The 72,089-nt window shown below is 39.2% G+C and overlaps 2 protein-coding genes across 3 annotated transcripts; both read left to right on the top strand.

Moving 5' to 3' along the window:
* The first annotated feature begins 34,153 nt into the window (after nt 1-34,153).
* LOC110937919 (bifunctional riboflavin kinase/FMN phosphatase) lies at nt 34,154-40,608 on the top strand. 2 transcript variants are annotated; one of them, XM_022180385.2, is made up of 11 exons: nt 34,155-34,360; nt 34,739-34,857; nt 35,036-35,222; nt 36,672-36,802; nt 36,912-36,981; nt 37,093-37,158; nt 38,383-38,537; nt 38,617-38,712; nt 39,285-39,436; nt 39,531-39,614; nt 40,328-40,608. In XM_022180385.2, exons 2-11 carry the CDS (start codon nt 34,788-34,790, stop codon nt 40,466-40,468), a joined length of 1,152 nt encoding a protein of 383 aa, XP_022036077.1. In that variant the 5' UTR covers nt 34,155-34,360; nt 34,739-34,787; the 3' UTR covers nt 40,469-40,608. The 2 variants fall into 2 exon arrangements, with proteins under 2 accessions (XP_035844690.1, XP_022036077.1); XM_035988797.1 differs by lacking the exon at nt 38,617-38,712 and having other exon boundaries at nt 34,154-34,360.
* A 7,411-nt stretch (nt 40,609-48,019) lies between these two features.
* On the top strand, nt 48,020-49,825 carry LOC110937920. Its single transcript, XM_022180386.2, has 3 exons — nt 48,020-48,340; nt 48,437-48,701; nt 49,483-49,825. Exons 1-3 carry the CDS (start codon nt 48,026-48,028, stop codon nt 49,581-49,583), a joined length of 681 nt encoding a protein of 226 aa, XP_022036078.2. The 5' UTR covers nt 48,020-48,025; the 3' UTR covers nt 49,584-49,825.
* The last annotated feature ends 22,264 nt before the right edge of the window (nt 49,826-72,089 follow it).

Here is a 72,089-nt window from a genome sequence, read left to right as displayed (position 1 = left end):
GAGCGAAATCTGTTGTACACTGGAGCGAAATTAGAGTTTAGGGGCACTTTGGAGCGAAATCTGTTTGTACACTGGAGCGAAATCAGGTGTTCCAATAAGCGAAATTACAGAATGTCCGTATAAGCGAAATCAGCTCGGGTTCAATTTTAGTCCATTTTTAGTCCGAATTTAGATCTCAAACTTTCAGGGATTTGTCTATGTCCAATTACGCACAGTCTGTGAAATTTTGAGCTGATTTTGACCGTTAAAACTTTCTGAACTGAAGAAAGAAGGTGTAGAAGTAAGAAATGATGATGAAATCCAGCTAATCTATGCAGAACTCCTCCTCCTGAAGCTCTGATACCACTTGTAGGATTGAATTCTAACCCAAATGAGTCGTTCAGAGGAGTTTTACTTTGTTTCAGGTGCGGAAAACAAGAAACAAAACTAGAAACAGCTGATTCTTCACTTTAACTACTCATTGTATTGATCGAAAAGAAATTACAATTCATTCTTCACACCGGCAGCACTTCAGTATGGAATTGCACAACTATATTATGATTTCGCTTATGAGCACCTATTTATAGGGCTCCTGATTTCGCTCCAATGACCACATGTGCACATGAGCGAAATCACCAATGGCCACATAAGCGAAACCCCTACCTAATGCCCTATGAGCGAAATCATCATTCTAATTACATACATTCTCCAATTTTCTCGTAAGACGTGCCCTAATCGATACAATTCAATGTAAGACTCGATACAAGACGAAGTCGACAGATGCATGCACCAACAAGTTGAGTTTCTGGTACGGATTCGGGTATAGGGGCGTTTGGGATATAAGAGTGAGCGGTTGTTGCATTTGTGGTGGAAACATAAAAGGTAGGTGTCACACCCCAACCAATGGCGGAAACATCGGGATGAGACGAAGTGTGAAGATTGCTAGAGTCATCATAACGCTATTTGTGACAATATTTAATAAACCGATTTCATTTCATAATTCTTTTGTCAACATTACAAAGAAATCAAATAACATCAAGTTCAAAGGAAATACAATACAACATAATCAACATTGATACAACGATTAAACCTAAACGTCTATATGTGTATCTAGGCATCAACGCTACTTCATTTCATAGCATCATCGTCCTCAACCTGTAACATGTTTAAAATAAAGTTCAATGCAAAGGCAAAGGCGAGTATACAAGTTTGATACGTACATAGCAAAAGATAAGTTTGAACAATTCCTCATAGCAAGCATGTGATTCAAGATAAACATTTAAACATGGGATGTGTCTAACATATCAAACCAAGAAAACGTAATATGCTCATGACATAACCGATGATAAAGGGCGGGTCGTTAATCCTATAGCGCTACATATGTCACGGTTTGGCTCGTACGAAGTTAATGATAAGTTCAACACATAAGAATCACCCAAGTTTAAAGTATCAAGCCATCACGTATACAAGCATGTTATAGGAATGTTCATGTGTTTAAGCAAAATGTTCATGTGTAAGTTTGTTGATAGATAAAACATGTTACACCCCAAAAGTGATAAAAGTAAAAGGGGAATACGAGTATACTCACAAAGTTTGCATATGTTTTCCGATTATCCAATGTGACAAAGTTGCCGAGGTTGGAAGGTTGAATGCGTAAGGGTTTAAGTTCAAGCATGTTTAGAGTCGAGATTTGGAATGAAAGTGACATGAAAATATTATATCAAAATATTCATCTTCACACATAACACTTGTATGACACTTGGTAACCTCATGGGTTATAATGATTTTATGAGTTGAACACCCATAAGAATCATAACAAGGTTTAGGTCCTTAGATGATAACCTACTACTTTGACAAATGAATATGATTTCAACATCAAAGATTCGAGTGTACATAGATAGTATGTAGGTCGTATATTATACACATATTATTAAGTCCAAATGTTCAAGTATTCAAGTAAGAGGTAGAAGATTACATCTTCATTTAGGTACCTCAAGTTGAGTCATGGGTGTCATGGATGGGGTATGAAGACAAGGCTTCCATTTAGGTACCCCTTTGATGTTCACCACTACACTTGATGTAAAAACAACCAAGGAGGGTCATGAACTAAGGTCTTTACATGTATGTAAAGTAAACTAACTAATAGAAATCATCAAATCATGTGAGGATTGTATGTTTGGACAACCCAAGTTGTTCCATAATCACTCATGTATCAAAGACTATGTTTGACATGATTTGTGGGTTGAAACCCTAGACAAAACACCAAGTTTATGAGGTTTAATCCTCTGATTTCAAATGTCTCAACCTTGTTTTTAAGCTTAACCAACCATGGGATAAGTTGTAAGCATTAGGACATAGGCATGAGATGTGTTAGACACAAGTTGCATAGGTTTAAACAAGTTTTGAAGAACATAAAAATCAAACAGAAAGTTTATGGACTATTTCGGGGCATTTCCAGGTCTGATTTCTCCAAGGAGAAGTCTAGGAATCGAACCCCATGATTATCCAAGCAAGTAGGAAAAAGAATCAAGTGAATCGGATAAGAATTGAGTGAGTTATGCTCATTTTCGTGAAGGGGTGTCAATCTGCTCGAACCTTTGCTTTCAGCTACGGTTTGGAGGATGTTTTGAGAGTTTTTAGTGTTGCAAAAGTGGTAGGGAGGCTGGTTATAAGTGGTATTTATAGGGGGAAGGATTAGGGTTTCAATGGGTTGGGCTTTGGAAGTGTTTAGAAGGGGTTACACCTTGAAACTAGCCCACAAAACCCAACTATATGGGGCTGAATTTTGCTGAATTGGAGCTGCCATATTTCTTTATTTTTTATTTTTTAAAACATTATAATGAGTAATTTTGTTAATTAAGTTGTGTAATAATATGCAACAATGTTTCCCCTAACTTGTAACAAGGTGAATATGAAATAAAATATGATTTAACTACGTAAAAAGTGTAATGTACAAGTATGTAACATGTTTGTAAGTGACAAGTATATGTCACATATTAGATGATTAACCGTTGTATAAATAAGCATATTATTAGGGGTTTTTAGGTATCAACAATATAAGGACAAGCATGGACATGCATCGTGAATAAGTATAAGTATGAATTACAAATACGGATTCGATGTACAATGAATTCGAACGTATGAACATGTATGAATATGTAGATGGTGAATTTAAAGAAATACGAATTCTATTTATGATCAAAGTCTCGGATTTCACAACGAAAAGACGACTACAATAATACAAGATTTCCAAAAACAGCATTACAAGGCGAGCTTTCTAATTATGGAAAGTATGAAAAAGCAGGGCGTTACAGTCTCCCCTCCTTTAGGAAATTTCGTCCCGAAATTTATTCAAGAGGAAGACCTTGGAGAAAAAGCATTTTGGCTAAAAGAATCGAGACTTGGGAGTTTTGAAACGTTTAGAAAAGTACGAAATTTTGAAGAACGATAGGATAGGAATTTGTTTGACTAAAATGGGTTGAGGCGTTTAAGCATAGGTAAAACGGGTATGCGTGCGCATAGGCAAAGGAGTTTAAATAAGTTTGAATGTGAACGGGGTTCATATGAAAGAAAGGATAATGGAGAATAATAGGAGTATAGGGTGAACAATTGACACTAAATGAATGCAAGTATATGAATGATATAAGTATTAGATAGGCGAAAGTAGCGTGTTAAAGATGAAGTCTCGGCATGGATAATCGGATATGATGCGTTTGTGAGTTGTTTAAAGCTTGTATTAGGTCCAAAAGGTCTGTAAAACACTGAATTTCTCATGGCACGTTTTACGAAAGTTTGGTAACATGGTGAAAACACTTATATATAGGAAGTACCAGCGGCGTATCCACCATGTTTTGACCATGTTACGTCCGTTTCGTCTTCGGTGTCATGTTACGTTCCGTGTATTACCATACGCAGTAGCACACTCTATGGTTCTCATACGCCTATCACTATAATCCCGTGTGCACCCGTGATTATTTTGATCGTCGCATGATCCGCATAGCTTGTACTAGTTGTGTATGAATCGGGGTATACATAAAAAAAATTTAGAATGTGTACGTACAAGAATGTAGTATATAAGCAAGTCCATGTTTAAGTATGTGTGGGACCCACGCAAGCGAATCCCTCGGGTTGCGCTCGCGTATAGGTACGAATGTGTGAGTCATGAGTAAGGATGAAAGTATGAGCATAAGTTTAAGTATGAATACGCATGTATGTATGAGCATAAACATAAAACGTGTAAGTAGTATGTGTACAAGTAGAAGCGTAAAACGTATAAGTAGTATGCGTATAAGTACAAGCATAAGACGTATGAACATAGGTGTAGGTATGAAAAATAAATATTGCGTAAATAGTGTTTGTTGGGACACCACGGATCTAAGTGTATAAAACATTCAAAAGGTCGAGTATGTAAATACGAATGATATAAATGATGTTATCGCGAGGTATCGACCAAAATATGTACGATGATATGCATGTATAGTTGTTTAAATGAAACATTGAGTTTATCGAATCAAAATTAGGTTGACCTTGGTTGAAAGGGTAGAATATAGTTGTGTATGTAGGAGGATATAAAGTACTAATTGGTTAAGCATAATGTATTTTTGTAATGATTGAAATGCTACTTTTGTTAAAAAAAAAATTATGTAAGTCAAAGATTGTCGGTTCCCATGAAGACTTCTTGCCCGCGTGTTTTGTAAATTGGTGTAGGAAAAAGGTTTTCGTTAAAAAGTAAGTTCGTTTCATCAAATAAGAAATTATGAATTTAGGAGGTCCTTGTGAAAACTAGAATCTTTAGAAGGGAAATTTAGCAAAAGGACTTAGAAATAAAAATAAAATAACAATTGATTTGTTGGTGTTGGAAAGGGTATTTGGTAAAACAATCATATAACTTCTATAAGATCTTATAAGTATTCGGGAAAGGTTGGTTGGATTTTGATTAAAAGTAGAAGGTGGGCGTGTTTTAGTGATTAAGTCGAATATGAAGTTCATGGGCAAGAGTTTCATTGAACCGATTAAATTGATAGGTAGCATTTCGTAAGGTTTTGAAGTTCGAGCAATAAAACGTTTTAAGACATGATTATGAATTTCGCGTATATGAGTTGAGTGAAAATAGATTGTAGAATAAGGAGCACGCTTGATGAAACAATGTATTTTGAAATTATATATGTAGGTATGTTGATAAATGATAAATGATCTAGGTATAAAATATGATGAGTTTGCATAATAAGATATCTTGAAGAGACGTTTTGGTAACGATCACCTAGGCAAGGAAACCACCCCTAACTCGTTGGTGAGGTCGTTTTTAAGAAAAAGAGGAGTGGAGTTAATCGTCGAGGTAAGGAAATCACTCCTATCTCGATGATATGTCCCCACTCGTTGTTACAAGGAATGCAAATTTAAATTATAGGAAATTATGCATATGTGTAAATGTGTGAAAAGGATTAAATAGGTTGTATGTGTGTGGAGAAAATACCGAGAGTAAATTCGTATTTGAAAGGTTGCATCGTATAAATAAATAATATAACATATGTTTGATCAAAGTTGGGATGGTTCCAAAACGGAACGTTGACTAACCAAAGCGGTCGAAAAGTCTTTCGAATTTGAGGAGCATGCTTTGGCCTAATAGGTGAAATACTCTCGCCGACAAGTCGGTTAACGGTATTTACCCTTCCGGTTACTACATGTCCCAAATCAATCGAAATTTCGAGACTTGGCGGGATTAAAAAAATCAAGGAGTGGAACTAGTCGCCAAGGTGCGGGTTTCACCCCTAACTTGACGGTTTCGTATCCTAAGTGTGGTTGGTACTCGTCGGGTCAAAATTTAATTTCAACACTTTGACGAGGGTGCACTAGAATTTGAAATTTGAACTTCTCCATCAAGGTGAGGATTTCACTCCTAACTTGATGGTGAATTTCGTGTAAAAGAAAAGGAAAGTGGATGGATTGAGAGTTGTTCACCAAATTATGGGTTTCACGCCTATTTTGGTGAACTCGTCTCGTTTGTGTAATATGTGTGTTGTCGGATTTAGAATAATCGAGTAAAACGCGTGAGGAAAAGTGTATATTAAAGATTAAACAAACAAGTATAACATGTCAAGAACATCACAATAAAAGTGAAATGATGAACGAATATTAACGCATAAAAAGTATGTCAAGAACACACATAAAGGATAAAATGAAGAAATAAGTATTAAACATAATAAAATCAAGTATAGCATGTTAAGTGTTAACCCACAAATGACACATATGCTTACAAGATCAAAAGAGAATAAATAAAAGCAAATAAGATAACATGCTAGTAATTTCAAGTAAAACATACGAATAAAGCTCTAGAACTATAGACTAGGTTAAAGCATTCCTACTTTTCCTAATTCCCTATAGTTATGGCTCTGATACCAATCTGTCACACCCCAACCAATGGCGGAAACATCGGGATGAGACGAAGTGTGAAGATTGCTAGAGTCATCATAACGCTATTTGTGACAATATTTAATAAACCGATTTCATTTCATAATTCTTTTGTCAACATTACAAAGAAATCAAATAACATCAAGTTCAAAGGAAATACAATACAACATAATCAACATTGATACAACGATTAAACCTAAACGTCTATATGTGTATCTAGGCATCAACGCTACTTCATTTCATAGCATCATCGTCCTCAACCTGTAACATGTTTAAAATAAAGTTCAATGCAAAAGCAAAGGCGAGTATACAAGTTTGATACGTACATAGCAAAAGATAAGTTTGAACAATTCCTCATAGCAAGCATGTGATTCAAGATAAACATTTAAACATGGCATGTGTCTAACATATCAAACCAAGAAAACGCAATATGCTCATGACATAACCGATGATAAAGGGCGGGTCGTTAATCCTATAGCGCTACATATGTCACGGTTTGGCTCGTACGAAGTTAATGATAAGTTCAACACATAAGAATCACCCAAGTTTAAAGTATCAAGCCATCACGTATACAAGCATGTTATAGGAATGTTCATGTGTTTAAGCAAAATGTTCATGTGTAAGTTTGTTGATAGATAAAACATGTTACACCCCAAAAGTGATAAAAGTAAAAGGGGAATACGAGTATACTCACAAAGTTTGCATATGTTTTCCGATTATCCAATTTGACAAAGTTGCCGAGGTTGGAAGGTTGAATGCGTAAGGGTTTAAGTTCAAGCATGTTTAGAGTCGAGATTTGGAATGAAAGTGACATGAAAATATTATATCAAAATATTCATCTTCACACATAACACTTGTATGACACTTGGTAACCTCATGGGTTATAATGATTTTATGAGTTGAACACCCATAAGAATCATAACAAGGTTTATGTCCTTAGATGATAACCTACTACTTTGACAAATGAATATGATTTCAACATCAAAGATTCGAGTGTACATAGATAGTATGTAGGTCGTATATTATACACATATTATTAAGTCCAAATGTTCAAGTATTCAAGTAAGAGGTAGAAGATTACATCTTCATTTAGGTACCTCAAGTTGAGTCATGGGTGTCATGGATGGGGTAGGAAGACAAGGCTTCCATTTAGGTACCCCTTTGATGTTCACCACTACACTTGATGTAAAAACAACCAAGGAGGGTCATGAACTAAGGTCTTTACATGTATGTAAAGTAAACTAACTAATAGAAATCATCAAATCATGTGAGGATTGTATGTTTGGACAACCCAAGTTGTTCCATAATCACTCATGTATCAAAGACTATGTTTGACATGATTTGTGGGTTGAAACCCTAGACAAAACACCAAGTTTATGAGGTTTAATCCTCTGATTTCAAATGTCTCAACCTTGTTTTTAAGCTTAACCAACCATGGGATAAGTTGTAAGCATTAGGACATAGGCATGAGATGTGTTAGACACAAGTTGCATAGGTTTAAACAAGTTTTGAAGAACATAAAAATCAAACAGAAAGTTTATGGACTATTTCGGGGCATTTCCAGGTCTGATTTCTCCAAGGAGAAGTCTAGGAATCGAACCCCATGATTATCCAAGCAAGTAGGAAAAAGAATCAAGTGAATCGGATAAGAATTGAGTGAGTTATGCTCATTTTCGTGAAGGGGTGTCAATCTGCTCGAACCTTTGCTTTCAGCTACGGTTTGGAGGATGTTTTGAGAGTTTTTAGTGTTGCAAAAGTGGTAGGGAGGCTGGTTATAAGTGGTATTTATAGGGGGAAGGATTAGGGTTTCAATGGGTTGGGCTTTGGAAGTGTTTAGAAGGGGTTACACCTTGAAACTAGCCCACAAAACCCAACTATATGGGGCTGAATTTTGCTGAATTGGAGCTGCCATATTTCTTTATTTTTTATTTTTTAAAACATTATAATGAGTAATTTTGTTAATTAAGTTGTGTAATAATATGCAACAATGTTTCCCCTAACTTGTAACAAGGTGAATATGAAATAAAATATGATTTAACTACGTAAAAAGTGTAATGTACAAGTATGTAACATGTTTGTAAGTGACAAGTATATGTCACATATTAGATGATTAACCGTTGTATAAATAAGCATATTATTAGGGGTTTTTAGGTATCAACAATATAAGGACAAGCATGGACATGCATCGTGAATAAGTATAAGTATGAATTACAAATACGGATTCGATGTACAATGAATTCGAACGTATGAACATGTATGAATATGTAGATGGTGAATTTAAAGAAATACGAATTCTATTTATGATCAAAGTCTCGGATTTCACAACGAAAAGACGACTACAATAATACAAGATTTCCAAAAACAGCATTACAAGGCGAGCTTTCTAATTATGGAAAGTATGAAAAAGCAGGGCGTTACAGTCTCCCCTCCTTTAGGAAATTTCGTCCCGAAATTTATTCAAGAGGAAGACCTTGGAGAAAAAGCATTTTGGCTAAAAGAATCGAGACTTGGGAGTTTTGAAACGTTTAGAAAAGTACGAAATTTTGAAGAACGATAGGATAGGAATTTGTTTGACTAAAATGGGTTGAGGCGTTTAAGCATAGGTAAAACGGGTATGCGTGCGCATAGGCAAAGGAGTTTAAATAAGTTTGAATGTGAACGGGGTTCATATGAAAGAAAGGATAATGGAGAATAATAGGAGTATAGGGTGAACAATTGACACTAAATGAATGCAAGTATATGAATGATATAAGTATTAGATAGGCGAAAGTAGCGTGTTAAAGATGAAGTCTCGGCATGGATAATCGGATATGATGCGTTTGTGAGTTGTTTAAAGCTTGTATTAGGTCCAAAAGGTCTGTAAAACACTGAATTTCTCATGGCACGTTTTACGAAAGTTTGGTAACATGGTGAAAACACTTATATATAGGAAGTACCAGCGGCGTATCCACCATGTTTTGACCATGTTACGTCCGTTTCGTCTTCGGTGTCATGTTACGTTCCGTGTATTACCATACGCAGTAGCACACTCTATGGTTCTCATACGCCTATCACTATAATCCCGTGTGCACCCGTGATTATTTTGATCGTCGCATGATCCGCATAGCTTGTACTAGTTGTGTATGAATCGGGGTATACATAAAAAAAATTTAGAATGTGTACGTACAAGAATGTAGTATATAAGCAAGTCCATGTTTAAGTATGTGTGGGACCCACGCAAGCGAATCCCTCGGGTTGCGCTCGCGTATAGGTACGAATGTGTGAGTCATGAGTAAGGATGAAAGTATGAGCATAAGTTTAAGTATGAATACGCATGTATGTATGAGCATAAACATAAAACGTGTAAGTAGTATGTGTACAAGTAGAAGCGTAAAACGTATAAGTAGTATGCGTATAAGTACAAGCATAAGACGTATGAACATAGGTGTAGGTATGAAAAATAAATATTGCGTAAATAGTGTTTGTTGGGACACCACGGATCTAAGTGTATAAAACATTCAAAAGGTCGAGTATGTAAATACGAATGATATAAATGATGTTATCGCGAGGTATCGACCAAAATATGTACGATGATATGCATGTATAGTTGTTTAAATGAAACATTGAGTTTATCGAATCAAAATTAGGTTGACCTTGGTTGAAAGGGTAGAATATAGTTGTGTATGTAGGAGGATATAAAGTACTAATTGGTTAAGCATAATGTATTTTTGTAATGATTGAAATGCTACTTTTGTTAAAAAAAAAATTATGTAAGTCAAAGATTGTCGGTTCCCATGAAGACTTCTTGCCCGCGTGTTTTGTAAATTGGTGTAGGAAAAAGGTTTTCGTTAAAAAGTAAGTTCGTTTCATCAAATAAGAAATTATGAATTTAGGAGGTCCTTGTGAAAACTAGAATCTTTAGAAGGGAAATTTAGCAAAAGGACTTAGAAATAAAAATAAAATAACAATTGATTTGTTGGTGTTGGAAAGGGTATTTGGTAAAACAATCATATAACTTCTATAAGATCTTATAAGTATTCGGGAAAGGTTGGTTGGATTTTGATTAAAAGTAGAAGGTGGGCGTGTTTTAGTGATTAAGTCGAATATGAAGTTCATGGGCAAGAGTTTCATTGAACCGATTAAATTGATAGGTAGCTGATACGCGGTTGAAAACCGGTGCTTGTTATTGTTTAACTTAACGTTTTTACGTAAGTTTTAGTTTCGAATAGCCTACTTTTAATCAAGAATGTGTTTTGCAGGTTTGATGGAGTTTAAGGAGCTTTTCGGGAGCTTTACGGGTCATCGGATTGAAAACCGGAACATTGGAACGCATTACGGATCACACGGGAGCAAAACGAGGAAAAATCTGAAGTGGAAAATGGAGAACCCGTCGCCGACGGGCCCCAAGCCGTCGGCGACGCCCCCTTAAAATGCCCGTAGGCTAGAAATACCCGTATCCAGGTACTTTAGCCGTCGGGTGAACAATGAAAATCCAGGACCCGTCGCCGACGGGGTAGTGGCCGTCGGCGACGGCCTGCCAAAACCAGAAACGGGATTTTTTGATTATTTGGGGGTCTAGTTCGCTTCTTATTGGTGGAAGCTCCTTCAATTCGGGAGTTACACTTTGTTTTGAGTTTTGAACTTGATTGGGGAGCCATTATTCATCATCTTATCATCTCTATTCCACCAACCATCAAGAAGCCATCCTCTCAAGAACCAAATCACCATCCGAATCAAAACCCTAGCTCATCACCATCACAATCATCCTTCCACCTTCAATCCATCCATCACCACCAACCATTCCTAAACCCTAATTATTCCACCATCCATCCTCAAGCCCAAAGATGATCCAATTGAAGTCTTGTGCATCCGTTGATCGTGTCGTTTACACCATGAGCGGCTAGTTTCTTGGAGGTTTCACCCCGGTGTAGACTTTTGTAAGGTTTAGGGTTTATTATGTTTTGTTAATTGTTTTGTGACAACTTGAATTGCGTTTGAATCTTAGACAATTGTCCTACGTTGGTATTGAATTTGCAAACTGTCGAATGAATGATTAAATTTGACTTTGTGAAATGAATGCACGTATTTATGCCTTGTCTCTTGGTAGGATTTGTTAATCCAAAGTAACGAAGTGTATCATGGTCCGTTGTTTACGACGTTGATAGCGATTGACACCTAAGCTTTGTGATTGCGACCCGTTAACGAACTATTTCAAGTAAAATTAATTAAAATACATAATAACCCTAAGTCTTGCAATTGTTGAAACCGGGTGTGAGCCTTGTTTTCTTCTTATTGTTTAAACAATCATTTTCACTTCTTGCATTTAGTAGTTAATTTTAGTTAATCGTTTTAGTAATTTCAACTCACATCTTTCAATCAAACCAAAATATTCAAAGACAAGTTAGCAAGCTTCATAAAAGTGACAACTATTCATAATTCAATCAAATCCGCACACAAACCACATACTCTTCGTGGTTCGACCCCTTGCTACCACTAGCTATTTGTTAAGGGTAATTAGGGTATATAAATATTATCTTTGACCGGAGCGCGACACTTCGATCAAATTTTGGCGCCGCTGCCGGGGAGTGCATGCGCTTTGTGTTTGGATATTGTTTGAAGTTGTGTGATTAACTGTTTAATTTGTTTTGCTTTCTTTTTGTATTGTCTTTTTCCTTGTTACGCGGGGTGTGTTACTTGTGCAGGTTACAGGTAGTGCATGCGTACACGAAATTCCGGGAGGACTTCACCTCTAGTCTACGAACCGGAAATTGAAAGACTCGCAAGAAGAAACTTAGCAAGCCGGTTAGAAGCAACTCTTGCTTCTAATCAAACCAACCGAACACCACCACTCACACCGACCATTGAAACCGATTCAATGGCGAACCACAATTCCAACCAAGAATTTAACCCAAACCAAAACCTCCACCCAAATCAATTCCAAACCCGAGGAACCTTTTTCCCCGCTCAAGAGCTACCGGGTGGTAACACCAATGCAAGACCACCCACTCCACCTTTCCGAAACCAAAACACCAACAACACCCAACGAACACCTCAGCAACAACCTATTCACCGACAAGCATCGTTGCCTATTAACCTTGATGATCGGAATGTCAACTCCGATCGAAGAGGTAACCGTGATCACGGCAATCCCGTGAACGAAGACCCATTCTTCAACATTGACGATTTAAGGAATGCAATTCCCGATGACGAACCGTATAGTGTTCCCGGTTATCAATCGCCGGAACACGTGAGTATTCATACGGAAAATTCGGACGATGGGGGTTATTATGATGATCGAGCCAATGATGATGAAGATTGGGGTTACTTGAATAGGGGAAACGTATATAATGCTCGAAGGTATGATGATGAGGAGTTTGGGTCTCAAAACGCCAATTACGTTGGGGAAGATGAATATGGTTATGGAGGTGGAAGAAATGAGGGTTATGGGAACAACCGTCAACCACAAAACAACAACCGACGAAACCGGAATGAAGGGTTTTACAACAACAACAATAACAACAACAATGTAAACCCTAACCGGATTCCTCGTTTTGTGGGAGGTGGTAACCCGAGAGATAATCGAAGAGAGGAGCGAAGGGATGAAAGACGGGATAATCGGAGACAAGTCGATCAAGAAGTCAACGGGCCACAACGTCGTCAACAACCTCCACGGGGAGTCAATGACCGTTTCCGACCGATAGTGACCGAAAACAATTCTCCAATAGTATGTGAAAGGAGGATGTTTGATTGTAAACCTCATTACATCAATATCCTTCCTCATTTCAACGGAAGGTCTAACGATGAGCCGTACAACCATTTGACGGAGTTCTCATCCATTTGTGACACTATTGGAGGACACAATTTCGCATTAGAGGAAGTGAAGCTTCGCCTATTCCAGTTTTCATTGAAAGATAAGGCAAAGCAGTGGTTCTTTACACTTCCGCCCAATAGTATTCGAACTTGGGAACAAATGCAACAAGCATTTTTGGATGAATACTATTCCATGGCCAAGACCGATGATGCTAGGGATGAAATTCGGTCATTTCGTCAACTTTCAAGTGAGCCATTACATGAAGCATTCACCCGATTCAAAGAGCTAATGAGGAGATGCCCACATCACCAAATAGAAAAATGGGAACTGGTGAAATGTTTCGTACGGGGCTTGGATGATGCGACGTGGAATCGGCTTGAGACGACAAGCAATGGTACCCTTTTGAGCAACCATGAGGATGACGATTGGGAATTTTTGGAGAGGATGAGCAAACGGTCCAAGCAAAAAGAATCGGCCGATAGAGCAAAAAGGCATCCGGTTTCCCGATCACTTCCCGATCTTGATTCCAAGGATCGGATTTCCTCCTTAGAACGGGAGATAGCTCAATTGAAAAAGAAGAAAGAGGTGAACGCGGTTCAATTCGAAGTATGTGAGGATTGTGGTGATATTGGACATAGCACCGAGCAATGTTCAATGGGTTCGAGTGGTTACCCCGAAGAAGTCAATCAAGTGTATGGAGATAGGAAGCAATATGACATGAACTCCAACACTTACCATCCGGGTTTGAGAAATCACCCCAACTTTCGGTATGGTAATGCTTCAAATCAAATGAACCCGAATTTCCAAGCGGGTAATCAAGGGGGAAGCGGGTCATCATACCAAAACCGCCAAGGTGGTAACCAAGGAGGCTACCAACGAAATTACAATCAAGGGTACCAAGGTGGATACCAAAAGAATTACAACAACCAAGGCGGTAACGGAGGTGGGTCAAACAACCAAACCGGTGGCAATGACTTGAATACAAAGATGGATGTGATGCTCTCGATGATGCAAGAATCTAAGAAGGAGAATGAGATTCGAGACAAAGCACATGAGGCATTAGCAAAGCAAGTGGGCCAACTAGCGGAAGAAGTAGCCCAAATCAAGGGAGGCACGGGAAAGCTTCCGAGTGACACCACCGTAAACCCTAAGCATCAAGGGTCGAATTCAAGGAACACACGTGAGGTACCAATTAATAAAGTTACTTTACGTAGTGGTAGAGTTGTTGATAATGGTGTCAAAACACCACCACCCCAATTTGTTGAAGGGGTGGTGGAAGATGCTAGTGATGATGAGCTTGAGGATGGCCAAACGGGTCAAAACAAAAACGATTTGAAAAAGAATAATGTTACCCCCGTTGTGGCCATCCCCGTCCCCAAGGCTAAGGAAACGGGTGTGGAGGTTAATACCGCCCCTTATCCCGAAGCATTGAAGGGACCGACGAAAAAGGTTGTAAACAAAAGAGGTCCACAACAAGAAGAGTTGTTGGAAATTTTCAAACAAGTAAAAATCAATTTACCTCTTTTGGATGCAATCAAACAAGTACCATCTTATGCTAAGTATTTGAAAGATTTGTGTACCCAAAAACGCACTCACAAATTTCCAAAGAAATTAGATTTAACCGAAAATGTGAGTTCGATCCTTTCGGGTACACTTCCACCTAAGCTCCAAGATCCGGGTGCGCCTATCATTTCAATTCAAGTGGGCGATTTTAAAATCAACCGGGCACTTCTAGATCTTGGTGCTAGTGTAAGCATCCTACCGGGTAGTTTATATGACCAATATGAATTTGGTCCACTTCAATTGTCAAACACCACCGTGGTGTTAGCCGATTTGACACCTAAACTACCCCGTGGAGTTGTTTCGGATGTGATAGTGAAAATCGAGGATTTTTACTATCCGGTGGACTTTCTTGTACTTGATTATGTGGCCAAGGACCCAACCAAGCAACCTACGGTGATTTTGGGTCGACCGTTCTTAGCAACTGCAAATGCTCAAATTGATTGCAGAACGGGGACGGTTGACATGACATTTGGAAACCGGAGGTTGAGGTTGCATGTTTTTTCCGGACTTATGAACCCTCCAGTTGATGATGAATGCTTTATGGCAGACATTGTTGACACGTGCATACCTCTTTGCGACACAGTCGTTTATGGGGAAAACGCAATGGAGGATTGTTATGTGTTTGACAGGTCACAGGTGGAGGTGGAACGAAGCATGGACGAGGAAGTGAGGAGTTTAGAGGTGCTTGCGGTTAGAGAAGGAAAACCGACATGGACGCACCAAGTCGAGAGCTTACCGGAGAGCATTGATACTAAATTGAAGCCGTCTTTAGTGGAGCCTCCGGAAGTTGAGTTGAAAGCATTGCCAAAGCATCTCAAATATGCTTATGTTGGAGAGGGCAATACTCTCCCGGTTATCATTGCATCCAACTTAACCGGAGAACAAGAGAAAAAGTTGATGGAGGTGTTGGTCACCAATCGGGCGGCGATTGGATGGACCATCGCGGATTTGAAAGGTATTAGTCCCTCGGTGGTGATGCACAAAATCATCACGGAAGAGAATGTGACTCCCGTTAGAGATGCGCAAAGACGGTTAAATCCGAACATGAGGGAGGTCGTGAAGAAAGAGGTGTTGAAGTGGCTTGATGCGGGTATCATTTACCCGATCTCGGATAGCCAATGGGTAAGCCCAACACAAACGGTTCCCAAGAAAGCCGGCATACAAGTCGTCAAAAATGACGCAGGTGAAGAGGTAGCTACCCGGCCGGTAACCGGGTGGCGAATTTGTATTGATTATAGGAAGTTGAATAACGCAACTTCTAAAGATCATTTTCCTTTACCGTTTATTGATCAAATTGTTGAGAAATTATCGGGGCAAAAATTTTATTGCTTCCTAGATGGTTATTCTGGTTATAACCAAATTGCCATCCATCCGGAAGATCAAGCAAAGACTACCTTTACATGTCCTTACGGTACCTTCGCATTTAGGCGGATGCCGTTTGGATTATGTAATGCTCCCGCCACCTTTCAAAGGTGCATGATGAGTATCTTCTCCGATATGGTGGGAGAGTCTTTAGAAATCTTCATGGATGATTTCTCAATTTTTGGATCATCGTTTGAGACTTGTTTGGACCAATTAGATAAAGTGTTAAAGAGATGTGTTGAAACTAGTTTGGTTCTAAGTTGGGAAAAGAGCCATTTCATGGTTCAAGAGGGAATTGTGTTGGGGCACGTAGTGTCAAGTCGTGGGATAGAGGTTGATCGTGCTAAGGTACAAGTCATATCTACTCTACCTTATCCCACGACCGTTAAAGGTGTTAGGTCGTTTTTAGGTCATGCGGGATTTTATAGGAGGTTTATAAAAGGGTTTAGTGATATTACAAAACCTCTATGTAATCTTTTGTTTAAAGACCGAGACTTTAATTTTGACAAACAGTGTGAAAATGCCTTTAATGTGTTGAAACAGAAATTGGTTGAAGCCCCAATCTTGCAATCACCAAATTGGTCATTACCATTTGAAATTATGTGTGATGCAAGCGACTATGCGGTTGGGGCCGTGTTGGGTCAACGGGTAGACAAAAAGCCGGTTGCCATTTACTACGCAAGTAAGACTCTTTCGGATGCACAACTTAACTATACAACAACTGAGAAAGAGCTACTTGCGGTAGTTTATGCATTAGATAAATTCCGGGCTTACATATGGGGTAGCAAAGTTATTATTTATTCTGACCACAGTGCTGTCAGGTACCTCATGGAGAAAAAGGATGCTAAGCCGCGGTTGATACGATGGGTACTCCTATTACAAGAGTTTGATTTGGAGATTCGAGATAAGAAAGGGAGTGAGAATGTGGTCGCGGACCATTTGTCTCGGTTGAGTGTAGAGGATTCTTCCCGTGAAGAAATTAATGAGACTTTTCCAGATGAGCACATTTTAAAAGTTGGAATATTACCATGGTATGCTAATATTGTTAACTATTTGGTTACAGGTGACTTACCGGCTCATTGGGATAGAAGGAAGAGGTTGCATTTCCTGTCTCAAATCAAGTACTACACGTTGGAAGAACCGGACTTATTCAAGATTTGTCCGGATCAAGTCGTTCGAAGATGCATACCCGACGAGGAGATTCCTAGCGTCTTGATGCACTTGCATTCATTTGCTTGTGGGGGCCATTTTAGTGGTCACAAAACAGGGCACATAGTGCTAAATAGCGGTCTTTATTGGCCGACTATTTTTAAGGATGCTTTTCATTTCGCTAAAAACTGTGTTGAGTGTCAAAAGTTGGGGAGTATCTCAAAAAGGGATGAAATGCCCATGCAACCGATCCTTATTGTAGATATTTTTGATGTATGGGGGATCGATTTCATGGGCCCATTCCCTAATTCGCATGGCAATTTATACATTTTGGTGGCGGTCGATTATGTATCCAAGTGGGTCGAAGCGATTGCCACCAAAACGAATGACCATACCGTTGTTTGCAATTTTGTTCAAACAAATATAATTTCTCGATTTGGGGTTCCCCGGGTAATCATTAGTGATGGGGGATCTCATTTCAAAAATTTTAACTTTGGCAAACTATTGAAACGGTATGGTGTTGACCATCGAATTGCTACCCCCTACCACCCACAAACAAGCGGTCAAGTTGAAGTTTCCAATAGGCAAATAAAAGAAATTTTGCAAAAGACTGTTCGACCCGACCGAAAGGATTGGTCAACAAAGTTGAATGATGCTTTATGGGCTTATAGAACAGCTCATAAAACACCTATTGGAACTACTCCTTATCGCTTAGTTTATGGGCGAAATTGTCACTTGCCAGTAGAACTTGTGCATCGTGCTTGGTGGGCTATAAAAGAGGTTAACATGAAATATGACGATGCAGGAAAGGAGCGAAAGTTGAAGCTTTGTGAGTTGGAGGAGCTTAGGGAAGAAGCGTACGAGTGTGCTTCAAAGTACAAGGATGACATGAAGAGAGCACACGATGCAAAGTTGAAGCCAAAGGAGTTTGAAGTGGGTCAAAAGGTTTGGCTTTACAATTCGAGGATTAAATACTTCCCTGGAAAGCTCAAGAGCAAGTGGATGGGCCCGTATGTGATTACACGGGTCGGGAAACTTGGCGATGTTACAATCAAGGACCCGAAGGACGGGTCGAAGCAAACGGTTAACGGTCACCGTCTTAAACCATTCCTTGATGGTAATGAAGAGAAAAAGGATGCAAATGTGGAGTTGGTATGCTTCTTGGGAAGCGTACCAACATATGAGGTAAATTAAAAGGTCCGGTAACACGTTTTGTAAAGTTATGTACACTTATTCAATTGTTTGCGTAATTGGATGTGAATCGTTTCCGGTTCATACTAACCTTTCTTGATTGTGTGAAGTTCGGGCATTCCAAACGGGTCGTGAAGATACAAGGTATGATTTAGACTTGATTTGGTGCATTGAGGACAATACACGATTTTTTTTGGGGGGTGGTAGGGCCGTTAACGGTTATTTGTTTAAAAATTTTAATTTATAAAAAAAAAAAAGCACAAAAATATTTTTAATATTTTTTAGGAATTTTTGATGTAAATAGTCCCTTTGGTAAATATTCATATTTTTCTTCCAAAAAAAAAAAAAAAAAAAAATGGCAACCCGTCGGCGACGGGGTCATGACCGTCGGCGACGGGCTCTGAAAATGACCCGTAGACACATTTCAACCCGTCGGCAGACCCTTAAGCCGTCGCCACCACATCCACATTTCCTTACCCGTCGGCGACGGGGTGGGACCCGTCGGCGACGGGTTCTCCTTTTTAATCCGATGCAGGTCCGATCCAAAGACGTAAAAACCGATTTTAAACCCACTTTCACCTCACCTAACCTCTTCCAAACACATTTTTCACCACAAATTCGGTCCACCATCCTCTTACATCGTTCCTCACCTCACAAATTCCTTTTTCTCTCTCTCCAAACTCACTCAACTCGTTCATCTTCTCCATCTTCTTCCCCAAACCCTAGAAACCTTCAAGCTACCATAACTCTCTCAATTTTCCACCAAATCCTCTGATTCTTGGGTCCATCTTGAGTAATTTTTCAAGACGAACAAAACCCCTAACACGGTTTTCATCAATTCTTGCTATTGTGCAAGATTTCTGGGCGTGTTCTTGAGGGTTTTTGAAAGGGTGTTCATCAAAGTGATTGCTTGTCATCTTTTCTTAGTTTTCTTGTCTAACAACATCAAAGGTATGGATTCCTCTTAAATTTATGCTTGATTATTATATATTAGTGTTTTTCTTCCGAAATTTTAAACTTTTTGGTTTAAGAGTAGGTTGTTTAGACAATGTATGTTATGATAGTATGATTTTGAGCAAGATTAGTGGTTTTGAATGGAATTTGAGCATGTTATAACCATAGTGAAGTGATTACACTGTTATGAACATGATTGAACATGAATATGATGTTGATTCTTGTTGAAATTATAAGATATTGTAAGATTGACAAAAGATTAATAAGTTATGATAAAGTAAGCGATTTTGGAAATTTAAAGAGGCGACTTTACATATACTCGTTAATTAAATTGTCAACATCAGACTTCATGTTCAAAGTTTGGGAGTTAATGAAGGTTGAATCTATATTGATGATTTGCTTGTTTGTGATTGTAGTCATGGCAGGAAGCAAGAGACAAAAGACTACGGGTCAAGCGTCATCATCCGGGATTGGGTCTTCTTCCGGTTTAATACCGAAGAAATGGGAACAACCGAGCAATGTTGCAGAAAATGATCCAAGATTATACCGACAAGATTGGGAATGGGCAAAGTTCAGGGATAGTCAAAATGCCCGAATTTGGGAAGATGAGAAGAACAAGCAGTTGTCGAGCTACCAAGATAGAAAGTTGGAAGCTAAGTTGTGGAAATGGAAGATGACAAATGGGGTGAACACGTCGGTTCCAACAAGAGTGATATGTGAACGGACCGTGAATGTAGAAGAATTCCGGAACATCGGGATTGTACAAATGTTTGAGAGGTTGGGCTGGGAGAGTGTATTGGATTGGTGTGAAGACAACACTCACTGGATTTACTTGTCAGAAGTATGTGAGTGGTTGTCCACATTGAAGCTTGTCAACAAGAGTGAACCCCCTTCGCAATGGAAGTTAGTGGGGAAGACATCTCGAGGAAACATGACGATGTCTTTTGAAACTATGAATCGTATTGCTAGGTTTGATTCTTTGGGGGTACAAGCCTATGATTATCCATCCATTGAAAATTTTTTGGATAATCATTTGAACACCAACGACATAGATCAATTGGTAGATGTTATCTTGCCAACCCACCCAGGGGGTGATATGAAACGAAAGCATATGTCACTCGAGGGAAAGATCCTTCAAGGGATCTCGGTTGAGAACATTTTAGCAAGATTTGGTGATCGTGGGGGTGTGAGAGTAAGTGATTGCAGGGTGGCGCATGCCTTATTGTATGGGACCCCGACACTGTCGTGGAGGCACATAGTCATGATGAACACATGGGCTACCAGGGAGTCGTCTCAGAGGCGGTTTATTCCGTATGCACGCCTCATTAGTGCCATGCTTGTGCAGCAGAATTGCTTGCCCGAGGAAGCGCTATGGGTTTCTAAGCCAGTGGAGGAATTTACTTGGGGTTACATGAAGAAAAATTGGAAGATAGAGGTCAAGTTTTCGGGAAATAGGTATGTGGTGACCGATGAGTTGGGGAACAAGTTTGAGGTTCGTACTTCCGGGGCACCACCCGTGCAGGAAGAGGATGTGGAGATGGAGGAAGAAGAGGAAGAAGAGGAGGAAGCTGAACCCTCCGAGGCACGAAGGCCAAGGCAACGTTATATGCGGCCACATAGGGAGATAAACGCTGAGGTGGCAGGTTTTGTGACCCGACGACGGGTACCCTCCTACAAAAACTTTGACAGGGGGCAACAGGAGATATATGATAATGTCTCCGCGTGTATAGGAGAGGGTCGGGAATACAATCAAAGGAGAGAAGCTTGGCAAGGGTCTTACGGAGCTTCAATGCAAGAATATTGGGACGCTCAAGGAGCCCAACGTGAAAGAATGAATAAGTTCATGGAAGAGCAAGAACTGTTTCAAGCCATGCAAAGGTCACATATGGAACAGTTAGCAAAGCAACAGGAGGATGAAGCAGCCCGAAGGCGGGCATGGGAAGAAGCGGAAACGGCGCGTCGACAACAAGAAGAAGAATTGAACCGCCGCCGTTGGAGTGCCCTGTATGTCTCTCAAGAGATGGCGCTTAATAACGCCAAAGTGTTGCATGATCAGGAGCGACACCATAGAGACTACCAAGCCGGCCTCCCCTACGCCGAGCACTCGGGGTGGACAAATTACTCCGATCTTCCCTATCCTCAAGGCCCATCCGACCCGACTCCGCATTGGCCTGAAGCGGTAGGGTCTAGCTTCGTTCCAATCCCGTACCAACCACCACCCCAAGGGGAGCAAAGCCCCTTAGATAACTATAGGGAGATGTTCGAGGCCCTCACTGGTTATCCATACCAACCCAACCCGCCCATGGATCCAAACGAGCGATATCAGCGGTAGAGGTATGGTATGTTTTATGTTGTTGTTGTTGTATATTATTTTCCGCTATTTCTTTTTGTTTTTATTTAATTATTGCCTAGTTAAATGAACTTTGTGGGTGTGTTCCCTATATAACCCTCACGAGACCTACTCGTCCTCCCGAGCTATCGGGAGGTTTAAAAGGGCTTGTTGCATAAGCTAAATGCAACCGTGATTCCTACGAAAGTGAGTTAGGTTGATTGTTGTTGTAAAATATTTTCCACATAAAGTCAAAGGTACAATAACGTATGGCTTGGTAATAATTTCATAAAAGTGGTAGAACTAGGCAATTAACAAATTTTGATGGTTGTGAGAAGCATGCTTCTACACAAGGGTTAAGATTTGTAGGTACATTATGTTCGTGAGACAACTGCTTGGTGAAAAGATGAAGAGCACACAAGGAACTAGCGAAAAACCAGGTGCATACGTTTCTTTTTACCTTTGATCTTTAGTTAGCAAATAAGTGGAGTGTATTTTGTATTTTATTTTCCGGGGTGTAATTTTGGGGAGGTTAGCCGTGTCACATCCCTTGCGTTTTACAAACTCTAGTTCTTACATATTGAGGACAATATGTACCTCAAGTGTGGGGATGGGGGAGTAGTAAAAATTTTCGATTTTGACCCGTTCATTTAAATACTACACATTGAGGACAATGTTTACCTCAAGTGTGGGGATGGGGGAAAATTGCAAAAATTTTTCAAAAATGTCTTGTTTTCAAAGCAATCTCAAAAGCACAAGTAACCAAGTCAACGAGGGATGTCACAAACCATTTGGTCTTTTGTCATGGTCAAGTTCAAATTAATAAGCATATCGGGTATTTAGTGGGTGGTTATTTGAGAATAATTCGCCTAAGGAACTAGCAATGTATGCATATCACATATCATACCCTTATACGTGAGGTTTGAGCCTTTCTACATCATAGATTCACATTTACATGTTTCCTTGTTGAGTGGGCCATTAGTCGCGTATCGTAGAACTTGCAACTTTGATACATTCGAGACTATAGACCGAATACAAGCACGAGAATGATTAAGGCATTAGGTAAACCTTTTTCTTTTACACCATTTGCTTACCTTTACCCAAATAAATCCCCTAGTCGCCCACTTTGAGCCTAAAACTTTCATTTGACCACCCTATAGCCCATAACCGTAAACCTTTTTTCTTTTAAACCCGTGTGATGGAAATTCGATTTTAGGATTATTTGTTTGTATAGTTGTGGTTTATATTTGTAAAAAAAAAAAAAAAAAAATCAGAAAATGTTACGAAAAAGAATGAAAAAGCAGTGAGAAAAACACAAAAAGATGTACTAGTAGTTTATGGAATAAAAGGCGAAAGTTTTTGCCCATTGTGGATGTTTATGGTTTGCTTTTGTTTAGGATAGTCTTTTGTAATAAAATTCGAATTTTTCATCACCATAACCACTTAAAAATATCCTATTCCTACCCTTCGCCTAGCCCCGTTACAACCCATCAAAGACCTTTTGACTTGTGCTTAGTATTTGTGTTCGATAGTGGAGAATGATTGAGTTGCAAGCCTATGCGGGTACGTGTTCTATTTGGTTTTGAGCGATTAGTTGTTGAAAGCTAACACATTACACATGTTAGCAAACTTTAAACCGAGTGGAGAGCACATTGTGAGGGATATGCATGATTTGTTAGTTTTACGGGCGGGTTAATCTTGGGTAACCATTTGTGCACCTAAAGTACTTCACCGTTAAATACTTTGAATATTGTGAAGAGTTTGAACTTTCGTATGACATTAGACCTTAACCTTTGTCTCGGGAATGGGATGTATATTCGTTGTTTGACCCACGTGAAAGTGAAAAACAGATTTGCTTGAGGGCAAGCAAAAGACAAGTGTGGGGATGTGATACGCGGTTGAAAACCGGTGCTTGTTATTGTTTAACTTAACGTTTTTACGTAAGTTTTAGTTTCGAATAGCCTACTTTTAATCAAGAATGTGTTTTGCAGGTTTGATGGAGTTTAAGGAGCTTTTCGGGAGCTTTACGGGTCATCGGATTGAAAACCGGAACATTGGAACGCATTACGGATCACACGGGAGCAAAACGAGGAAAAATCTGAAGTGGAAAATGGAGAACCCGTCGCCGACGGGCCCCAAGCCATCGGCGACGCCCCCTTAAAATGCCCGTAGGCTAGAAATACCCGTATCCAGGTACTTTAGCCGTCGGGTGAACAATGAAAATCCAGGACCCGTCGCCGACGGGGTAGTGGCCGTCGGCGACGGCCTGCCAAAACCAGAAACGGGATTTTTTGATTATTTGGGGGTCTAGTTCGCTTCTTATTGGTGGAAGCTCCTTCAATTCGGGAGTTACACTTTGTTTTGAGTTTTGAACTTGATTGGGGAGCCATTATTCATCATCTTATCATCTCTATTCCACCAACCATCAAGAAGCCATCCTCTCAAGAACCAAATCACCATCCGAATCAAAACCCTAGCTCATCACCATCACAATCATCCTTCCACCTTCAATCCATCCATCACCACCAACCATTCCTAAACCCTAATTATTCCACCATCCATCCTCAAGCCCAAAGATGATCCAATTGAAGTCTTGTGCATCCGTTGATCGTGTCGTTTACACCATGAGCGGCTAGTTTCTTGGAGGTTTCACCCCGGTGTAGACTTTTGTAAGGTTTAGGGTTTATTATGTTTTGTTAATTGTTTTGTGACAACTTGAATTGCGTTTGAATCTTAGACAATTGTCCTACGTTGGTATTGAATTTGCAAACTGTCGAATGAATGATTAAATTTGACTTTGTGAAATGAATGCACGTATTTATGCCTTGTCTCTTGGTAGGATTTGTTAATCCAAAGTAACGAAGTGTATCATGGTCCGTTGTTTACGACGTTGATAGCGATTGACACCTAAGCTTTGTGATTGCGACCCGTTAACGAACTATTTCAAGTAAAATTAATTAAAATACATAATAACCCTAAGTCTTGCAATTGTTGAAACCGGGTGTGAGCCTTGTTTTCTTCTTATTGTTTAAACAATCATTTTCACTTCTTGCATTTAGTAGTTAATTTTAGTTAATCGTTTTAGTAATTTCAACTCACATCTTTCAATCAAACCAAAATATTCAAAAACAAGTTAGCAAGCTTCATAAAAGTGACAACTATTCATAATTCAATCAAATCCGCACACAAACCACATACTCTTCGTGGTTCGACCCCTTGCTACCACTAGCTATTTGTTAAGGGTAATTAGGGTATATAAATATTATCCTTGGAGAAATCAGACCTGGAAATGTCTCAACCTTGTTTTTAAGCTTAACCAACCATGGGATAAGTTGTAAGCATTAGGACATAGGCATGAGATGTGTTAGACACAAGTTGCATAGGTTTAAACAAGTTTTGAAGAACATAAAAATCAAACAGAAAGTTTATGGACTATTTCGGGGCATTTCCAGGTCTGATTTCTCCAAGGAGAAGTCTAGGAATCGAACCCCATGATTATCCAAGCAAGTAGGAAAAAGAATCAAGTGAATCGGATAAGAATTGAGTGAGTTATGCTCATTTTCGTGAAGGGGTGTCAATCTGCTCGAACCTTTGCTTTCAGCTACGGTTTGGAGGATGTTTTGAGAGTTTTTAGTGTTGCAAAAGTGGTAGGGAGGCTGGTTATAAGTGGTATTTATAGGGGGAAGGATTAGGGTTTCAATGGGTTGGGCTTTGGAAGTGTTTAGAAGGGGTTACACCTTGAAACTAGCCCACAAAACCCAACTATATGGGGCTGAATTTTGCTGAATTGGAGCTGCCATATTTCTTTATTTTTTATTTTTTAAAACATTATAATGAGTAATTTTGTTAATTAAGTTGTGTAATAATATGCAACAATGTTTCCCCTAACTTGTAACAAGGTGAATATGAAATAAAATATGATTTAACTACGTAAAAAGTGTAATGTACAAGTATGTAACATGTTTGTAAGTGACAAGTATATGTCACATATTAGATGATTAACCGTTGTATAAATAAGCATATTATTAGGGGTTTTTAGGTATCAACAATATAAGGACAAGCATGGACATGCATCGTGAATAAGTATAAGTATGAATTACAAATACGGATTCGATGTACAATGAATTCGAACGTATGAACATGTATGAATATGTAGATGGTGAATTTAAAGAAATACGAATTCTATTTATGATCAAAGTCTCGGATTTCACAACGAAAAGACGACTACAATAATACAAGATTTCCAAAAACAGCATTACAAGGCGAGCTTTCTAATTATGGAAAGTATGAAAAAGCAGGGCGTTACAGTCTCCCCTCCTTTAGGAAATTTCGTCCCGAAATTTATTCAAGAGGAAGACCTTGGAGAAAAAGCATTTTGGCTAAAAGAATCGAGACTTGGGAGTTTTGAAACGTTTAGAAAAGTACGAAATTTTGAAGAACGATAGGATAGGAATTTGTTTGACTAAAATGGGTTGAGGCGTTTAAGCATAGGTAAAACGGGTATGCGTGCGCATAGGCAAAGGAGTTTAAATAAGTTTGAATGTGAACGGGGTTCATATGAAAGAAAGGATAATGGAGAATAATAGGAGTATAGGGTGAACAATTGACACTAAATGAATGCAAGTATATGAATGATATAAGTATTAGATAGGCGAAAGTAGCGTGTTAAAGATGAAGTCTCGGCATGGATAATCGGATATGATGCGTTTGTGAGTTGTTTAAAGCTTGTATTAGGTCCAAAAGGTCTGTAAAACACTGAATTTCTCATGGCACGTTTTACGAAAGTTTGGTAACATGGTGAAAACACTTATATATAGGAAGTACCAGCGGCGTATCCACCATGTTTTGACCATGTTACGTCCGTTTCGTCTTCGGTGTCATGTTACGTTCCGTGTATTACCATACGCAGTAGCACACTCTATGGTTCTCATACGCCTATCACTATAATCCCGTGTGCACCCGTGATTATTTTGATCGTCGCATGATCCGCATAGCTTGTACTAGTTGTGTATGAATCGGGGTATACATAAAAAAAATTTAGAATGTGTACGTACAAGAATGTAGTATATAAGCAAGTCCATGTTTAAGTATGTGTGGGACCCACGCAAGCGAATCCCTCGGGTTGCGCTCGCGTATAGGTACGAATGTGTGAGTCATGAGTAAGGATGAAAGTATGAGCATAAGTTTAAGTATGAATACGCATGTATGTATGAGCATAAACATAAAACGTGTAAGTAGTATGTGTACAAGTAGAAGCGTAAAACGTATAAGTAGTATGCGTATAAGTACAAGCATAAGACGTATGAACATAGGTGTAGGTATGAAAAATAAATATTGCGTAAATAGTGTTTGTTGGGACACCACGGATCTAAGTGTATAAAACATTCAAAAGGTCGAGTATGTAAATACGAATGATATAAATGATGTTATCGCGAGGTATCGACCAAAATATGTACGATGATATGCATGTATAGTTGTTTAAATGAAACATTGAGTTTATCGAATCAAAATTAGGTTGACCTTGGTTGAAAGGGTAGAATATAGTTGTGTATGTAGGAGGATATAAAGTACTAATTGGTTAAGCATAATGTATTTTTGTAATGATTGAAATGCTACTTTTGTTAAAAAAAAAATTATGTAAGTCAAAGATTGTCGGTTCCCATGAAGACTTCTTGCCCGCGTGTTTTGTAAATTGGTGTAGGAAAAAGGTTTTCGTTAAAAAGTAAGTTCGTTTCATCAAATAAGAAATTATGAATTTAGGAGGTCCTTGTGAAAACTAGAATCTTTAGAAGGGAAATTTAGCAAAAGGACTTAGAAATAAAAATAAAATAACAATTGATTTGTTGGTGTTGGAAAGGGTATTTGGTAAAACAATCATATAACTTCTATAAGATCTTATAAGTATTCGGGAAAGGTTGGTTGGATTTTGATTAAAAGTAGAAGGTGGGCGTGTTTTAGTGATTAAGTCGAATATGAAGTTCATGGGCAAGAGTTTCATTGAACCGATTAAATTGATAGGTAGCATTTCGTAAGGTTTTGAAGTTCGAGCAATAAAACGTTTTAAGACATGATTATGAATTTCGCGTATATGAGTTGAGTGAAAATAGATTGTAGAATAAGGAGCACGCTTGATGAAACAATGTATTTTGAAATTATATATGTAGGTATGTTGATAAATGATAAATGATCTAGGTATAAAATATGATGAGTTTGCATAATAAGATATCTTGAAGAGACGTTTTGGTAACGATCACCTAGGCAAGGAAACCACCCCTAACTCGTTGGTGAGGTCGTTTTTAAGAAAAAGAGGAGTGGAGTTAATCGTCGAGGTAAGGAAATCACTCCTATCTCGATGATATGTCCCCACTCGTTGTTACAAGGAATGCAAATTTAAATTATAGGAAATTATGCATATGTGTAAATGTGTGAAAAGGATTAAATAGGTTGTATGTGTGTGGAGAAAATACCGAGAGTAAATTCGTATTTGAAAGGTTGCATCGTATAAATAAATAATATAACATATGTTTGATCAAAGTTGGGATGGTTCCAAAACGGAACGTTGACTAACCAAAGCGGTCGAAAAGTCTTTCGAATTTGAGGAGCATGCTTTGGCCTAATAGGTGAAATACTCTCGCCGACAAGTCGGTTAACGGTATTTACCCTTCCGGTTACTACATGTCCCAAATCAATCGAAATTTCGAGACTTGGCGGGATTAAAAAAATCAAGGAGTGGAACTAGTCGCCAAGGTGCGGGTTTCACCCCTAACTTGACGGTTTCGTATCCTAAGTGTGGTTGGTACTCGTCGGGTCAAAATTTAATTTCAACACTTTGACGAGGGTGCACTAGAATTTGAAATTTGAACTTCTCCATCAAGGTGAGGATTTCACTCCTAACTTGATGGTGAATTTCGTGTAAAAGAAAAGGAAAGTGGATGGATTGAGAGTTGTTCACCAAATTATGGGTTTCACGCCTATTTTGGTGAACTCGTCTCGTTTGTGTAATATGTGTGTTGTCGGATTTAGAATAATCGAGTAAAACGCGTGAGGAAAAGTGTATATTAAAGATTAAACAAACAAGTATAACATGTCAAGAACATCACAATAAAAGTGAAATGATGAACGAATATTAACGCATAAAAAGTATGTCAAGAACACACATAAAGGATAAAATGAAGAAATAAGTATTAAACATAATAAAATCAAGTATAGCATGTTAAGTGTTAACCCACAAATGACACATATGCTTACAAGATCAAAAGAGAATAAATAAAAGCAAATAAGATAACATGCTAGTAATTTCAAGTAAAACATACGAATAAAGCTCTAGAACTATAGACTAGGTTAAAGCATTCCTACTTTTCCTAATTCCCTATAGTTATGGCTCTGATACCAATCTGTCACACCCCAACCAATGGCGGAAACATCGGGATGAGACGAAGTGTGAAGATTGCTAGAGTCATCATAACGCTATTTGTGACAATATTTAATAAACCGATTTCATTTCATAATTCTTTTGTCAACATTACAAAGAAATCAAATAACATCAAGTTCAAAGGAAATACAATACAACATAATCAACATTGATACAACGATTAAACCTAAACGTCTATATGTGTATCTAGGCATCAACGCTACTTCATTTCATAGCATCATCGTCCTCAACCTGTAACATGTTTAAAATAAAGTTCAATGCAAAAGCAAAGGCGAGTATACAAGTTTGATACGTACATAGCAAAAGATAAGTTTGAACAATTCCTCATAGCAAGCATGTGATTCAAGATAAACATTTAAACATGGCATGTGTCTAACATATCAAACCAAGAAAACGCAATATGCTCATGACATAACCGATGATAAAGGGCGGGTCGTTAATCCTATAGCGCTACATATGTCACGGTTTGGCTCGTACGAAGTTAATGATAAGTTCAACACATAAGAATCACCCAAGTTTAAAGTATCAAGCCATCACGTATACAAGCATGTTATAGGAATGTTCATGTGTTTAAGCAAAATGTTCATGTGTAAGTTTGTTGATAGATAAAACATGTTACACCCCAAAAGTGATAAAAGTAAAAGGGGAATACGAGTATACTCACAAAGTTTGCATATGTTTTCCGATTATCCAATTTGACAAAGTTGCCGAGGTTGGAAGGTTGAATGCGTAAGGGTTTAAGTTCAAGCATGTTTAGAGTCGAGATTTGGAATGAAAGTGACATGAAAATATTATATCAAAATATTCATCTTCACACATAACACTTGTATGACACTTGGTAACCTCATGGGTTATAATGATTTTATGAGTTGAACACCCATAAGAATCATAACAAGGTTTAGGTCCTTAGATGATAACCTACTACTTTGACAAATGAATATGATTTCAACATCAAAGATTCGAGTGTACATAGATAGTATGTAGGTCGTATATTATACACATATTATTAAGTCCAAATGTTCAAGTATTCAAGTAAGAGGTAGAAGATTACATCTTCATTTAGGTACCTCAAGTTGAGTCATGGGTGTCATGGATGGGGTAGGAAGACAAGGCTTCCATTTAGGTACCCCTTTGATGTTCACCACTACACTTGATGTAAAAACAACCAAGGAGGGTCATGAACTAAGGTCTTTACATGTATGTAAAGTAAACTAACTAATAGAAATCATCAAATCATGTGAGGATTGTATGTTTGGACAACCCAAGTTGTTCCATAATCACTCATGTATCAAAGACTATGTTTGACATGATTTGTGGGTTGAAACCCTAGACAAAACACCAAGTTTATGAGGTTTAATCCTCTGATTTCAAATGTCTCAACCTTGTTTTTAAGCTTAACCAACCATGGGATAAGTTGTAAGCATTAGGACATAGGCATGAGATGTGTTAGACACAAGTTGCATAGGTTTAAACAAGTTTTGAAGAACATAAAAATCAAACAGAAAGTTTATGGACTATTTCGGGGCATTTCCAGGTCTGATTTCTCCAAGGAGAAGTCTAGGAATCGAACCCCATGATTATCCAAGCAAGTAGGAAAAAGAATCAAGTGAATCGGATAAGAATTGAGTGAGTTATGCTCATTTTCGTGAAGGGGTGTCAATCTGCTCGAACCTTTGCTTTCAGCTACGGTTTGGAGGATGTTTTGAGAGTTTTTAGTGTTGCAAAAGTGGTAGGGAGGCTGGTTATAAGTGGTATTTATAGGGGGAAGGATTAGGGTTTCAATGGGTTGGGCTTTGGAAGTGTTTAGAAGGGGTTACACCTTGAAACTAGCCCACAAAACCCAACTATATGGGGCTGAATTTTGCTGAATTGGGGCTGCCATATTTCTTTATTTTTTTTATTTTTTAAAACATTATAATGAGTAATTTTGTTAATTAAGTTGTGTAATAATATGCAACAATGTTTCCCCTAACTTGTAACAAGGTGAAATATGAAATAAAACATGATTTAACTAGGTAAAAAGTGTAATGTACAAGTATGTAACATGTTTGTAAGTGACAAGTATATGTCACATATTAGATGATTAACCGTTGTATAAATAAGCATATTATTAGGGGTTTTTAGGTATCAACAATATAAGGACAAGCATGGACATGCATCGTGAATAAGTATAAGTATGAATTACAAATACGGATTCGATGTACAATGAATTCGAACGTATGAACATGTATGAATATGTAGATGGTGAATTTAAAGAAATACGAATTTTATTTATGATCAAAGTCTCGGATTTCACAACGAAAAGACGACTACAATAATACAAGATTTCCAAAAATAACATTGCAAGGCGAGCTTTCTAATTATGGAAAGTATGAAAAAGCAGGGCGTTACAGTAGGTTCGCAAGAAGCTGGCCGTACGCCAATATGTTCGGATCGGGATATTGACGTTGGTTCGGTTGAGACGGTTGAGGTGAAGTGGTGTTCGGTACTTTGCCCATGCCATTGGGGTTGTTTGGATCGAAGTTGCGGTTGTGTGGATGCATGGTTTTTTATAAAAAAAAATAGAGAAATTTTATAAAGTACAGAGTTGGTTAGAAGAGAATAAGATGAAAAATGGTGAAAATGGTTGAGTTTTTTTTATATAGGAGTGTATATCTATATCTATACTACCTTATTAAAGAAATTAGGTTTTCTAACCTTATGGTAATTTGCACAAATTTTTAAGATGGCATATCAAAGGTCAAGACTAAATCTACATCAACTTCATATACTTTTGCCATGTTCTTCCATTCCTACCCCTTACTCTCTAAAATTCACATATGAAGGTAATTTCCAAACAATATGTCTTTGTCTTGTGTCAAAAAGTCATCAGATGAGCACATAGGAACCTATAATATCCATTAATTAGAATCTTATTTCATATTTTGTATAACGTACTTTCGTTGGGAAGAATGTATATATGTTTTTGTAATGTTGCATGCAAATTAGAAGATGTATATTAAAATTATATTTTAAGTATTTGTCTATATTTAAGATGTAGACTACATGACACCAAAGAAACACCAAAACAAAAGCATCATTAGTCACCACTAAATAATAAATCTATATTTATTGTATCAAACATGTGTTTAGATGGCAAAAAATGTAGGTATATAGCTATTCTGAAAAAATATTGATATGAATTTTTACCATTAAGGAAAAACTCAACAACTGCATGTTTGATTGTTTGCATATGGGTCAAGCCTTCTACTAAATGTAATACTATAAGATGGTAATGCATTTATTAGTGCTTGATGGTGATGAGAGATTAATATTGTATTTTCACCTTTTTTTACATAAAGATGTTGTCGCCCACAAAGGCACAAACGTCATACAAACATCAGAAACCCTAACAACAACTACAAGGCGACAAAACCGATGTACCCGCTGCAACGCACGGGCCTTCCCACTAGTATATATATAAATTTTTAAATGATTTTTTTTTAAATTTGTGTCGTTGAGGTCCAACAGCTATTAGCCACGCCAATAGACAAACGTTACGTCGACCCAATCATTGCCTCAACACCGGTGGAAAATGTTTCGCCCTACACACAACGCCGTTCCCGAGATGATTTGTGTGGCGTGGACAGTGGCGGACCCAGGATTTTTTTCCTGGGGGTGCAGAATATTTTCAAAGATTTTAGGCCCCTAGCTGTATAAAAATATCGGTTCATAGCGGGTTGGGCCGGGTCAGACCATGTAAGACAAAAGAACATTAAACTAAAATTTATAAATCATCAAAAACACGGCAAACGTCATTACAAATTACAAACGTATTTAAAATTGTGCCCTATAGGTTTTTTTTTGAAATATATATAAAATATCATCTAAAGATACTAAACACGTCATAAGTTCATTACATTCTTACTCATTGTTCCTAACACATATAATTTGCTCCATAAGTTCATAAAACAACACTAAACACTTAAACAAAATAAACAATCATGTTCAACCATAGCCCATAACTTTCAATTAAATTTTTATACATTCAAGCCCTAATATTAAATGTTGATTACTTGTAACTAATCATTTATACAAACAAAGCTATAAATAAAACAACAAAATCATTTAACTACAAGTCTAGAACAACAAAAAAATATAAAAAGATTAAACCCTTACACATCTATATTTTCTCATAATCATCACATAAAACAAAATAAATAAATAAATAAATCATACTAGTTCAATATTGGAATTCTGACGTAATGTGGGTCGGTCCAACCGGAATTTTGGGGGCGGGATTTGGAAATGGAATGAGTGGATGAGTTTGGGTTATTTTATTAATTTTTTTAAGTTGGGTTTGGGCTTGTGTTAATAAAAATTGATTGCAGATTGGGCTTTGATTGAATTAAATAATTAAGTGAATAAGTGGTTAATAATTTTTTTTCTAAGTGGGGCGATTGAAAATTTTCAAGGGGTGCGGGTGAAAAATTCCAAGGGGTGCGGTCGGGATTTCTGACGAAAAATAACACTAAAAAATATTTTTTCATGGGGTACGCCCGCCCACCCTTGACTTACGCTCTGTTCCCGAGTTAACTTAATAAGGGATAAGAAAAGAAAGCAAAAGTGAGAAAGGAAAGGACGAGAAAGGAAAAAAAAAAGATGTCTTTCCCACCGTTTCCTCCCAAATCGGAAGGAAAGAAAAATTAAAGAATTTAGCCTAGTCTTCCTGTCACTTCCTTTCTTTTCCTTCCTTAAATGAAACTCGGGAACACGACATGTTTTATTTTCCTTTATTTTCCTTCCTTAAATGAAACTCTGGAACACAAAATATTTTTACTTTCTTTTTGTTTCCTTTCCTTTCCATCGGTTAGTAAACTCTGGAACACAGTGTTAGAGTGGGTACACCCCTGGGCGTGAAAAGACATAAACACCACCAAACTACGCTCTACCGGTCTAAATTATTACCTTTTTGACAAATAACACTAACAAATAACGCTAACAGACGTTTTTTCTTGACTAACAGAGGTTTTATCCAAGAAAACGATATACAGCTTCGTTTTATCAGTCCAATAAATTAAACCACACACCTAATTAACCCTCGTCATCCATACAATTCCGGCGACGCACCGGTCACTCACCGTCAATCATCCGTTTACTCCACACATCACAGTGCAAGTTTCGTTCTTCATAATTGCGATTTTCAAACTAGTTTAAACTCAAGGTATTCTCTGTACCAAGCCCTAATAATTGAATTCCATATAATTCGATTGGTTTAGGTTCTGTAGAGCATAATCATAGTACCAAATATCATGAAGATAAGATGTTTGATAAAATGCCTGAATGAAATTTGTCCACACATGAGTTCAAATTACTTTCGTACAGCATAACCATAGTACCAGATATCATGAACATTAGATGTTTGATAAAATGCCTGACTGAATTTTGATATTAATTTCATACCATTAAATTGGATATATGTCAAGATATAACAAATTTAAACTAATATCCCCTTTTATGTTTTCATACTCCCTGTTACTTGCTTATATATTGGGATATGTCTAAAGTCTAAAGTCTAAACCAATCTGTTTTGTTATTGCAGAATTTTGTAATTGTGAGTCTGAAATCCGCTTTGAGTCTTGACAAACCGGATGATGAATTCTATAAGGAAACTAGTTTCATGTGTGATCCTTGACTTGGATGGAACACTTGTAAATACAGGTAGCTTTCTGTTATTGTGAGCAGGCGGTTTGTAACTTTGTATACTTCTTTTTGTTTTCTTAATCATATTATTGTTAAAAGCTTAAGTTGTTGTTTTAAGCGGCTTGATTTCAAAGCTTAAGTTGATTTATAAGTGTATAACTTTAAATCCGTTATCTAAAATTTATGGTTATGACAGATGGCATTGTGAGTGAAGTTTTGAAAGTTTATTTGGTTAAATACGAGAAGAAATGGGATGGGAGAGAGGCCCAAAAGATTATTGGGAAAACACCTATAGAAGCCGCAGCCGCCATTGTTGAGGATTACGGACTTCCTATGTCAAAAGAAGATTTGCTTTCGGAAATTTCCCCGATGTTCTCTGATCAGTTATAATCTCACTCTTGCAGTCTTGTCGTTAGTTTTCACGTAGTTAGACAAAATTTGAACGAAAATGGGTTAAAAATTAAGGTAATGTTTGGTATGAGGTAATGATTATAGGAATGGAATGACCCATTCAAAGGCAATGAAGATAGAAGTGTTTGGTTGGCAAAGGGAAAGAAATCCCCCATTACGTAGGAATTCCCTTTCCCTCTAATCAGGCAGTGACTTATACATCCTTACCCCCCAGTTTGTATTCATTCCGTTCAGTAATACTATGCTGATTCTCGATTTTGCCCTTTTCACCATCGATCGTCAATTTCTCTTCTAATATCACAAGATCTACTTACTCGACTTCTACTACCTGGTTCTTTTACAGTCACGCACCATCGTCAATCATCAGGTTAGATGCTTGATTATTTAACGAATTCTTTACATGTCAATTAGGGTAGCAGTTTAATTATTGGGTTATCGAGATTGTAAGGCTCTTGCATTAGGGTTGGACCTAAACAACCCACTCGTTATTCGTGATCTGAACCATATACTGGTGTTTATTAGATAAACTGGCACCTCTCTGAGAATATTTTTGTTAATAACTAATAGTAAAATCTCATCTAAATTTTGCCACCTAAAAAAATTAAATATAATCCAAAAGGCGTCATATATCACGTCAAGCGGGATCGACAAGCATCAACTCCAAGAGGAACTGTGTAACAACCTTTTGGCGGAGATGAACAAAGTTGAGGGTTTGACTATTCGTGAGTGGGGCAAGGCTGTATGTAAGCTCGCACCGAATGAGGAGTTGATGGTAATCATCTTTAAGGTTTGATGAAGATCACAAACTTGGATAGGTAAAGAATATGCTTGTCGATCCCGCTTGACGTGATATATGACGACTTTTGGGTTATTTTTAATTTTTTAGGTGGAAAAATTTGGATGAAATTTTACTATTAGTTAAAAATAATTTATTTTTCATAATATAAATTTATTATAATTTTTAATTGGATAATTTTATGAAAATTGATATGTTTTATTTATTTTGAGATAAGGGTATTTTTGCCATTTTTAATGAATTGTATTCCATTCTTTCGTCTTTTCCTGCCTACCAAACAAACAAAGTAATGATTCATTCTATTCCCATAAGGGTAACCAAACAAAACAATGGAATGGTAATGATCCATTTCTTTCCCTTGTCTATTCCATTACCTTATTCATTCTATTCTCTCGTCCATTCCATTACCTTGTTTATTCTATTCTCTCGTCCATTCCATTACCTTGTTTATTCTATTCTCTCGTCCATTCCATTACCTCTTACCAAACAGACCCTAAGTTATTATCACAAGTTTTCATTGCAGTGCAAAGGAAATTATGTAAAATTTACTGAGGAACCGACTATACCTCCTCAAACTTTACAAAACTTTAGATATGATTTCTGATTTTATTATTCACATTGCTAGATGGTGCAAACTTAAAGCACTACCAGGTGCTTATCGTTTGATTAAACATTTGAGAGGCCATGGAGTGCAAATGGCATTGGCTTCTAATTCTCCGAGAGATAGCATCGAAAAAAAGATCAGTTATCATCCTAGTAAGTTGGAACTTATTTATTATAAAGCACACCGAATCTTCTATCTACAACCTTTTAGACGGATTGGTTACGTAGTTTAAGTTGTTATCTTACAAGTTTCCGTTTGCAGCATGGAAAGAATCCTTTGCAGCCATTATTGCTGGTGATGAGGTAAAAGCAGGAAAGCCATCTCCTGAAATGTAAGATGATACATGTCGAGTTGCTCTAGCTAGTTTGTGTCTTTTTTAATCGGTATTAGATGAGGGTTCGTATATTAAACTAATCTGGCTTTGTACTTTTTTCATTTTCAGATTCCTGGAAGCAGCAAAGAGGCTTAGCATTGATCCTTCCAAATGTCTTGTCATCGAAGATTCACTGTAAGCATAGTTATTAAAGGCACTAGGCGCATAGGCCTCGCCTGGGGCCTAGGCGCAAAGCGCAAAAAAGGCGAAGGCCTGAGAAAAATAAAGCGCAGAATGAAAAATTAAAAGAATATATTATGTATTAGAAAAAGAATATTATTCTTCAAATAAAATAAACAAAGTCTATTATGTAACACTTTATATCATCTAATTAGTACCAAAATATTTGTGTATTAGTGTAGAAAAGTAGTTTTCCTTGATTAAAGTAGAAATTTGGCTAGAATCTTGTCGGAATTTAGCCGGAAACTCTCCGGAATCTAGGAATCTTGCCGGAATGTGCGCCTAAACCATCACCTGGAGAGTTAAAGCACAATTTCCTCGACTTAAAGCGCAACTGCCTCGCCTCGCCTGAAAAATGGGCCTAGGCGCAAGAGGCGATGGCTTTTAGCAACTATGACTGTAAGTTTGCTTTTTCGGAAACGAACTGAAATGCCCTTCAACAGTTTGATAAACTGTTAGCTTAAGTTTCAAGTCATTATAGCGCCAAATATCGTCTAGTTGGAACTTATTTATGATAACTGATAAGCACACTGAATCTTTTATCTTTGTCATTGTTTATGCGTTTAAGTTCGTTTGTTTATGTTTGTTTACGCTCGTTAACCGTTCTTTTAGGTTTTAAATGAAAGAACATAAACGAACATGAACATACCCATTATATATATATATATATATATATGTGTGTATATAATTTGTTGACCACATAGCTACAGTGGTTTTGACCTCTTTTAACTCTATGCCTCTTAATTTTTAACATTGACAGTTACACCCCTCAACTTTCTAAAATTTTTGTAAAATGTCATTTTCACCCCCCCCCCCTCGAGTTTTACATGCTTATTTTTATGTACCGGTCAGTATAAATTCAGTTTGGTTTACGTTTCGACGTAATGACATTTTGACCCCATCTATTTTTATGTACGTTTCGGTATAAATTTAAGTTGGTTTACGTTTTGACGTAGTTTATTTCGAAAATGAGTCATGTCAAATATAATACCTTTTTGTGCTTATTTTTATGGACGTTTTCAGTTGGTCTACCTTGGATCAATAAGCAATTACAAAAAAATAAACAAACACGAACATGCCTCTATTCGTGTTTGTTCGGTTCATTTACAGGCCTACTTACAAATTGTCTTCTTCAGATAACCTGAATTTTTGAAATGGCAATGATTTGTTACACATCAGACCAGGTGTTGTAGCCGCTAAAGCTGCTGACATGGAAGTGGTTGCTGTACCATCTCTTCCAAAGCAGTCCCATCTTTACACTGCAGCCGATGAAGTGATCAATTCACTTCTTGACCTACGTCTTGAAAAGTGGGGCCTACCTCCATTTGAAGATTGTAAATACCTCTCGCTGATTTACACATATTCCAGTAAACTCACTTATATGTCAGCAGTGTTCACTATTTTTGTTTTCAGGGATAGATGGTACGTTACCCTTAGAACCTTGGCATATTGGTGGTCCTGTTATCAAAGGATATGGTCGGGGCTCAAAGGTGCTTGGAATACCAACAGGTTTCAAGCTTCATTATATCATCACTTGCATTTTATCATTTGGAAATAATTCCTATGTAAATAAACAAATTTGGAAATCCTAGGGGTGCAAACGAGCCGAGCCGAGCCCAAGCTCGAGCTCGGCTCGGTTCGAGCTTTGTTTTCACGAGCTCGATAAGTGAAGCTCGGGCTCGGCCTCAGCCTCGTTTAGGCTCGCGAGCTCGATAAATGAAGCTCGGGCTCGGCCTCGTTTACTAAACAAGCTTATTTTTTAGGTTCGGGCTTGGCTCAAACTTCGCTCGTTTACTAGACAACTTTAAATAAAGGGTAAATATTATTAAATATTAATAAAACTAATATTCAACTAAGGCTCGACGAGCCTGACGAGCTTCACATGCCAGACTCGATAAGCAAACAAGCATTATTTTAGGCTCAAGCTCAGCTCGTTTTGAGCTTTTTCTCGAGCCGATCTCGAGCAGCTCGCGAGCCGCTCGGCTCGTTTGCACCCCTAGGAAATCCTCAATAATTTAAAAGCTAGTGACACACAAATATTAATAATACTAATTTCATTATTTTTTTACTTTACTGTTTAGCTAATTTATCAGTAGAAGGGTATGGATCAGTCCTCTCGGAACATCCTGCTGGTGTTTATTTTGGTTGGGCCAAGTTATCAACGCGGGGTTTTTACAAGATGGTTATGAGCATTGGTTGGAACCCGTACTTTGATAACACCGAAAAGACCATAGTGAGTATCTGTATAATCTTTTTGGACCTACATAGCCTTGAAATCATCACTTTCCAACCTATGTTTTCTTCATCCTTTCTTTTTCTAATTTCAGGAACCATGGTTGCTTCATAAGTTTGATGAGGATTTCTATGGAGAGGAATTACATCTCGTTATTGTTGGCTATATTCGCCCCGAGGTATGCTTGCTCCCTTCGGCTTAATTAATCACTTTTGTGTGAACAACTACGGCCTAGGGGTGTAAACGAGCCAAGTAGCTCGCGAGCTACTCGAGATCGGCTTGCTAAAAGCTTGAATCGGGTTGAGCTTAAACGGGCCTGAGCCTAAAAATAAGCTCGTTTAATAAACGAGCCCCAACTTCACTTATTGAGCTCAAGTAGGCTTGCGAACCTAAATGAGCCTACTATATATATAATTTTCATTTAAATGTTTTAAATATGTGATGATAATTAGTATATTGTATACATAAATTTATGATAAAATAACTAGACAATATGTATTATGTTGTATATAAAAATTATAGTTATATATATAAAAATAATAAATGTATATAAATTCATAAATAAATAATAAACAAGCCTGGTCTGAATCATTCCGCTTAAAAAACTACTTGAGTCAAACGAGTTACATGAGCGGAGATTGAGTTTAGACGAGCTTCGGCTCAGTTACACTAAAAAAACTAACGTGTCAAATATAATAACTACAAAAAGTATTAAATTTCGTTGTATAGGGCGGTTTTATGCATTAAAAATACATATAATGAGAGACGAGTTTGTTATATATATTCCTTTCGGAAAAAAAAGTATGGTATATATAATCTATTTTAGATATGGAAGCTTATAAAAAAGCTGTGTTGGTCCTTGAGTTTTATGAATAATGCATTTGATGACAGGCCAACTTCCCATCACTTGAAAGCCTCATTGCAAAAATACATGAAGACGGTAAAATTGCGGAGAATGCACTTGAGCTTCCTATATACGCCAAGTACAAAGATGAGACATATTTCAAAAGTATTCACAACAATCATTTATGACATTGATTTTTTAAGGAGGATGTTTCAATTTAAGATTTTAAGATTTAAAAAAACTGTAATCTGGACTACGAAGAATGATGCAAAATAATTTGATGTTTATTGGGACTTGAAAGCATCATGATAATCGCTTTTTTGAGACATTTCGATGTAGTTTTGAGATTTGCTTATTCTGTGGACGGGTGTATGTCACTTTCAGATTAAAGTATTTCTTGGTACACGAAATCAAACCAAACGAGGTCTTAGAAAAAACCTAGGCACATGATCAGATTTAACAGAAAAATCTAACTGGGTTTAGCCTAAAGGACATAACGTGCAAGATTTTGAAACATTAAGTACAAAATCTGTCAACTTTTGCGCTAAAGGATAGCGCCTGCAATTTGGTGTAAACATAAAGGACAAAACTTGTACAACAACAACCATACCCAGTAAATCCTACAAATAGCAAAGCTACTTATAGGGTCTGGGGAGGGTAGGATGTAAACAGACTATGCCTCTATCCTTAGGGATATAGAGGCTGCTTCCAGAGAGACCCTCGGCTCCAAAACGAACAACATACCAACACACCAAGTCAATGAATATAGAAATAAGAAGTCATTCATACCAAGAAAGTGATCCGAGTGACACAATATAATGTAAATCATGTATAATAACATACAACATCATTTGGGCATAAACACAAGAAGACAATCACCGGAAAAATCCATTAAAGAAAAAGAAAAATTTACGTCCCTAAAATACACCTAAGATCTTACTGCAATATCTTCTAGAAGTCCTTAACCCTAATCCTACGCCTCTACTTAGTCCTATCTTGGACCATGTCCTCAGAAAGATGCGACTCTAGTAAATCATGCCTAATCTGCTCATCTCATGTCAGTTTGGGTCTGCCTCTTCCTCTCCTCCCCTCCACAGTAAGAGTTTCCACTACTCTAACTGGTGTCGTCGTTTTCCTCCGCTTCACTGATAGGGTTAAAACCTTGGGGAAGAAGAAAGCTAAGAGATAGAAGGAAATTTGACTCAAATTCTGGCTGATTTCCATTCCATACGTAAACCAATTAAATAAACAAGACACTTACACAAGACACCCCCAAACTAAACCAAAATAACATCCTAATCCCTTGACTTAACAATAATAATAAAACTAAAATATAAAATAAATAAGATACGTAACAATACTTCCCCCTTAACCTACTTTTTGCCCTCAAAAAGTAAGCTCTTCAATTTCATCCTTAACCATTGTCGTCTTGTTCAGTCTCCTCATCGCCTTCCACATTAATAACAAAAAGTTGTTTCTTTTTGCACTTGTGTCCTGGAACGAACTTTTCAGTGCACCAAAAGCATTCTCCTTTTGACCTTTTTAACTCGAGTGCCTCACCTGACAAGCGCTTCGCGTTAATAGTTGCTGGTTTATAAGCTGGTGGCCCAGGGACTCCTGTTGGATCTGGAAGCAACGAAAGTTTGGCAGGATTCACCGGAGGTGTAATCTTCTCAGATTCATTCCCATTCTTGACAATTCGCGACCCATCCTCCAAACCAGCGAGTTGATTCATCAAGTTCTTATTGTTAATATCTTGGATTCTTGCTAAGCCATACGCCTTATGCAAAGTTTGTGGCTTGAACATCTTTACGGGTCCTTTGATTTCAGGTTTCAACCCTTTTAGATACAAGCTAACAGCATAAGCTTCGCAAATACTCACCTTATTCAGTAAACTATCGAAGGAACTATTATACTCTTTCAATGAACCTATCTGGGTAAGCGATGCGATTTCTTCCATTGCGTCTTCAAACATGGCATTGGAAAAACGGGAAGTAATGGCCTGAACATAATCTTCCCATGGAAATTCAGCCACAGTAACACCCCTTGTTTTCATAAACGATTGATGCCACTCGATCGCATCTCCCTCGAGATGTATGGCCGCGTGCCTGAGTTTCAGATTGTCGGGGGTCTCGTCGATGTTGAAGAAGTGCTCACAACGGTAGATCCACCCTTCAACATTCTCACCGTTGAACCGAGGGAACTCGACTTTCCCGATCCGCATCGGCCGGTTGCCGAAACGTTAATCCACTTCAATCTTCTTTCCGGAACCAGAAGGGTCGATTGTTATGGTCTTGTTCTCGTTCAGCGCCTTTAGAATCTGTTCTTGCTGGCTCATCATTGTCGCTAATGTTGCTTGAAGTTCGGATATGGCCCTGTCATGATCCTTGATTGCTTTGTCGACCTCTTGGTTCCTGGTGTTCGTCATGGTGATTGGAATTTTTCCGATAAGGATCTACTGGAATGCTCTGATACCCTTGATAGGGTTTAAACCTTGGGGAAGAAGAAAGCTAAGAGATAGAAGGAAATTTGACTCAAATTCTGGCTGATTTCCATTCCATACGTAAACCAATTAAATAAACAAGACACTTACACAAGACACCCCCAAACTAAACCAAAATAACATCCTAATCCCTTGACTTAACAATAATAATAAAACTAAAATATAAAATAAATAAGATACGTAACATTCACATGCCCAAATCATATCAATCTCCCCTCCTTAATCTTCTCCGATATACTAGTCACTCCTAATCTCTGCTACCTCCATCTTGCGCGCTTATGTCTTCTTGATAGCCCAACAGTTTGTTCCATATAGCATAGCGGGCATAACTGCTAGCTACCCTATAAAATTTCCCCTTTAGTTTAGTTGTGAGCCTCCTATCACACAATACCCCACTGGTTGCCCTCCATCTATACTAGCCAGCCTGTATGCGATGGGTTACATCACTATGTCACCATCTCTTTGATCTCACTTTCAAAACACATGGTTATTGTGTGTGTTCATAAAACAAAAAACATTAGCCTTTTGTCTTTTGATCTCACTTTCAAAGACATGGTTACCTGTCCATCTTTTTACTTCTTGATCAATTACCGGGTGTCTCACAAGGACACAAGGTTGATGATTGATTTAAGTCGATCTTACTTTTACGTAAAACAAATATTAGAAAAACATACTGCTGGTGGCAAAATCGGTACTTTTGTTACAAGTTTGGGTTATGAAATTACTAATATGTCAAAATAACTTGGTTTAAAATATTGACTAAAATATGTAAAGAATTTTAACTTGACTCGCATGTTCTATTACTAATTCGTTGTTTTACACTTATTATGTGGGGCTAATGTCATGAAATAACTTGATAGTTAAACGCAAGGTCACATGCTCGACTCTTGCTTGATGCATTGATTTTAACGAATTAAACTAAGAATTTTATCAAGGATAAAAGAAATCAGAATCAAGTCTAAACACAAAAATGGCTTCAGGTAAACTAGTTGAACGTCTGTTTTCTAACCCTTACGTTGTGTGTTCAAATCCACCTTGCTGCATATTACAGTAAACTAGTTTTTTTTACCGGCTAGTTTTTTTTACCCGTCGCGCGTTGCGGCGACTTTCTACGCGTATAGACGACAATCAATCTGACTCACTTCCGAATTAAAGTTATGTTGAAACATAGAGTAATCAAAATTCATACTCCTTGAATGAAAATGTATTTTATTTGACCTGACTTGTTTACAAACAAAATTTACGTCTAAACGGAGACCAATTCAAACCCAGAGCCGTCTCTGAAAATTACAAAAAAAAAAAAAAAATTGGCCTTGTGCGAGATAAAAATTTTGGGCCATATTCGCAAATTTTCTATGTATTATGAACTCATCAATTATATAATCACTAAAATTTATGTGAAAGTAATTTAAATAGTTATTTTTAGCTAAGTTTAGTTAGTAATTTATTAATTAAAGGGAAAGATTTAGTTGACAAAATTAAGCATTAAATGTCATATGCAGCTAAAATAAAGAATTTGGAGACATCGGGATTAGAACCCGCGTCTCCTTTTTGTTTAAGCAAGGCAATATCCATCTTAACAAGAGCTTGTTTGTGTCATCTTTCGATTCAATATAGATATATTTTAGCTTATACAACGTAAATTCTATACAAAATTAAAAACATTTGGGCCCCCGGAGGGTTTGGGCCCTGTGCCGTTGCCCACCCCGCACCCCCTCAAAGACGGCCTTGCTCAAACCGTACATAAAATAAACACGTGTGTACGAGTCGTACGCGGGGTGATAAAATATAGACTACAATCGACCCGACTCGTTTCCGAACCAAATTTACGTCGAAACGTATACTCAAATTTATATTCTCGAATGAAAACGTATTATGTTTGGCCTAATATGTTTCCAACAAAATTTACGTCAAAACGCACCTAAAAACAATACATGCGTTAAAGCGTAGATGAACTCGAATTTATACCGAGACATACATAAAATAAAAATAAAAACGTTGCAAGAAATTAATTTTAGAGTAAACCCCAAACTTTAGGTTAGGGGATCAAAGTGACATTTGAAAGTTTAAGCACTAGTTTTGATACTATTGCAACGTTGGGGTAAAATGAGTATTATAAATCATACAAATTACCACTTAGCAGTACATAAATTAGAAAAATACCACAAACCACTATTCATTTACTTCACCTATTAATAGTATACAATTACAAGTTTTGTCCTTTATGTTTACACCAAATTGCAGGCAGTGTTATTTGCCTTTAAAATTGACGGGTTTTTTACTTAATGTTTCAAAATCTTGCATGGTATGTCCTTTAAGCCTAACCCAGTTTATTTTTTTTTTTGTTCAAAATCTTGCACGGTATTTCCTTTAAGCCTAACCCAGTTTATTTTTTTGGTTAAATCTAGTTACTCAGGGGTATTTTAGTCTTTTACCCTGTTTATTTAGTATTATTAAAAAAATAAATTTAAAAAATATTATTATTTTTATAACTATAAATATTTACATAGAAATCAATAACCACCATTCAACCACCCTCCTCCACCACCGCCACCATCTCCAAATCAACAACAGCCGTCATCACCACCGCCACCACCCTTCATCATCTACAACCACCATAACAGATGACTATGGACAAGAACTTATCGCCACAAAAGCCGTAGGCGTATTTTTCGTATAATCAAAACTATTCTTGAGCAGAACCGGTTTTATCCTTCCTTGTATCTCCCTGGTTGGAGCTTAACCCAATCCCCACAACACCGAAATCCCTTATCTCAACCACACAACTGAATCCTGTTTCACAAAAGAAACACTGTTCCAATAGAGCAAACACATTTTTTTTTGAAAAATACACCCAAACACACACCAACAAACACCTAAATCCCTGATCTCAATATAATAACCTTCTTTGGTAGGCCGGAGAATAAAAACATGTCTACGAATAGACTGGCTACACAACTTTTGGCCATTTAACAACAGGCTTGTTGGGGGCATAAATCAGAAAAAAAAAATTCATTGGGGCATAGTCGGCGATGACGTAAACCGGCGGAGGAAGGAGATGAGGGAGATTCCGACAATTGTTCTGATATGAAAGTAACAGTAGATTCTTCGGAGGTTGAAACGGATTGATCGGGTTCTTCGAAGGAATTTCTGGCATCTTCAAAGGGGAAATTGGCGTCGGATCCTTCGATTACGTTGATTTGGATGATTGATTGTTGTTCCATAGGGAGAAATTGTGCAGAGAGTTAGGGTTAGACTGCCCCCAACGCTTCTTGTTGGGGGTTGCATTTACACATGTGTCATGTGCATTTGTAAGGGACGCATTGGGGTGGGGTGCACTTAATGGGTGTTGCGTGTAGTGAAGTGCACTTAAGTGCAGAGAGAGAAAGTGGAGAAAGTGGGTCCAAATAGAGGAGAGAGAGGATGCATGTGAAAAGGATGAGTTGGAGTTAAATAGAGGAGAGAGAGTGCATGTGGAAAAGATGAGTAAAAAGCTGATTTGACAGTGATGACTAGGATGCATGTAGTAAATGCAGGCCGTTGCATTGGAGACAGTCTTAGGGCTCAGATGAGAGAGCGGCATAGAGAGATGAGTTTACACTGTGTTCCCGAGTTAAATTAAAGAGAGAAAAGAAATGATTCTTTCATTTTCTTTTCTTTTCTCTTCGATTCTTTCCAAATTGGAAAGATTAATTTAGAAAAAAAAAAATCTCTCAGTTTCTCTTCTTTTCTCTCCTTTAATGAAACTCTGGAACATAACTAAAAGTTATTTCCTTCCGAATCTTTTCTTTTCTCTCATTTAATGAAACTCGGGAACATAGCGTTAAAGAGAGGAGGGAGAGAGTGAGTTTCAGTTTTTTATATTTTTTATTTATATGTTTTTTTACAACATAGTCCTTGATTATTAATTATTTACAAACTAGTCCCTGGAAATATAAAATGACAAGAATGCCTTCATGTGCAAGGCATATGACCAGATTTCACAAAAAAAAAACTAGGTTAGGCTCAAAGGACATACCGTAAAAGATTTTGAAATGTTAAGACATGAACGTTTAGACTAAAAAATAAATTATTTAAAGAAATTAGCTTTCACCTTCTGATAGTGGATTAAGATTTGTGACGATAAGACATGAACGTTTTTATTACTGTTTAATATAATCACATGCTTATATTAATTTAATTTAATATTATGTATATTATTAACTCAAAAGAATATCAACGCTTTATTATTTATGTTTTTTTGTCTTTCGGCTACTACATCAAGTGTCAGTACCGCTGAACTGATACCGAGCGAATTTTCGCCGCATAGCACGAAAAATCTCATTAGTTTTTTTTTTAAAACCTCACTAGTTTTTTTTTTAAAAACCTCTCTTACTCTCACAAAAATGGATGGAATTCATTTTCTTCATCCGATTCTTCCGAAGAACACGAACTCATTATTGAAGCGGTAGAATAACGGTTAACTATTTGGTTGAGCGATCTCAAAGGCGACGAGGGCTAACAAGACAACCACCACTTGATCGTAATCGATATGGAGCTAACGAAACATTGAAGTCCCAATCCCGTTTACGACGAATAACATTTTAGGTGACATTTTCGAATGAGCAGACAATTGTTTACGCGTTAAGCGAATGATTTGTCAGAACAATATCCTTTATTCAACAAAGGAAGATGCGAGAGGTAGACTCGGGTTCACCTATATACAAGAATGTACAGCTGCTCTACGACAACTAGCATATGAGATTTCCTTAGACGCAATGAATGAATATGTATATATGTCCAAAAAAATTACGTGTAATTCACTTTATTTTTTTCTCAACACATATACAACTTTACTTATTCCTTCACTTGTGGCCTAGTGGTAGGTGACTTGGGTTTTCCAATGGAGACTCAAGTTCAATTCACACTTGTGTCATATTGGGGTGGATATTGGGCAATAATGGTGACAAACACACTGAGGGGGGTTCGATCCTGAGCCGCACCCCGGTTTTCATCCGCCTGTTAATTCAGCGAGGCATCTCGTGTGGAGTCAGTACGGTTTCCGAGGGGTCCGGTTAAGATAACGTAGTCTGGATAGATCTTGAGTAAGGCCGCCGTTTAGACGGTGTAACATTGGGTGACTTAAAAAGAAAGTCACCGTTCAAAAAAATATATATATACAACTTTACTTAAATTATATTAAATTATTTAAAATTTTAACTTTAAACTTGACCACGCATATATAAATTGCATCGTAGGGATCATGTCCATTTGTTTTATTGGGTTTTTGGTTTGGAAACAGGGAACAACAAGGGTGATGGCAGGTTCTCCTCAATCTACGCTTTGTGGTTGCAAAAATGGAAGCCCTAACTGTCGTTCGCCGCCGACCACGGCGGCGGAAGCTAACCGGAATCAAACCTCGTGGGATCTTCTTTACGCCGCCGCCGGAGAAGTTGCTCGGATGAGAATGGTTGAAGAAGCAGCTGCTTCTCGGTATTATAATGGCAACACTGCCTCACAACGGTTGCGTAAAATCGAAACCCATGACCTCCATTATCAACAACTTCAAGTCGCTCAAGTGAGCATATAACAATTTTTACTCACTTATCGATCTGTGGTTTAATATTCTTTTCAATATTTTTTTAATTTCTTTTTCAATATTTTTTTTTTTTAGTTTCAGAAGTTATTGAAGCAGCAACAAATCGCCAAACTGCAAATGATGATGCTACAAAGCAAAACACGGAACGCTACAAACTGTAAGCCGGCGGCTCCGTCTGTATCGGCTTGGCTAGCTTCACAACAAGCTCAGCCGCAGCCGCAACGCCTACCCAGGTCGGGTATGTGGGTAGCGAACCCTAGTAGCAAACGAGAGTCTACCGGTACGGGTGTTTTTTTGCCCCGTCAAACCGGAGCCCCGACTGAGCCGTCTAAAAAACGAGGTGAGCCAATTACAGAGTACAGTAGACCCAGGGAAACTTGGGTTCGATCCTTGAGCCAAACGAGTTTTACCCGTAATTTCACCGTCGTGCCTATAGACGGTGGGTTACCAGGTTTTCTCTGGAATTGGTGGTGGACTCGGGTTACTCTCAGAGTACTCCGTTTGCAATGGCGGACCCAAGATTTTTTCCAATGGAGTCCATTTTTTCGGGGTTCAAAATTTTCATAATAAAACGTTAAAATTTTCGGGTCGGCCATCGTTCGGGTCGGCCGGTCGGGTCAGAGCGAGGTTTGAACTAGATTTGAAAAAAAAACTATACAAGTATTGAACCCATGACCTATTGTTGTTAAAGAGGAAGGTTTAGCTTTCCATTTTTTTCTATGGTGTCCACCTAATTGTACTTACAGGGTCCTTATAAAATTTAATATACTGGATCTACTCATTTTTTTAAAAACATTGGGGTCCGAGGACCCCGACCCGTTCAATGTGGGTCCGCCCATGTCCGTTTGGTCCAGTGGGTGCCCGAGAATATTCAGGATTAATTCTTTTGGCCGTTAAAAAAATTAAAAAATAAAAATAAATAAATAAATAAATAATAAAAAAATATTTGGATTTTAGTGAAGTTGAAATTGGAAGTGTGGATCTAGATCTGCCTTAATTTGTTTTGGATGTTTACATGACTGTTTTACTTTCAGATTGTTGCATGGTAATCCTAACCATTTTAAAAAATGTTATGATTTTGTAATGTTAACAATCTTTGTTTGTATTTGTTGCATATGCAGAGATTATGTATCGACAAAGTGTGATGATGGCTCAGAACAATCATCGGCAACAACCTACTCAAGTATCCGAGTTCAGGCTACCTCAAGAATGGACGTATTGAAAAAGAGTGAAATTACTAACTAGGAATGTTAGCGTATAATATAGTATAGGAGATTTTGTGAATGGGTTTCGTTTTGTTTGTTGTTGTTTTTTTTTTTTTTCTAAATCCGTTGATTGGTTTTGTTAAAAGTTTGACGGATTCTACTCATCTATGGATGGGATCGTTTAAATAAAGATTAACTAAAAGATTATATGTTTGTATATATGTTTTTTTTATTAATTTTAAGTATTGTATTGGAGTTATTATGGAAAAGCAAAGTGATTTGAATTCAAATCATATCTACTTTTTTGTGTTGCGTGAATGAGAAGGGCGTTGAGGTTAAAATAATGGATAACTACATAATTTTACCTTTTTAGAACTATCTACTCAAAGTGTCCACTAACTTGTAATTCACTCAAAAAATATACAAAAGGTATAGGAACGGATTTTCTTTCATTTCTTATTCATAAAGTAAATCAGATGTAATACAAGGCTTCTATATTAATCTATGTTATGTCTCAGTGCCATCTGTTATCCAAACTATTCTTTTTAAAATCGAACTGGTCTGGTTCTACCGGCTAGAAAACCTACGGTTACCGATTGAACCACACCGGACTGACCTTTTAATTTAACTAATTTAAACCACATGTTTTGTTTGATAAATTTTTAACAAAACTAAAGTAGCTTTGTTTATGTTTTTATATTAGTTCTAATTTTACATGACGTATTAAAACCGGTCGGGCTGATAAGTGTACTGTCTGGTTTGATTATCGAAGAGGTTATGAAAACATTGATGTGATGTTAGATTTATGTAAGCTTTCATAGTAGTGACTTCCCGTTTGTTCAACAACCTAATCTACCAACTTAGTTTTCAAAAACCTATTCGACCTAGTCACGACTTACAGGTATGGGTTGTTATGCAGCAGGTTAGACTTGTTGAAGGGGTTGGGTTGACCATTTAATTTAAATACACGCAATTCCATCGGCCCTTTGGAAATCACTTGTTTATTTAATACTTTTATTATTAGGTATAAAAAAGTTTACAACTTTCAAATCTGATGATATGACATCTACGAAATAATAATTTTAAATATTTGTTTTCATTATTTTTTTAACGGCCAGCAAAATCAATATTGAGCACTCTTGGAACATCCACTGAAACAACCATTGCCCACCAATGTCTTACTCTGCACCAAGTGGAAGTTGAACTTACATCTCTAAAAAAAATAGAATTCTTCCACCACTTGATATGCCAATTGTCACTATGCTTAATGATATAGATTAATTTCAACTTTAGCCTTTTAAGTAAAAAATAATTACTCTTTTAAGTATGCACTTTATGTCTACGTGAATATTTTGCGTATCTATACTGGATATCTGTTAGATGTGAAAGGGCATGGATGGAGGGGCATGAGGCGTCATGCCAGCTCCTACAAGAAGGGTGGCGTGGTACCAACAAACACGGAGTGGGATGAAGCGTGGAAAGGTGACGTGGTATGACACGTGACATACACATTTTGTATTTATTTTATATTTAAAAATAAAACAACACCATGGGCCAATAAGAAGCCGTCACGTCACCTTAACTATTACCTCCATGCCAGTGAACTTTCTACCGCCCCATCACCACACCACACCACACCACGCCAAGACATGGGGTGGTGTGCCGACGTGGTGGAGGCTTCAATGCCTTGTCCACGCGATCCACACTGTACGGCCTTAATTTTTTACGTTAACTTTCTTTTTTTTAATAACCACTTTCTTTATCTACACGCTTAAAAAAAATTACCCAATTGCCTCCCCCACCTATAGTTCCCACATCCCCACATATGCAATCATCATCTTCGATAACCTTCTCTGGTCTTTATATAACTTGAGTTAATTACAAAGATAGTACTTGTGGTTTATTTAAATTACATATTTGAGTATTGACTTATTTTTTAACAGGTTTGAAGGGGTATGGTCTCAGATCTCGTGTCAACGTCGACCGCGAGGAACCACTACCCTTATCAAAACCCCCACTAGCTAACAACCTACTTATATCCATGCGGGAACGCATCGACACAGTGGTTGAGTCCAATCTGTCTAGTGATGGAGGAGGACTTACCTGGAATATGAGAACGGTATAGCGATGCGGCTGGCACCGCATCCAGTGAACACTTCTATCAATACAGAGAAGCTGGATAACAGCAACAGTCACCACGGACGACGATGCGGCCTGCCACCGCATCTCGCGTATTTCTTGATCAAAGAGTGAGACGCGGGAACATCTACAGTTACTGCAAACAGCGATGCGGCTTGCACCGCACCCTGTCTACTCATCAAGTGGGACTGACACCACAGAGCAAGTAGCACCAATGGCAGCCGCCTGTCAGGACTACGTAAGCAACAGACTGACGTGGCGTCGCCTCCCCGGCCAACATGTCTGACACACCTGCAAAGGTGCAGCATGCCGTCAGTCTATCCATCCACCTCCTCCTTCACTCCTCGGCTATAAATACCAACCCCAAACCAGGTTTGAGGTATCTCTTGACAACTCTCTCACTACTACTACTATCATACTTTGCTTCCCAAGCAGACTACTGATTCTCACGCCGGAGAGTGGTAACAAGGAGCACCCCCCACCTCATCCTCCTTGTTACGAGTCACAGTTTGTTTCCTTGTGCTGGAGATCGACCCACCGGTGATCCAGCCAGCGATCCTCGAGAGGAAGGGATTAACCCTTCTTGACGAGACCAGTGAGTAAACCTCGCCCGGTTAACCATTGTTTCATCATTGGCACCCACCGCTACTCTTAGCACTTTCTCAACTATCCTTCTCCCTCTCAAAAGATCATGACTGATCACCAAAACAACACTACCGGTGATAATCTACTCCCCACCAACCCAGGCAATGCGGGGACTGCTCCCCCGGACCTAAATCCGGGCCACATTGGCACATCAACGCAAAGGGGTCCATCCCTAACGTTCGGACACGACCTATCACAGTACGCATCTGTGATCCCTCCGGACATGAACCCTCACACCTGGTATGACCAGCAGGCCGCCCTGCTGGCCGCAACATATAACCGAGCTTGCGCTGAAGCGCAAATACAAGCTGGGCCTACCCCGGCACCGCACACACCTGCAGGTCGTATTTTACAATATGACGGCAGGGCACCCTCACGTCCAGCCTCCAGAAGCAGACGTGAAGACCGCGGATCCTCTTACTACGAGGTCCGCACAATAAATGAGGACGATTCCTCATATGGGTCCCACACCAGGGGCCCAATACAAAGCCGCTTGGGCCCCCAAGATGGTAACAGGCGGCAATCCACAGTCCACCGCAGTTCTGGCATCCAAAGCCGGCTGGGAACCCTACCCGAGTATGAAGGTCATGGCCGTACCGACCCGGACGACCATACATATTGCGGGGATTCGCATGACACCAGCAGTAGACCGGGGGGATGCAACTATATCCCTCCCACTCATCCACGCAACACATACCTCAGGGCTGCAAAGCACCCTGAGAACCAGCCCTACAGGCCGAAAGCTGCGGCCGAAAACTCCAAATTCGCCCCGCAAATTGCCCACGCTCATGTTACCACAACAAAATTCCCATTCAACGTGGGGAAATACAACGGTTTGTCCGACCCGGACGACCACATGACGTTTTCATGGGCGCGGGATGCAACGGCCAGTGGGATGAACCCACTTGGTGCAATTTTTTCCCTCAGACCCTCACAGGTTTAGCCAGGGCTTGGTTCGATTCATTGAGAGTAGCGTCACTGGCCTCATTCGAGGACTTGCATGCAAAGTTCCTCGCTCATTTCAACCAGCAACGACGTCACGAACGTGATTCGTTAGACGTCATGAATATCTGGCGCAGGGACGACGAATCTCTAGAAGCATTTGTCGTCTGATACAATAAAGAGTGCCTAGAAATAGGTGATGTGGCGGACCAAATGGCACGGAACCATTTCCATAAGGCCGTCAGGGACAAACAGATGGTTATGACCATCTCTGGCAAGGAGGGCTTGCCTAAAAAATGGGAAAATGTCATGGCCGCAGTCAAGACATACGCCCAAACACAGCGGTCCCTTGAACCGCATATGGCAAAGGCACAGCCCCAAGCCGAAACCTCCCACCAGGGGTCCAAGTGTAACAATAAACGCAACCGGGACGTTGGAAATCGCGACAATATTTCCAAACCATACTTCCCGCGGACCAACCCGTTTGACCCAAGGAACCACAATCCCTAACGGGACAACCGGGCGCCAAAGAAAGATTCTCGGGACCGCAACTGGACCGAAATCACTGCGTCGCCAAGCGAAGTCCTTCTTACGGACGCACAGCTCTTGCGACTGGCCCAACCAATGAAGTCCAAGAAAAATCAGGATCTCACTCTCTATTGTGAGTATCATAAGGACTCGGGCCACACCACAAACAACTGCATCAGTCTCCGACTGGAGATTGAACGAGCCTTAAAAGAGGGGAAACTGCAACATCTTTTGCCAGGTGGGCAGAAACCTACCAAGCGCATCACCCCTCATGGCGAAGGCACCTCCTCAGGGAAGAGGACCATGTATGTGGCCTCAACCCACATGATCAACGGAGGTATAGGCAGGCCGCGCAAGGCTGCGAAAAGACCGGACAATGACTGGAAAGACGAGCAAGTCGTCTTTCCAAAAGTCCGAGGCGGCCCGCGCGACAGACGCGCCGTCGTTATTACAGGCCAACTGGCTCATTACTGCACCGAGCGTCTATTCATCGACCCGGGCAGTACTTCCGATATCATCTACGAGCAATGCTTCAACCAGTTCGATCAGGAGGATAAAGATCGGTTGCAGGCAGTGGACTACCCGTTGGCCGGGTTCGCAGGGGAAACTGTCTTTCCCCTAGGCCAAATTACGTTCCCTGTGCGTCTTACCAGCGGAAGACACACACGAACAGAAGAGGTAAACTTCATGGTCTTACCTCATACTTCCAAATATGACGTACTCCTTGGAAGAGAATCCCAGGGTGATTTCAATATGATTACGTCCGTACCCCACTCTGCTATCGGTTTCCCAACCGAAACGGGGGTCGCGATAATCTATGCACGCAGAGACGTCATGATGTCGGACGAAATGCGTCCGACCAAGATAGCAAGGCCTACCCCCAACAATCAACCGGAAAAATGGGTTCTCAACGCGAGATACCCGGAACAAAAGGTTACGTTGGGCCACGCCTTGTCCGCTAACACCAAAGCGCACCTGAAGCAGTTTCTCTTCAGGAATCGAGACATTTTCGCGTGGACACCGCAGACATGACCGGGGTCCCGCGTGAAATCGCGCAACATTGCTTAAATACCTTGCCAGGTATTAAGCCGGTGATCCAAGGCCAACGCCGCCTTGGATCCGCTAAAAGCAGTCGATGCATGAGCAGGTGGAAGAACTGCTCTCCGCAGGCATCCTGCGGGAAGTTAAATACCAGACTTAGTTATCCAACCCAGTCATGGTAGAGAAACCATCCTGGGGCTGGCGCATGTGCGTCGATTACAATGACCTCAACAAAGCCTGTCCCAAGGATTGTTATGCACTTCCAGAAATCGACGAAAAAGTCGATAACCTCGCACCTTTCAGATGGAAGTGTTTCCTCGATTGTTATAAAGGCTACCACCAAGTACAGATGGCAGTCGAGGATGAAGACAAAACGGCATTCCGCACTCCCACCGGGAATTACTGTTATACAAAAATGCCGTTTGGGTTGCGCAACGCGGGCGCAACCTATCAAAAACTGATGAACGACACTTTCCGCGGGCAAATAAGCAAAAGTGTCGAAATCTACATGGACGACCTAGTCGTCATGAGTATGGAGGGGGATACCATGCTCACTGATATTGAACGGACATTCCAAACTCTGCGAAGCGTTAACATAAAGCTCAATCCATGGAAATGCTCGTTTGGAATGGAAGAAGGAAAATTCCTTGGATTCATCGTAACCAAAGATGGATTCAAGGTAAACCCGGAAAAGGTTCAGGCAATCGAGCGCATGCCGTCGCCTTCAACGATGAAAGAAATGTAACGACTGGCCGGCAGGCTAGCCGCACTAAATAGATTCTTAGCCAACCATGCAGCTAAGTCATATCCTTTCATCAAGACCCTGCGGAACTGTTTAAAGAAAGAACAATTCCAGTGGACCGCAGAGGCCGAAAATGCTTTCCGAGAAATGATGGAGTGTTTGATACAACTCCCAACTCTAACCGCACCACGCAAGGATGAACCACTCATATTATACCTAACTGCCGCAGACAACGCGGTAGGTGCGGTACTGATAGTGGAGCGGGAGGGGGTTCAAACGCCCATCTATTACATCAGCAAGATGCTCAACGACCCAGAAACAAGATATTCAATAATGGAGAAATTGGTATTAGCACTAGTGCACGCATCAAGACGCTTGCGACGCTACTTCGCAGACCATATCATCACGGTGCTAACCAATTACAGGATCGACCCGATCCTATCCAAACCTGACATTTCTGGGAGACTAGCGAAATGGGCAATCGAGCTGGGCGCGCACACACTGAACTATAAACCACGCCCCGCGATTAAAGGCCAAGTCTTAGCTGATTTCGCCGCCGAGGTACCGGCCAATCGCATTCAAGAATGCGAAGCAGCACAAAATCCTACGCCAACACCAGCTTCCTCGGAGATTTGGGCACTTTTTACTGATGTTGCCTCCAACGAGGAAGGTGCAGGCGCAGGTCTGCGACTCGTCAGCCCTGATGGCCAAGAACTTACATATGCAATCCGCCTCGATTTCAAAAGTACAAATAACGAGGCAGAATATGAGGCTTTACTGGCAGGACTACGTTTAGCAGTCAAACTCGGCGTGCAACATTTGGAAGCACACGTCGACTCTTTGTTGGTTGCACGACAGATACGCGGCGACTATGCCGCAAAGGGGGATATCATGATCCTCTACCTCGAGCAAGCCCTGCAACTAACATTAAAGTTCACTTCATTCAATATCCGACATATCAACAGAAGTGAAAACAAATCCGCATATGCACTCTCAAAACTTGCATCCACCAGCTTCCAACACCTGGCAAAGGAGATACGCATCGAAATTTTGCAGAATCCTTCGGTACCCCTGCGCCAGGTTAATGTCATCCAATACGGCACAACATCTTGGATGACACCAATCATTGCATATTTGCAATCAGGTGTGACTCCCGAAAGCAAGTCAGAGGCACGCAAGCTACAATACAAAGCATGCCATTATCAAATGGGAGACGGTATCTTATACCGTAAATCATACCTAGGGCCACTCCTACGATGCGTCAACCCCCAGGATGCCACATACCTCATCAGAGAAATACACGAGGGAATGTGTGGCATACACGCAGGACCACGCATGGTAGTGGCCAAGATCATGAATGCTGGGTATTACTGGCCCGGCATGCACCTGGATGTCGTCAAAGAGTTACGCAAATGTATTAACTGTCAACGACATGCTCCAAAAACTTTGCGCCCCAAGAACAACTTGGTCCCGGTCACCACCGCATGGCCCTTTCAGAAATGGGCAATCGACGTGGTCGGACCCTTCCCAGACGCACCAGGTGCGGTCAAATTTATCATAGTAGCAGTTGATTACTTCACAAAATGGGTAGAGGCGAAACCGCTCGCCTCAACCACTGCTATGATAACAAGGAAATTCATTTGGGAACACATCATCTGCCGTTTCGGTCTACCAATGTGCATCGTTACCGATAACGACACCAACTTTGCTGCCGATGAATTTCAAAAATGGCTAGAAGAACTACACATTGAACACATATTCTCATCTGTGGCGCATCCGCAAGGGAATGGCTAGGTTGAGAGTATCAACAAAAGTCTAGTCGAAGGCATCAATGCAAGGTTGGGAACAGCCAGGCGTGGCTGGGTCGATGAACTCCCAAGCATCTTATGGGCTCACCGCACAAGCCCAAAAACAAGCAACGGGGAGACACCCTTCAGCCTGGTCTATGGCTCAGAAGCAGTGATCCCCGCGGAAATAGGCATCCCTTCACCCAGAATGTTGGCCATTGAAAAGATAGACAACAGTATGGAACGCAGGATTGACTTGGACCTCTTGGAAGAAAGGCGTGAAAACGCTGCCATCAACGAGGCCAAGTACAAATCCAAACTTGAAAGGTACTACAACTCACGCGTCCGCGTTTGTACTTTCAATCCAGGAGACTACGTCCTCCGTGACAACGAAGCATCTAATGCTGAACGCCCAGGAAAACTTGCCCCCAAGGGGGAAGGACCCTACCTCATCAATGAGGTTTTGGGTAACGGCGCGTATAAGTTACAAACGCTAGAAGGCGAACCTATCGCACGTACATGGAATGCACAACAGCTTAGACACTGTTACATGTAAGCCATGTTTTTACATTTTCATGTAACCTATCGGGCCGCAGGCCATTTGCAAATAAATAAACGAGCAATTCAATGCAATATTGTTTGTTACTACTATTACAAATGCGTGTTCCACTTTGCGGTATCCGCAAAAACAGATTGGCAAAATCTTCATTCGCGATACCCAGACAAAGTACTAACCACACACAAATATTGTAATAGGCCAGCAAAAGGCAGAATATTAAGTATCTATCCGGCTGGATACACAAGTTTTTACAAAACTTACACAATTCCTAAACCCTAATAAGGCAAACAATGGAATTGACACATACTCATACGACAACGGTATGGAGTATACTCAACCCCATTCACAATGGGTAGAGGTCCAGACAAGTTTTTACAACACTTGCACAATTCCTAAAACCTAACAAGGCAAGCAATGGACTTGACGCATACTCATACGACAACGGTATAGAGTATACTCAACCCCATTCACAATGGGTAGAGTCCCGCTTACACACGTTCAAACATGCAAGAAGTAAAAACACTTGTACAAATTGAACAACAAACTTTATATTCAAAAAATTCAGGCACCCATGCGGTGCATAATGGATTTACATAAAGTTTCCAACATATACAAGAGGAAAACAAAAAAAGGGGCACACAAGCCAACCTAAGTCCTATTTTGTACCACTGGTACCCGCGCCATCTTGGCCGCCACCAGCAGGATTTTCCTCTTCTGCGTCGGCATATAGCATCCGCAACCGGTCTACATAATCCGCGGCCTCTAAACATTCGTCCAACTTCTCCACACAAGAGAGAGACGTGTCAAAAAAGGAGGCAACAGCCGCCTCAAGAAGCGCTTCGGTGTCCACATCACGGAACCCAGACCGTTCGTCAGTATAGCCGCCTGTGGACATGATGTTTATATGACCGATACAGCGGCTATAACCAGCTTTAAACCCAGCGTCACGAGCACGCTGCTTGATCAGGCCTATGCCAGTTGCGGTCTCAGGCGCATCCATGATAGCTTGAACAATCTGCAACAAAAGAACAATAAGATTCACATGCTAATCCGAGTAAATACAAAGGCACGGGATACTTACATGTGCAATACCGTGACTCCGCATCCATTCACGGTCAGCCTCAAGCTGGTTAAACGAAGAGGTCAAGGCATCTCTGGCCTCGACGGCCATATTTGCCCGCTCTTCTGCTACAGTCACGCGGGCCGTGAGGTCCGCAACCTTGACCTCCTGGGTCTGAACCTCGGCCTTTCAAAAGCAAGAAACAGTTTACATGAAATCAGTAAACATTCTCAAAGGACTGGAGGAAAAATAAAACAGGAAAAACAAATCATACCTGAAGGCTGCTAACAACCTGATTTAAACGGGTCCGCTCAGCATTCGCCTCTTGAAGAGCCTTAGAAGCATGGCTCTCCCTTTCTTTGGCCTCTTCAAGGGCCTTTGCGGCAAGAGCCCCCGCTTTTCTGGCCTCGTCAAGCGCCTTTACAGCCCAGGCCTCCGCCTGTTGGGCTTTAACCGCAATCACCTCGGCCGCAGCCTTCTCTTTGCCCAAAGTAGCATTCGCTGCCTTGTCATTTGTCAGCTCCTGACGAACACGAAATAGTGTTTCATTCACCTTGGCCCAAGATTCTTTCCATGACTTACGCTCATGTAACACCTCGAAATTTTGGGTCCAATAATGTGTTAAGACGTGTCATAAGTTTACACGTGGCATTAAATATTAAATAAAGGACTAAAATTGACAAACCTTGAAAATATATAAATTCAAGGGTTATAAATGTCAAGCAAGGGTAAATATACTGTATAGTAACCCTAAGTAGTGCTTATACCTTCAAACGAATGAATCATGGATCGTACGGAAGCGAAACGTGGAAGAAAGTGAGAGATTACAAGCTACAGGGGTTAACTGTGTCAACATGTTTAATTATACCTCTGAGTGACCCTTTAACGCTCCCGAGGCTTTGTAACAGTATTATACGCTCACTAGAATATACTGTATAAATTCCGCGAAGTTCCGCTTTAAAATGAGAAAGTTATGATCGAATTCGTATGAGGAGGGTTAAAAGCGTCAATAATGAAAGTTAAGGCTTTCAGAATAATTAAATAAACTAACCAGGGACTTAACTAAGCGAGTAAATAACACGAGGCCCTTAGCAGTAAATAATCAAGGACCAAATCGCAAAGTTACCCCTTCAAAACCCGAAAGGTCAAGTTAATAATTACTAAAGATTTCATTAATAATTACTAAAGATTCTGTTATTTATTACCTAGATTTAGTAATGATTATAAAAGATTTAAAATCTCAGAAAATCCACCCTCTCGCGGGCCGCGTAAGGGTTCGGGTTAAGTTGAGGCGGGCCGCGAGCCTATGATTGAACGCGCCTGATTTTTAAACTTCAGGCGGCCCGCGTAATATGTGTATGGTTCCTCCATGCGGGCCGCGTCAGGCGCCCAGATGCAGAAACATGCTTAAATTGGCTGTTCAGCCTTCTAAACGCCATGAGATGCATTTAAATCTTTCCAATTGACCCCTAAACAACCCCTAAGCATTAGGAACACATGTTGGAAGGTTGTGGTTAGTTGGGGGACTTGTGTGTCAAAAGTTGTGGTGAAACTTTACTATAAAAAGGCATACATAGTTCACAACTTAGAACACACCTCACAACACTACTTCTGATCATTCTTGGAGCTCTCAAGCTTCCTTCTACATTCCTAAGTCTTGCATTAAACTTCTGTAAGTTGCCTAACCTTTTGTGGTCTCGTTTTTCAATGGTTTTAGCTTATAAACCAAACCGTCGTAATGAACGGTTGTCATATCGATAATTCACAAATGGTCCAGTGAATTGTCGGATTAAAAGTAGTTATGAGTTGGTATTTACGTGGGTAATAAACCCCTAAAGGGGTTCCCTCTGATCACCGCTCTAACTATGTCGAATGTCGAGTCAAACGTGCACTTAAAAAGTCAACAGAAAGTAATTTTGCGATTTCTTGTATAATCTGTAATGTAGCTGATATGTAACTTGTTTTGATGTTCGTAAAACATGATATTAAGTATATAAACTTGTCTAAACCCGTTGGATTCGGCCATTTGCTATATTGACCCGGTTCGGAACCGAAAGTCGCAAAAGTTTGACTTTTGCTTTGACTACGGTTCTGACCCGTTTTAGTACGATATAGATATGCCTTAGGACTCTCTTAGGACCAGGTTACATGATGGTATAAGCCTCTATGACCGGTTCGTTAATTGTCCAAGTCTTTTACGCATTTCCGTTAATTACTTAAAAGTTGACCGTAACGCCCTTTATAAATTTAAACGAGATTTTCGGACATGTGAACGGATCATGACCTTGGTTACTGAATTCTAAGCATGTCCCTAAAATTTCATGTCAATCCGAGGTCCAGAATAAGAGTTATGCCAGTTAGCGTAATTTGCGAAACTTTAGTAATTAAATAGCGCAATTAGCATAACGCCTATCTAAACTCGGATTTCGACACCCAACCTTTTACTCACTGATGTAAAATAATATTTTGGGATTTTTAAAGATTTTTAATTATTTTTACCTTGCTCATAACCTGCGGTTATGGCTACGATTCGGTAAATACCGAATATGCCCTTTTCGGTCATAAATCGAGTTCTATAAGGTCTTTTGACCCGATTCCAGTTGCTACTGATTTTAAATAATAAATAAAGTATTTTAGACTTTATAAACTGATCGGGAAACTCAGATTCCCTGTAGAACTCTAAAACCTCCTTAATAATCTTTAAAATGACCGAAAACCCCTACGGGGCGTATCACCAACTTAAACTCGTTTCGGGCATCACGGAAGGTATCCTACTGATACCACAACCTCTTTAAGGCATATTGAATTAGGAAACAAGCGTAGGACTCTCACGGTTACCCGTTGCGCCTATTGCGCGCACGGTTCGGCTTATGTAACTAGTTTACATAATTTAGCCGAAACGGGTCAAACTATATTGTTTTAACCCCAAAATCCAGAGTATGATTGTTATACCCATATGAAACAAGTCTTCAAACTTGTTGGGTCAAAATCACACTCCATTCACGGTTTTCGCCTTTCACGCGATTAAACCGTAACAATTCTTTAAGACTAACCGGTCTAAGCTTAGGCTTAATTAAAGACCCGTTAGCATTCTAATTGGTTATTTATACCATCGTTCCAGACTAGAGCCTTCCGGTAAATTGTACCTACGCTTACTTAAGTGAATACGGCTGAGTTATTATTCTTGCTATTTTAAGACAGGAGCTAGCTCAGGTAAATACTCTTAACTTATTTCCCTATACGGGCTTGGGATACGGTATAATAATACCGCTTGGTCGGGTATTGAATATTTAATCGGATTGTGATTAAGTTATTGAGGTAACCCGGTTTGATCTGTATTGTTTGAAATAAAAGCCTTTAGGGGTTAATGACCATGTCCCGGATATCCTTGACATCATTGTATTATAAAATGGTCACGTCTTATGCACGGGGTGTAGGCATACACCTGACCGCTGCATAAGGGAAACGGTATCTCACGCTCAGTGGGCCTATACTTGTGACGTGTCTGTTAATCTTGACTCAGTTTCTATATCGGGCCCTGAACGTACAACGAACATGTAAATCTGTATACAGGATCATAAATATGATTGTCTCAAGTTATAAAAGATTAATTTTGCCTCTGTGCATTTTAATCAAAGTGTCAAAATAATTTGTGCCTGGTGCATCTAAATCAATTTTCTTACACTCTTTTCAAATGAGTCAGTTGAGTGTATTTACCAGTGAAAACTGACGTATTTTCAAAAGTCTAAGTGACAGGTACAAGTACGTAATAGGCTGGAAGCTGCTCAGGACATTAATAAGGAATCTTGCAAGTTCTAGGTGTCTAAAGTCTGTAGAACAATGTTTATAGATCTGCCTGTGGATCCCTTACTTTCCGTTGTAATACTTGGATATTACTTTTATTCGGAATATAATATATTTATCTTTTGCTTCCGTTGTGCATTCATATATTGTGTGGTTTGACTATATTGTTGCCAACTACGTCACGGTAATCCCCCACCGGGCCCACTGGTGAGACACGTGGAAATCGGGGTGTGACAGGTTGGTATCAGAGCCAACATTGAGTGAATTAAACACTATCCTTATGTGTTTAATCTCAATGACACAATTGTACATATTCGAGTCTAGACTTAACATAGGAATGTTCTAAATTCTGATCTGGAAATTTTGCTTCCAAATTTTTATACGTCGCCAAGCGAAGGAGCTGTAATAGGAAGTCTCCACATCCGGAGTCTTGAACTGCTGAGCTTCGTACCGCGACCAGGATGAAACGTGCAACCAAGGAGAAAGCATTCAGGAAATGAATGAAGAAGAAACTCCTCTTGCTGAAGATCGTTTCCTTAATAAGTCTTTATAAGAACATATTTACCTTTCAGTCCCTTCGAGGACAACATTATTATATTCGAGTCCCGCTTAGGGCAACCTTATATTTTTATTTTCATATAGTGGAATGATTAAGTTTAAACTTTCATTCTAAACAAGAATATTAAATAAATGGAAAATAATATTTCCTATTGTAGGATCTACCATTATAATAAAATGGCAAAATATAAAAAGGGCAAGACCTAGCCACGTGTCATTGTAAAGATCGGGCCAAGATGGTAGTTCCATAATTAGATTCAGATCCATATTTAACACCTCAATTTAAAAAAATTGATCTGCGATAATTATTAATTAAGAATCTTAAGTGTGAAACCTAGCCTTCGGGTCAATTATAAGACCTGATTAAAAGATTCAGAATTCCAGTTAACCTCTGTGATCATGTTAACATCCATGGCAGATGTGATTCATTAAAAATCGCACGCGTCATTCCTATAAGAGAATCCTTCTATGGATTCCAAAACCCAAATTAGTGATTTATAAATCATGGGTTAAATCGTCAATAAAGATGATCATTTTTAAAACATCCATTAGTGATGTAGTGCCTATGGGCCAAACTTATTAAACATCCATTAGTGATGTAGTGCCTACGGGCCAAACTTATTAAACATCCATTAGTGATGTAGTGCCTACGGGCCAAACTTATTAAAACATCCATTAGTGATGTAGTGCCTACGGGCCAAACTTATTAAACATCCATTAGTGATGTGGTGCCTACGGGCCAAACTTATTAGACATCCAATAGTGATGTAGTGCCTACGGGCCATACTAATTGTCATATAAGACAAAAGGCAGTGGTAGGCTATGACTCCCTGTCAGAAAAAGGTAATGAACTAGGTTCAAACCTCAAGGCTTTGATTCTCTGAAATCCTAGCTTATAAATTATAAATGTCCTAGTGACTAGGCCTATTGTGCCAGAATACCTTCATGCTGTGATTCTCTGAAATCATAGCTTATAAATTATATATGTCCTTATGACTAAGCCTGTTGTGCTAATAGATTTAAGGGCCTTGATTCTCTGAAATCATGGCTTATGATTTAAAATTTGTCCTTGTGACTAGGCCCTCTGCGCCACCTTAATATCCTTGATGTTTTATAACTAGGATAAATTATAATGAAGATGATAATTAAATATAACTAACAAATTAACCAATATGGTTTATATTACCATGGTTAATAAACGTTTAAGACGATAAAACTGTAAGAGCTTCCATATAAACCTTGCCCTTGTTTGATTTTATGTAGCATATAAAGCTACATGGCTAGGTCAAAGGAAGAGAACAGTCACTCTCTGGAAAACCGCGATGATGAAAGGATTAATATAACCAGAGGAGAGCTTCGTACATTGATTGATTCAGCGGTATCTAAAGCTGTAGAGGAGCGATTTAGGGAATATAGTGAGACTAATAGTAAAGCCTCATCTATACCTCACTCTAAATCTGTCTCTAAAACTCATTCAGAGCCTCATAACGAGCCGCCGTCTAAGAATGAAGGACCAAAGAAGGATGACGATCGTCATTCATCAAATGAACACAGTGTTCCATCCAAGAAGCAAGTGTTCGATAATGAACAACGTACCAAGTCTTGTACCTAGAAATACTTTGCTTCCTGTAAACCCCGAGATTTCACGGGGGAAAAGGGAGCAGTAGATTGTATGACTTGGTTGGAAGAAATGGACACGGTGGTGGACATCAGCGGTTGTGCTGAAAGGGATGTAGTAAAGTATGTATCCCAATCGTTCAAAGGAGAGGCACTGGCATGGTGGAGGTCTCTCATTCAAGCTGCTGGGAAGATCCCGCTCTATAACATGACATGGGAGCAGTTTGTTACTCTCATCAGGGAGAACTACTGCCCTCAACATGAGGTCGAAAGAATCGAATCGGATTTCTTATCGTTGGTTATGACAAACTTAGATTGTCAAGCTTACCTTACCAATTTCAATACCCTGTCCAGACTGGTTCCTTACCTAGTAACACCAGAACCCAAGAGGATTGCTCGCTTCATTGGGGGTTTAGCCCCAGAAATCAAAGCCAGTGTTAAGGCTTCGAGACCTACTACATTCAGGTCAACAGCAGATCTGTCGCTATCTCTCACACTCGATGTGGTTAGAAACAAGGCTGCCAAGGCCTCTGTAGATGGAAAGAGAAAAAGGGAGGATGAGAATTCTCATCGCTCTGATAAGAAGAGTTCCAGGTTTAAAAGAGACAGCCAGCAGTCGGTTGAGAAGACCAAGTGCGAAACCTGTAGGAAATACCACCTCGGGAAATGCAGATTTGAATCTCAGCCTCTACCGTGTGGAATTTGCAAGTTTCAGGAACATAAAACCCTGGATTGCAAGGAGCTAAAAGATGCAACCTGTTATGGTTGTAACGAAAAGGGGCATATCAAGACCAACTGCCCTAGGAATCAGAAGAAGCCCGAAGAAGCCAAAAGAACAAACGCATGAGTCGTCTGGATGAACTCCCGGGAGATGGTGCAGCATGATAAATATATAGCAGGTACCTTCCTTATCAAGCAGTTATGCAGAAATTAGTTATTACTGGCACATATAATTCTATAATGAATCATAGTTGCTGAGAATTGTTGTCTCCGCCTGTTTAGGACTCCGATCATTTAATACGAGATGGAAATTTGTCGTTGATACTTAAGAAAACGCTCCAACAAATCCTAGATTGATGTTTGTATCTACTAGGAATCACTCTTTTCTGATATCCTTATGGCAAGCTTCCAAGCCATCCAAAAATTCATCAATATAATAAAAACAGATGTGACGTTTTTATCCCCTGTCAAAAAGATGATGAATTAGGCCCAAACCTTAAACGCCATTGATGGTCTTTCGTGACCTAGGCTAAACATAATGAATATATATGTTAAATAACATCCATTGAGAATGTTAATACTATATTAGCCTATATGGTCTATAAATACCATGGTTAGTATATGTTAAGGCCATCAGGATAAAGAATAGCGGTTGTTGGATTGCAGCTAAGAAGCTATTTTTATTGGTGTTAGGGACCAATATCGAAAATGGCAAACTCAGATGAGACAGCCGTCGATCGTGTTATGAATGATGTGACACATGCCAATGAAGCTACAATTGTGAGCCTTAGAATTTCCGAAAGCGTTCTCCAAACTATGGTAGACGCAACTGTTGGAAAGGCTGTGAAGAAAGCTATGAAAAAGTTCAAGGAGCCCCAGGCTACTCGTTCCCAATTTTATCTGGGACCACATTTCCTTACTCGTAAGGAGGACCTTGTTCATACCTCAAATGCCAAAGATAAGCTAAAAAGAAAAAGGGAGGAAAAGAACTCCCAGAGCTCTATAAAGAAGAACAAACGAAAGTCCAACCAGAAACCGGTATGCAAGACCTGCAAGAAGTGCCACTATGGGAAGTGCAGGTTCGAACCGAAATCCCGATCACAACCAAGGGTATGTGGGATCTGCAAATCGGGGGAACATACAACGTTGGACTGCGGGAATATGGAGAATGCAGTCTGCTTCGGCTGTAATGAGAAGGGCCACATCAAGACCACGTGCCCTAAATATGTCAAAGGAAAAGCGGCTAAAGAAGGAAAGCCTAAGAATGAAAGCGCCTAAATACCTGAGCTAGTTCATAAATAATGGTCTCAGGTACTTTCCCTATCTTTTTATCAGAAATTTAAATGCTAAGAGTTTTATTTTGGATTGGATACCAATAAACCATAAGCTTAGCAAACTTTTATATTATTCGCAAGATATAACTTACCAAGGAAACCAAATTAACCGATTCTTCTAGTATCGGCAAGAAATCCTTCTGAAAAATCTAAAAGTACTCTTTCTTCGCATAGAGTACAACAACATATGTTATTTTAATTATTTTCTTCTTTCATTGTTTTTCTATCGCCTGCGAATGCCAAACTATGTTTGATAAAAGTGCATTATGAGGATTGGCGTATTCTAGTGTGTCCCATAGATTGCTTCCATGCCTGATCAGTATGGGGGTTTAATACATGGAACACCTGAGATATCCCAATGGTCATATTGTACTAATGTCGACTAGTAGTATTCAAAGAAGATATCCAGAATGGTATTGCCCAAGTAAATACTCCCGAATTGGAAATTCGTGGACTTATATGTGTCACTTGTTGGCACAAACAATAATGAATGAACTGGAGCCTGAGATATGAAAAATCTCGGTAGTCTCCCTGTATCTAGATTATCTTCTCATAAGTTTTCCCTGCTTACCTCCTGGAAGGCAGGTAGAATTAATTTTAACATCCCGCTGTGGGCTGGAGTATTACGAAAACTCCATATTGCTTATAGAACAATCGAAACCTTGATTAAGTAGGGTTTAAGATATAGGCTCATATAGCCTGACTCAAATATTCTGAAGGTTTTATGTTATTAAATAAGAAAGACGGTTCATATTGCTTATATATTAATGACCGCAACCCCAATTAAGCAACAACTAAGAATTTCCATAAGATGCCCAGGATCTAAAGGCAAATTGTTGGTAGATAGGCTTGAAAAAGTCTATAGCCACCTATGTAGCTAAATGCTTGACATGTGCGTAAGTCAAAGCCAAGCATCAGAAACCGTCAGGTTTGCTACGACAGCCTGAACTTCCCGAATGGAAGTGGGAATGTGTAACTGTGTATTTTATTACCAAGTTACCCAAGACGAGTAAAGGAAATGACACGATATGGGTTATAACCGATAGACTGACTAAGTCAGCTCATTTCTTACCCATCAAGGAGACTTATAGCTCCGACATGTTAGCCCAGTTATACGTTGATAAGATTGTAGCCTTGCATGGTATACCTGTGTCTATTATCTCTGATCGGGATACTAGATACACGTCGCATTTCTGGAAGAGTTTTCCAGCAATCTTTGGGCACACGTTTGAATTTTAGTACGGATTACCATCCTCAGACAGACGGTCAGAGAGAGCGTACTATTCAAACGTAAGAAGACATGCTACGTACATGTGCTATCGATTTGGGTGGTAGTTGGGATAAGAACCTACCACTAATCGAATTCTCCTACGACAATAGCTACCATACCAGCATTAAGGCTGCGCCTTTCGAGGCATTATACGGTAGAAAGTGTAGAGCGCCCGTCTGTTGGGCGGAAGTCGGAGATGTCCAATTATCCGGACCAGAGATAGTGTTCGAAACAATGAACAAGATTGTTCAGATTCGTGACCGTCTCAAAGTTTCCCGAAATAGGCAGAAGAATTACGCAGACCCAAAAGCGTAAAGCTTTTCACTTCGAAGTAGGTGATAAAGTGTTGCTTAAAGTATCACCCTGGAAGGGGGTGATGCGTTTTGGTAAGAAAGGCAAGCTAAGCCCGAGATACATAGGACCTTTCGAGGTTATCGAACGTGTCAGACCGGTTGCCTACAAGTTGAACTTACCAGAATAGCTCAATGGAATTCACAATATGTTCCACATCTGCAATCTAAAGAAGTGCTTCGCCGATGAGTCATTGGTGATCCCACACAAAGATGTGCATATAGATGGGAGCTTGAAATTTGTGGAGAAACCGTTGTCGATTGAGGATCGACAGGTGAAAAAGCTTCGAAGAAAGCACGTACCGATTGTAAAGGTCAAATGGGATGCCCGTAGAGGTCCCGAATTCACGTGGGAAGTTGAAGCCACGATGAAAGAAAAAAAAATACCCTTATTTGTTTGAGTAAATCTCGGGTCGAGATTTATTTTAAGGGGGTGAGGATGTAACACCTCGAAATTTTGGGTCCAATAATGTGTTAACACGTGTCATAAGTTTACACGTGGCATTAAATATTAAATAAAGGACTAAAATTGACAAACCTTGAAAATATATAAATTCAAGGGTTATAAATGTCAAGCAAGGGTAAATATACTGTATAGTAACCCTAAGTAGTGCTTATACCTTCAAACGAATGAATCATGGATCGTACGGAAGCGAAACGTGGAAGAAAGTGAGAGATTACAAGCTACAGGGGTTAACTGTGTCAACATGTTTAATTATACCTCTGAGTGACCCTTTAACGCTCCCGAGGCTTTGTAACAGTATTATACGCTCACTAGAATATACTGTATAAATTCCGCGAAGTTCCGCTTTAAAATGAGAAAGTTATGATCGAATTCGTATGAGGAGGGTTAAAAGCGTCAATAATGAAAGTTAAGGCTTTCAGAATAATTAAATAAACTAACCAGGGACTTAACTAAGCGAGTAAATAACACGAGGCCCTTAGCAGTAAATAATCAAGGACCAAATCGCAAAGTTACCCCTTCAAAACCCGAAAGGTCAAGTTAATAATTACTAAAGATTTCATTAATAATTACTAAAGATTCTGTTATTTATTACCTAGATTTAGTAATGATTATAAAAGATTTAAAATCTCAGAAAATCCACCCTCTCGCGGGCCGCGTAAGGGTTCGGGTTAAGTTGAGGCGGGCCGCGAGCCTATGATTGAACGCGCCTGATTTTAAACTTCAGGCGGCCCGCGTAATATGTGTATGGTTCCTCCATGCGGGCCGCGTCAGGCGCCCAGATGCAGAAACATGCTTAAATTGGCTGTTCAGCCTTCTAAACGCCATGAGATGCATTTAAATCTTTCCAATTGACCCCTAAACAACCCCTAAGCATTAGGAACACATGTTGGAAGGTTGTGGTTAGTTGGGGGACTTGTGTGTCAAAAGTTGTGGTGAAACTTTACTATAAAAAGGCATACATAGTTCACAACTTAGAACACACCTCACAACACTACTTCTGATCATTCTTGGAGCTCTCAAGCTTCCTTCTACATTCCTAAGTCTTGCATTAAACTTCTGTAAGTTGCCTAACCTTTTGTGGTCTCGTTTTTCAATGGTTTTAGCTTATAAACCAAACCGTCGTAATGAACGGTTGTCATATCGATAATTCACAAATGGTCCAGTGAATTGTCGGATTAAAAGTAGTTATGAGTTGGTAGTTATGTGGGTAATAAACCCCTAAAGGGGTTCCCTCTGATCACCGCTCTAACTATGTCGAATGTCGAGTCAAACGTGCACTTAAAAAGTCAACAGAAAGTAATTTTGCGATTTCTTGTATAAACTGTAATGTAGCTGATATGTAACTTGTTTTGATGTTCGTAAAACATGATATTAAGTATATAAACTTGTCTAAACCCGTTGGATTCGGCCATTTGCTATATTGACCCGGTTCGGAACCGAAAGTCGCAAAAGTTTGACTTTTGCTTTGACTACGGTTCTGACCCGTTTTAGTACGATATAGATATGCCTTAGGACTCTCTTAGGACCAGGTTACATGATGTTATAAGCCTCTATGACCAGTTCGTTAATTGTCTAAGTCTTTTACGCATTTCCGTTAATTACTTAAAAGTTGACCGTAACGCCCTTTATAAATTTAAACGAGATTTTCGGACATGTGAACGGATCATGACCTTGGTTACTGAATTCTAAGCATGTCCCTAAAATTTCATGTCAATCCGAGGTCCAGAATAAGAGTTATGCGAGTTAGCGCAATTTGCGAAACTTTAGTAATTAAATAGCGCAATTAGCATAACGCCTATCTAAACTCGGATTTCGACACCCAACCTTTTACTCACTGATGTAAAATAATATTTTGGGATTTTTAAAGATTTTTAATTATTTTTACCTTGCTCATAACCTGCGGTTATGGCTACGATTCGGTAAATACCGAATATGCCCTTTTCGGCCATAAATCGAGTTCTATAAGGTCTTTTGACCCGATTCCAGTTGCTACTGATTTTAAATAATAAATAAAGTATTTTAGACTTTATAAACTGATCGGGAAAGTAGAACTCTAAAACCTCCTTAATAATCTTTAAAATGACCGAAAAACCCCTACGGGGCGTATCACCAACTTAAACTCGTTTCGGGCATCACGGAAGGTATCCTACTGATACCACAACCTCTTTAAGGCATATTGAATTAGGAAACAAGCGTAGGACTCTCACGGTTACCCGTTGCGCCTATTGCGCGCACGGTTCGGCTTATGTAACTAGTTTACATAATTTAGCCGAAACGGGTCAAACTATATTGTTTTAACCCCAAAATCCAGAGTATGATTGTTATACCCATATGAAACAAGTCTTCAAACTTGTTGGGTCAAAATCACACTCCATTCACGGTTTTCGCCTTTCACGCGATTAAACCGTAACAATTCTTTAAGACTAACCGGTCTAAGCTTAGGCTTAATTAAAGACCCGTTAGCATTCTAATTGGTTATTTATACCATCGTTCCAGACTAGAGCCTTCCGGTAAATTGTACCTACGCTTACTTAAGTGAATACGGCTGAGTAAAATGGTCACGTCTTATGCACGGGGTGTAGGCATACACCTGACCGCTGCATAAGGGAAACGGTATCTCACGCTCAGTGGGCCTATACTTGTGACGTGTCTGTTAATCTTGACTCGGTTTCTATATCGGGCCCTGAACGTACAACGAACATGTAAATCTGTATACAGGATCATAAATATGATTGTCTCAAGTTATAAAAGATTAATTTTGCCTCTGTGCATTTTAATCAAAGTGTCAAAATAATTTGTGCCTGGTGCATCTAAATCAATTTTCTTACACTCTTTTCAAATGAGTCAGTTGAGTGTATTTACCAGTGAAAACTGACGTATTTTCAAAAGTCTAAGTGACAGGTACAAGTACGTAATAGGCTGGAAGCTGCTCAGGACATTAATAAGGAATCTTGCAAGTTC

This window comes from Helianthus annuus, chromosome 4, assembly GCF_002127325.2.
Source record: "Helianthus annuus cultivar XRQ/B chromosome 4, HanXRQr2.0-SUNRISE, whole genome shotgun sequence".
In the NCBI taxonomy this organism is placed as follows: Eukaryota; Viridiplantae; Streptophyta; class Magnoliopsida; order Asterales; family Asteraceae; genus Helianthus; species Helianthus annuus.
This window is presented reverse-complemented; position numbering and strand designations above follow the sequence as displayed.

Excerpts from the sequence above, each read along its gene's own strand:
- LOC110937919 (XM_022180385.2), top strand. The coding sequence starts at position 34,788 with ATGATGAATTCTATAAGGAAACTAGTTTCATGTGTGATCCTTGACTTG. Across the intron at positions 39,437-39,530 it reads ATAACACCGAAAAGACCATA|GAACCATGGTTGCTTCATAA; the intron begins GTGAGTATCTGT and ends TTCTAATTTCAG. Across the intron at positions 39,615-40,327 it reads TTGGCTATATTCGCCCCGAG|GCCAACTTCCCATCACTTGA; the intron begins GTATGCTTGCTC and ends ATTTGATGACAG.
- LOC110937920 (XM_022180386.2), top strand. The coding sequence starts at position 48,026 with ATGTCCATTTGTTTTATTGGGTTTTTGGTTTGGAAACAGGGAACAACA. Across the intron at positions 48,341-48,436 it reads AACAACTTCAAGTCGCTCAA|TTTCAGAAGTTATTGAAGCA; the intron begins GTGAGCATATAA and ends TTTTTTTTTTAG. Across the intron at positions 48,702-49,482 it reads TGAGCCGTCTAAAAAACGAG|AGATTATGTATCGACAAAGT; the intron begins GTGAGCCAATTA and ends TTGCATATGCAG.